Source organism: Rhinoderma darwinii, unplaced genomic scaffold, assembly GCF_050947455.1.
Source record: "Rhinoderma darwinii isolate aRhiDar2 unplaced genomic scaffold, aRhiDar2.hap1 Scaffold_2115, whole genome shotgun sequence".
In the NCBI taxonomy this organism is placed as follows: domain Eukaryota; kingdom Metazoa; phylum Chordata; class Amphibia; order Anura; family Rhinodermatidae; genus Rhinoderma; species Rhinoderma darwinii.
In genome coordinates, this window is record NW_027462453.1 from 1 (window position 1) to 59,114 (window position 59,114).

Sequence of the window (59,114 nt, forward strand, 5' to 3'; positions counted from 1 at the left end):
TAATTTCATAATCTGTATAGTATTACATCTCTCAGTATATATATCATTATCTGTATAGTATTACATCTCTCAGTATATATATCATTATCTGTACAGTATTACATCTCTCAGTATATATCATTATCTGTACAGTATTACATCTCTCAGTATATATCATTATCTGTACAGTATTACATCTCTCAGTATATATCATTATCTGTATAGTATTACATCTCTCAGTATATATATCATTATCTGTATAGTATTACATCTCTCAGTATATATATCATTATCTGTATAGTATTACATCTCTCAGTATATATCATTATCTGTATAGTATTACATCTCTCAGTATATATATCATTATCTGTATAGTATAATCTCTCAGTATATATCATTATCTGTACAGTATTACATCTCTCAGTATATATCATTATCTGTACAGTATTACATCTCTCAGTATATATCATTATCTGTATAGTATACATCTCTCAGTATATATCATTATCTGTATAGTATTACATCTCTCAGTATATATATCATTATCTGTACAGTATTACATCTCTCAGTATATATATCATTATCTGTATAGTATTACATCTCTCAGTATATATCATTATCTGTATAGTATTACATCTCTCAGTATATATATCATTATCTGTATAGTATTACATCTCTCAGTATATATATCATTATCTGTATAGTATTACATCTCTCAGTATATATCATTATCTGTATAGTATTACATCTCTCATATATATATCATTATCTGTATAGTATTACATCTCTCAGTATATATATCATTATCTGTATAGTATTACATCTCTCAGTATATATCATTATCTGTATAGTATTACATCTCTCAGTATATATATCATTATCTGTATAGTATTACATCTCTCAGTATATATCATTATCTGTATAGTATTACATCTCTCAGTATATATATCATTATCTGTATAGTATTACATCTCTCAGTATATATCATTATCTGTATAGTATTACATCTCTCAGTATATATCATTATCTGTATAGTATTACATCTCTCAGTATATATCATTATCTGTACAGTATTACATCTCTCAGTATATATCATTATCTGTATAGTATTACATCTCTCAGTATATATATCATTATCTGTATAGTATTACATCTCTCAGTATATATCATTATCTGTACAGTATTACACCTCTCAGTATATATCATTATCTGTATAGTATTACATCTCTCAGTATATATATCTAATCTGTATAGTATACACACCTCTCAGTATATATCATTATCTGTATAGTATTACATCTCTCAGTATATATATCATTATCTGTATAGTATTACATCTCTCAGTATATATATCATTATCTGTATAGTATTACATCTCTCAGTATATATATCATTATCTGTATAGTATTACATCTCTCAGTATATATCATTATCTGTACAGTATTACATCTCTCAGTATATATCATTATCTGTACAGTATTACATCTCTCAGTATATATCATTATCTGTATAGTATTACATCTCTCAGTATATATCATTATCTGTATAGTATTACATCTCTCAGTATATATATCATTATCTGTACAGTATTACATCTCTCAGTATATATCATTATCTGTATAGTATTACATCTCTCAGTATATATATCATTATCTGTATAGTATTACATCTCTCAGTATATATATCATTATCTGTATAGTATTACATCTCTCAGTATATATATCATTATCTGTATAGTATTACATCTCTCAGTATATATCATTATCTGTACAGTATTACATCTCTCAGTATATATATCATTATCTGTATAGTATTACATCTCTCAGTATATATATCATTATCTGTATAGTATTACATCTCTCAGTATATATCATTATCTGTATAGTATTACATCTCTCAGTATATATCATTATCTGTATAGTATTACATCTCTCAGTATATATCATTATCTGTACAGTATTACATCTCTCAGTATATATATCATTATCTGTATAGTATTACATCTCTCAGTATATATATCATTATCTGTATAGTATTACATCTCTCAGTATATATCATTATCTGTATAGTATTACATCTCTCAGTATATATCATTATCTGTATAGTATTACATCTCTCAGTATATATCATTATCTGTACAGTATTACATCTCTCAGTATATATCATTATCTGTACAGTATTACATCTCTCAGTATATATCATTATCTGTATAGTATTACATCTCTCAGTATATATATCATTATCTGTATAGTATTACATCTCTCAGTATATATCATTATCTGTATAGTATTACATCTCTCAGTATATATATCATTATCTGTATAGTATTACATCTCTCAGTATATATCATTATCTGTATAGTATTACATCTCTCAGTATATATCATTATCTGTATAGTATTACATCTCTCAGTATATATATCATTATCTGTACAGTATTACATCTCTCAGTATATATCATTATCTGTATAGTATTACATCTCTCAGTATATATATCATTATCTGTATAGTATTACATCTCTCAGTATATATATCATTATCTGTATAGTATTACATCTCTCAGTATATATATCATTATCTGTATAGTATTACATCTCTCAGTATATATCATTATCTGTATAGTATTACATCTCTCAGTATATATATCATTATCTGTATAGTATTACATCTCTCAGTATATATATCATTATCTGATAGTATTACATCTCTCAGTATATATATCATTATCTGTACAGTATTACATCTCTCAGTATATATCATTATCTGTATAGTATTACATCTCTCAGTATATATATCATTATCTGTATAGTATTACATCTCTCAGTATATATCATTATCTGTATAGTATTACATCTCTCAGTATATATCATTATCTGTATAGTATTACATCTCTCAGTATATATCATTATCTGTATAGTATTACATCTCTCAGTATATATCATTATCTGTACAGTATTACATCTCTCAGTATATATCATTATCTGTACAGTATTACATCTCTCAGTATATATCATTATCTGTATAGTATTACATCTCTCAGTATATATATCATTATCTGTATAGTATTACATCTCTCAGTATATATCATTATCTGTATAGTATTACATCTCTCAGTATATATATCATTATCTGTATAGTATTACATCTCTCAGTATATATCATTATCTGTATAGTATTACATCTCTCAGTATATATCATTATCTGTATAGTATTACATCTCTCAGTATATATCATTATCTGTATAGTATTACATCTCTCAGTATATATATCATTATCTGTATAGTATTACATCTCTCAGTATATATATCATTATCTGTACAGTATTACATCTCTCAGTATATATATCATTATCTGTATAGTATTACATCTCTCAGTATATATATCATTATCTGTACAGTATTACATCTCTCAGTATATATATCATTATCTGTATAGTATTACATCTCTCAGTATATATATCATTATCTGTATAGTGTTACATCTCTCAGTATATATCATTATCTGTACAGTATTACATCTCTCAGTATATATATCATTATCTGTATAGTATTACATCTCTCAGTATATATCATTATCTGTATAGTATTACATCTCTCAGTATATATATCATTATCTGTATAGTATTACATCTCTCAGTATATATCATTATCTGTATAGTATTACATCTCTCAGTATATATCATTATCTGTATAGTATTACATCTCTCAGTATATATCATTATCTGTACAGTATTACATCTCTCAGTATATATATCATTATCTGTATAGTATTACATCTCTCAGTATATATATCATTATCTGTACAGTATTACATCTCTCAGTATATATATCATTATCTGTACAGTATTACATCTCTCAGTATATATCATTATCTGTATAGTATTACATCTCTCAGTATATATATCATTATCTGTATAGTATTACATCTCTCAGTATATATCATTATCTGTATAGTATTACATCTCTCAGTATATATATCATTATCTGTATAGTATTACATCTCTCAGTATATATATCATTATCTGTATAGTATTACATCTCTCAGTATATATCATTATCTGTACAGTATTACATCTCTCAGTATATATATCATTATCTGTATAGTATTACATCTCTCAGTATATATCATTATCTGTATAGTATTACATCTCTCAGTATATATCATTATCTGTATAGTATTACATCTCTCAGTATATATATCATTATCTGTATAGTATTACATCTCTCAGTATATATCATTATCTGTATAGTATTACATCTCTCAGTATATATCATTATCTGTATAGTATTACATCTCTCAGTATATATATCATTATCTGTATAGTATTACATCTCTCAGTATATCTCTCATTATCTGCACAGTATTACTTCTCCTCAGTCCTCCACCGCCAGGTGGCGCTCTTCTCCGGGCACGGCCGCTCTGGACTGTGGGAGTGGCTGTGACGTGCAGTGTCTCCTCCTCCGCCAGGTGGCGCTCCTCCTCCTCCTCCCGGGTTGTGAATTTGTCGGTGACGGACGGTTCGGTGGTGAAGAAATGGGTGAGTCCCGGGACCTCGAAGCGGGGGGATGGGGTGAGCTGGAGGAGGCGGCTGTAGTGCTGCATGCGGCAATTACTGGGGAGGTTGAGGCAGTGAGATGAGGCGGGAGGGTGACGTGTCCCAAACTCTATGCAGACTGATCCATTGTAACGAGTGACCTGACGAGACTGATACATTGTAACGAGTAACCTGACGAGACTGATCCATTGTAACGAGTGATCTGACGAGGCTGATCCATTGTAACGAGTGATCTGACGAGGCTGATCCATTGTAACGAGTGATCTGACGAGGCTGATCCATTGTAACGAGTGATCTGACGAGGCTGATCCATTGTAACGAGTGATCTGACGAGGCTGATCCATTGTAACGAGTGATCTGACGAGGCTGATCCATTGTAACGAGTGATCTGACGAGGCTGATCCATTGTAACGAGTGATCTGACGAGGCTGATCCATTGTAACGAGTGATCTGACGAGGCTGATCCATTGTAACGAGTGATCTGACGAGGCTGATACATTGTAACGAGTGATCTGACGAGGCTGATCCATTGTAACGAGTGATCTGACGAGACTGATACATTGTAACAAGTGACCTGACGAGGCTGATCCATTGTAACGAGTGACCTGACGAGACTGATACATTGTAACGAGTGACGAGACTGATACAGTGTAACGAGTGACGAGACTGATACATTGTAACGAGTGACGAGACTGATACATTGTAACGAGTGCCCAGACGAGACTGATCCATTGTAACGAGTGACCTGACGAGACTGATACAGTGTAACGAGTGACAAGACTGATACATTGTAACGAGTGACAAGACTGATACATTGTAACGAGTGACAAGACTGATACATTGTAACGAGTGACAAGACTGATACATTGTAACGAGTGACAAGACTGATACATTGTAACGAGCGATCTGACGAGGCTGATACATTGTAACGAGTGGCGAGACGAGACTGATACATTGTAACGAGCGACCTGACGAGACTGATCCATTGTACCGAGCGATCTGACGAGGCTGATACATTGTACCGAGTGATCTGACGAGGCTGATCCATTGTAACGAGTGACCTGATGAGACTGATACATTGTAACGAGTGATCTGACGAGGCTGATACATTGTAACGAGTGATCTGACGAGACTGATACATTGTACCGTGTGATCTGACGAGGCTGATACATTGTAACGAGTGACGTGACGAGGCTGATACATTGTAACGATTGACCTGACGAGGCTGATCCATTGTACCGAGTTACCTGACGAGGCTGATCCATTGTACCGAGCGATCTGACGAGGCTGATACATTGTAACGAGTGACCTGACGAGGCTGATACATTGTAACGAGTGACCTGACGAGTCTGATCCATTGTAACGAGTGATCTGACGAGGCTGATGCATTGTAACGAGCGATCTGACGAGGCTGATACATTGTAACGAGTGACCTGACGAGGCTGATCCATTGTAACGAGCGATCTGACGAGGCTGATCCATTGTAACGAGTGATCTGACGAGGCTGATCCATTGTAACGAGTGATCTGACGAGGCTGATCCATTGTAACGAGCGATCTGACGAGGCTGATACATTGTACCGAGCGATCTGACGAGGCTGATACATTGTAACGATTGACCTGACGAGGCTGATACATTGTAACGATTGACCTGACGAGACTGATACATTGTACCGAGCGATCTGACGAGACTGATACATTGTAACGAGTGACCTGACGAGACTGATACATTGTAACGAGTGACCTGACGAGACTGATACATTGTAACGAGTGATCTGACGAGGCTGATCCATTGTAACGAGTGACTTGACGAGGCTGATACATTGTACCGAGTGATCTGACGAGACTGATACATTGTAACGAGTGATCTGACGAGGCTGATCCATTGTACCGAGTGATCTGACGAGACTGATACATTGTAACGAGTGATCTGACGAGGCTGATCCATTGTACCGAGCGATCTGACGAGGCTGATCCATTGTAACGAGTGATCTGACGAGACTGATACATTGTAACGAGTGACCTGACGAGGCTGATGCATTGTAACGAGTGACCTGACGAGACTGATCCATTGTAACGAGTGATCTGACGAGGCTGATCCATTGTAACGAGTGATCTGACGAGGCTGATCCATTGTAACGAGCGATCTGACGAGGCTGATCCATTGTAACGAGCGATCTGACGAGGCTGATCCATTGTACCGAGTGATCTGACGAGACTGATCCATTGTAACGAGTGATCTGACGAGACTGATCCATTGTAACGAGTGATCTGACGAGACTGATCCATTGTAACGAGTGACCTGACGAGACTGATCCATTGTAACGAGTGACCTGACGAGACTGATACATTGTACCGAGTGACCTGACGAGACTGATACATTGTACCGAGTGACCTGACGAGGCTGATACATTGTAACGAGTGATCTGATGAGACTGATCCATTGTAACGAGTGACCTGACGAGACTGATCCATTGTAACGAGTGACCTGACGAGACTGATCCATTGTAACGAGTGACCTGACGAGGCTGATCCATTGTAACGAGTGATCTGACGAGGCTGATCCATTGTAACGAGTGATCTGACGAGGCTGATCCATTGTAACGAGTGACCTGACGAGACTGATCCATTGTAACGAGTGATCTGACGAGGCTGATCCATTGTAACGAGTGATCTGACGAGGCTGATCCATTGTAACGAGCGATCTGACGAGGCTGATCCATTGTAACGAGTGATCTGACGAGGCTGATCCATTGTAACGAGCGATCTGACGAGGCTGATCCATTGTACCGAGTGATCTGACGAGACTGATCCATTGTAACGAGTGATCTGACGAGACTGATCCATTGTAACGAGTGACCTGACGAGGCTGATCCATTGTACCGAGTGATCTGACGAGACTGATACATTGTAACGAGCGATCTGACGAGGCTGATCCATTGTAACGAGTGACCTGATGAGACTGATACATTGTACCGATTGATCTGACGAGACTGATCCATTGTAACGAGTGATCTGACGAGACTGATCCATTGTAACGAGTGATCTGACGAGACTGATCCATTGTAACGAGTGATCTGACGAGACTGATCCATTGTAACGAGTGATCTGACGAGACTGATCCATTGTAACGAGTGATCTGACGAGACTGATCCATTGTAACGAGTGACATGACGAGGCTGATCCATTGTACCGAGTGATCTGACGAGACTGATACATTGTACCGATTGATCTGACGAGACTGATACATTGTAACGAGCGATCTGACGAGGCTGATCCATTGTAACGAGTGACCTGACGAGACTGATACATTGTACCGATTGATCTGACGAGACTGATACATTGTAACGAGCGATCTGACGAGGCTGATCCATTGTAACGAGTGATCTGACGAGACTGATCCATTGTACCGATTGATCTGACGAGACTGATCCATTGTAACGAGTGATCTGACGAGGCTGATCCATTGTACCGATTGATCTGACGAGACTGATCCATTGTAACGAGTGATCTGACGATGCTGATACATTGTAACGAGTGACCTGACGAGGCTGATCCATTGTAACGATTGACCTGACGAGGCTGATCCATTGTAACGAGTGACCTGACGAGGCTGATACATTGTACCGAGTGATCTGACGAGGCTGATACATTGTAACGAGTGACGAGACTGATACATGGTAACGAGTGACGAGACTGATACATGGTAACGAGTGACGAGACTGATACATTGTAACGAGTGACGAGACTGATACATTGTAACGAGTGACGAGACTGATACATTGTAACGAGTGACGAGACTGATACATTGTAACGAGTGACGAGACTGATACATTGTAACGAGTGACGAGACTGATACATTGTAACGAGTGACGAGACTGATACATTGTAACGAGTGACGAGACTGATACATTGTAACGAGTGACGAGACTGATACATTGTAACGAGTGACGAGACTGATACATTGTAACGAGTGACGAGACTGATACATTGTAACGAGTGATGAGACTGATACATTGTAACGAGTGACGAGACTGATACATTGTAACGGGTGACGAGACTGATACAGTTTAACGAGTGATGAGACTGATACATTGTAACGAGTGACGAGACTGATACATTGTAACGAGCGATCTGACGAGGCTGATGCATTGTAACGAGTGACGAGACTGATACATTGTAACGAGTGCCGAGACGAGACTGATACATTGTAACGAGTGACGAGACTGATACATTGTAACGAGTGACGAGACTGATACATTGTAACGAGTGACGAGACTGATACATTGTAACGAGTGACCTGACGAGACTGATACATTGTAACGAGTGACCTGACGAGACTGATACATTGTAACGAGTGATCTGACGAGACTGATCCATTGTACCGAGTGACCTGACGAGGCTGATACATTGTACCGAGTGACCTGACGAGGCTGATCCATTGTAACGAGTGACCTGACGAGACTGATCCATTGTAACGAGTGACCTGACGAGACTGATCCATTGTAACGAGTGACCTGACGAGACTGATACATTGTAACGATTGACCTGACGAGGCTGATCCATTGTACCGAGCGATCTGACGAGGCTGATACATTGTACCGAGTGATCTGAAGAGACTGATCCATTGTAACGAGTGACCTGATGAGACTGATACATTGTAACGAGTGATGTGACGAGGCTGATACATTGTAACGAGCGAGCTGACGAGGCTGATCCATTGTACCGAGCGATCTGACGAGGCTGATACATTGTAACGAGTGACCTGACGAGACTGATACATTGTAACGAGCGATCTGACGAGGCTGATACATTGTAACGAGTGATCTGACGAGGCTGATCCATTGTACCGAGGGATCTGACGAGGCTGATACATTGTAACGATTGACCTGACGAGGCTGATACATTGTAACGAGTGACCTGACGAGGCTGATCCATTGTAACGAGCGATCTGACGAGGCTGATACATTGTAACGAGCGATCTGACGAGGCTGATACATTGTAACGAGTGATCTGACGAGACTGATCCATTGTACCGAGTGATCTGACGAGACTGATCCATTGTACCGAGCGATCTGACGAGGCTGATCCATTGTAACGAGCGACCTGACGAGGCTGATACATTGTACCGAGTGACCTGACGAGGCTGATACATTGTACCGAGTGATCTGACGAGACTGATACATTGTAACGAGCGATCTGACGAGACTGATCCATTGTAACGAGCGATCTGACGAGGCTGATCCATTGTAACGAGCGATCTGACGAGGCTGATCCATTGTAACGAGCGATCTGACGAGGCTGATCCATTGTAACGAGCGATCTGACGAGGCTGATACATTGTAACGATTGACCTGACGAGGCTGATCCATTGTAACGATTGACCTGACGAGGCTGATCCATTGTAACGAGTGACGAGACTGATACATGGTAACGAGTGACGAGACTTATACATTGTAACGAGTGACGAGACTTATACATTGTAACGAGTGACTAGACTGATACATTGTAGCGAGTGACGAGACTTATACATTGTAACGAGTGACGAGACTGATACATTGTAACGAGTGACGAGACTGATACATTGTAACGAGTGACGAGACTGATACATTGTTACGAGTGACAAGACTGATACATTGTAACGAGTGACCTGACGAGACTGATACATTGTAACGAGTGACCTGACGAGACTGATACATTGTAACGAGTGACGAGACTGATTCATGGTAACGAGTGACGAGACTGATACATTGTAACGAGTGACGAGACTGATCCATTGTAACGAGTGACGAGACTGATACATTGTACCGATTGATCTGACGAGGCTGATCCATTGTACCGAGCGATCTGACGAGGCTGATCCATTGTAACGAGTGACCTGACGAGGCTGATCCATTGTAACGAGTGACCTGACGAGGATGATCCATTGTAACGAGTGACCTGACGAGACTGATACATTGTAACGAGTGACGAGACTGATACATTGTAACGAGTGACCTGACGAGGCTGATACATTGTACCGAGTGATCTGACGAGGCTGATCCATTGTAACGAGTGACCTGACGAGGCTGATACATTGTACCGAGTGATCTGACGAGGCTGATACATTGTAACGAGTGACGAGACTGATACATGGTAACGAGTGACGAGACTGATACATGGTAACGAGTGACGAGACTGATACATTGTAACGAGTGACGAGACTGATACATTGTAACGAGTGACGAGACTGATACATTGTAACGAGTGACGAGACTGATACATTGTAACGAGTGACGAGACTGATACATTGTAACGAGTGACGAGACTGATACATTGTAACGAGTGACGAGACTGATACATTGTAACGAGTGACGAGACTGATACATTGTAACGAGTGACGAGACTGATACATTGTAACGAGTGACGAGACTGATACATTGTAACGAGTGACGAGACTGATACATTGTAACGAGTGATGAGACTGATACATTGTAACGAGTGACGAGACTGATACATTGTAACGGGTGACGAGACTGATACAGTTTAACGAGTGATGAGACTGATACATTGTAACGAGTGACGAGACTGATACATTGTAACGAGCGATCTGACGAGGCTGATGCATTGTAACGAGTGCCGAGACGAGACTGATACATTGTAACGAGTGACGAGACTGATACATTGTAACGAGTGACGAGACTGATACATTGTAACGAGTGACGAGACTGATACATTGTAACGAGTGACCTGACGAGACTGATACATTGTAACGAGTGACCTGACGAGACTGATACATTGTAACGAGTGATCTGACGAGACTGATCCATTGTACCGAGTGACCTGACGAGGCTGATACATTGTACCGAGTGACCTGACGAGGCTGATCCATTGTAACGAGTGACCTGACGAGACTGATCCATTGTAACGAGTGACCTGACGAGACTGATCCATTGTAACGAGTGACCTGACGAGACTGATACATTGTAACGATTGACCTGACGAGGCTGATCCATTGTACCGAGCGATCTGACGAGGCTGATACATTGTACCGAGTGATCTGAAGAGACTGATCCATTGTAACGAGTGACCTGATGAGACTGATACATTGTAACGAGTGATGTGACGAGGCTGATACATTGTAACGAGCGAGCTGACGAGGCTGATCCATTGTACCGAGCGATCTGACGAGGCTGATACATTGTAACGAGTGACCTGACGAGACTGATACATTGTAACGAGCGATCTGACGAGGCTGATACATTGTAACGAGTGATCTGACGAGGCTGATCCATTGTACCGAGGGATCTGACGAGGCTGATACATTGTAACGATTGACCTGACGAGGCTGATACATTGTAACGAGTGACCTGACGAGGCTGATCCATTGTAACGAGCGATCTGACGAGGCTGATACATTGTAACGAGCGATCTGACGAGGCTGATACATTGTAACGAGTGATCTGACGAGACTGATCCATTGTACCGAGTGATCTGACGAGACTGATCCATTGTACCGAGCGATCTGACGAGGCTGATCCATTGTAACGAGCGACCTGACGAGGCTGATACATTGTACCGAGTGACCTGACGAGGCTGATACATTGTACCGAGTGATCTGACGAGACTGATACATTGTAACGAGCGATCTGACGAGACTGATCCATTGTAACGAGCGATCTGACGAGGCTGATCCATTGTAACGAGCGATCTGACGAGGCTGATCCATTGTAACGAGCGATCTGACGAGGCTGATCCATTGTAACGAGCGATCTGACGAGGCTGATACATTGTAACGATTGACCTGACGAGGCTGATCCATTGTAACGATTGACCTGACGAGGCTGATCCATTGTAACGAGTGACGAGACTGATACATGGTAACGAGTGACGAGACTTATACATTGTAACGAGTGACGAGACTTATACATTGTAACGAGTGACTAGACTGATACATTGTAGCGAGTGACGAGACTTATACATTGTAACGAGTGACGAGACTGATACATTGTAACGAGTGACGAGACTGATACATTGTAACGAGTGACGAGACTGATACATTGTTACGAGTGACAAGACTGATACATTGTAACGAGTGACCTGACGAGACTGATACATTGTAACGAGTGACCTGACGAGACTGATACATTGTAACGAGTGACGAGACTGATTCATGGTAACGAGTGACGAGACTGATACATTGTAACGAGTGACGAGACTGATCCATTGTAACGAGTGACGAGACTGATACATTGTACCGATTGATCTGACGAGGCTGATCCATTGTACCGAGCGATCTGACGAGGCTGATCCATTGTAACGAGTGACCTGACGAGGCTGATCCATTGTAACGAGTGACCTGACGAGGATGATCCATTGTAACGAGTGACCTGACGAGACTGATACATTGTAACGAGTGACGAGACTGATACATTGTAACGAGTGACCTGACGAGACTGATACATTGTAACGATTGACCTGACGAGGCTGATCCATTGTACCGAGCGATCTGACGAGGCTGATACATTGTACCGAGTGATCTGACGAGACTGATCCATTGTAACGAGTGACCTGACGAGACTGATACATTGTACCGAGTGATGTGACGAGGCTGATACATTGTAACGAGTGACCTGACGAGACTGATACATTGTACCGAGTGACCTGACGAGGCTGATCCATTGTAACGAGTGATCTGACGAGGCTGATACATTGTACCGAGTGATGTGACGAGGCTGATACATTGTAACGAGTGATGTGACGAGGCTGATACATTGTAACGAGTGATGTGACGAGGCTGATACATTGTACCGAGTGATCTGACAAGACTGATCCATTGTAACGAGTGACCTGATGAGACTGATACATTGTAACGATTGACCTGACGAGACTGATACATTGTAACGAGCGATCTGACGAGGCTGATACATTGTACCGAGCGATCTGACGAGGCTGATACATTGTAACGATTGACCTGACGAGACTGATCCATTGTACCGAGTGATCTGACGAGACTGATCCATTGTACCGAGTGATCTGACGAGGCTGATCCATTGTACCGAGCGATCTGACGAGGCTGATCCATTGTAACGAGCGATCTGACGAGACTGATACATTGTACCGAGTGACCTGACGAGGCTGATCCATTGTAACGATTGACCTGACGAGACTGATCCATTGTAACGATTGACCTGACGAGGCTGATCCATTGTACGGAGCGATCTGACGAGGCTGATCCATTGTAACGATTGACCTGACGAGACTGATACATTGTAACGAGTGACCTGACGAGACTGATCCATTGTAACGAGTGACCTGACGAGGCTGATCCATTGTAACGATTGACCTGACGAGGCTGATCCATTGTAACGAGTGACCTGACGAGACTGATCCATTGTACCGAGTGATCTGACGAGGCTGATACATTGTAACGATTGACCTGACGAGACTGATACATTGTTACGAGTGACGAGACTGATACATTGTAACGGGTGACGAGACTGATACATGGTAACGAGTGACGAGACTGATACATTGTAATGATTGACCTGACGAGACTGATACATTGTAACGAGTGACGAGACTGATACATTGTACCGAGTGATCTGACGAGGCTGATACATTGTAACGATTGACCTGACGAGACTGATACATTGTTACGAGTGACGAGACTGATACATTGTAACGGGTGACGAGACTGATACATGGTAACGAGCGACGAGACTGATACATTGTAACGAGCGACGAGACTGATACATTGTAACGAGTGACGAGACTGATACATTGTAACGAGTGACGAGACTGATACAGTGTAACGAGTGACTAGACTGATACATTGTAACGAGTGACGAGACTGATACATTGTAACGGGTGACGAGACTGATACAGTTTAACGAGTGATGAGACTGATACATTGTAACGAGTGACGAGACTGATACATTGTAACGAGTGACGAGACTGATACATTGTAACGAGTGACGAGACTGATACATTGTAACGAGTGACGAGACTGATACATTGTAACGAGTGACGAGACTGATACATTGTAACGAGTGACGAGACTGATACATTGTAACGAGCGACGAGACTGATACATTGTAACGAGCGACGAGACTGATACATTGTAACGAGTGACGAGACTGATACATTGTGACGAGACTGATACATTGTAACGAGCGACGAGACTGATACATTGTAACGAGCGACGAGACTGATACATTGTAACGAGCGACGAGACTGATACATTGTAACGAGCGACGAGACTGATACATTGTAACGAGCGACGAGACTGATACATTGTAACGAGTGACGAGACTGATACATTGTAACGAGTGATCTGACGAGACTGATCCATTGTAACGAGTGACTAGACTGATACATTGTAACGAGTGACTAGACTGATACATTGTAACGAGTGACGAGACTGATCCATTGTACCGAGTGATCTGACGAGACTGATCCATTGTAACGAGTGACCTGATGAGACTGATACATTGTAACGAGTGATCTGACGAGGCTGATACATTGTAACGAGTGATCTGACGAGACTGATACATTGTACCGAGTGATCTGACGAGGCTGATACATTGTAACGAGTGATGTGACGAGGCTGATACATTGTAACGAGCGAGCTGACGAGACTGATCCATTGTACCGAGCGATCTGACGAGGCTGATCCATTGTAACGAGCGACCTGACGAGGCTGATACATTGTAACGAGTGACCTGACGAGGCTGATACATTGTACCGAGTGATCTGACGAGACTGATACATTGTAACGAGTGACCTGACGAGACTGATACATTGTACCGAGTGACCTGACGAGACTGATACATTGTAACGAGTGATCTGACGAGACTGATACATTGTAACGAGCGATCTGACGAGACTGATACATTGTAACGATTGACCTGACGAGGCTGATACATTGTAACGATTGACCTGACGAGGCTGATCCATTGTAACGAGTGACAAGACGGATCCATTGTAACGAGTGACCTGACGAGGCTGATACATTGTAACGAGTGACCTGACGAGGCTGATCCATTGTAACGATTGACCTGACGAGGCTGATCCATTGTAACGAGTGACGAGACTGATACATGGTAACGAGTGACGAGACTTATACATTGTAACGAGTGACGAGACTTATACATTGTAACGAGTGACTAGACTGATACATTGTAGCGAGTGACGAGACTTATACATTGTAACGAGTGACGAGACTGATACATTGTAACGAGTGACGAGACTGATACATTGTAACGAGTGACGAGACTGATACATTGTAACGAGTGACGAGACTGATACATTGTAACGAGTCTGATACATTGTACCGAGTGATCTGACGAGACTGATACATTGTAACGAGTGACCTGACGAGACTGATACATTGTAACGAGTGACCTGACGAGACTGATACATTGTACCGAGTGATCTGACAAGACTGATACATTGTAACGAGTGACCTGACGAGACTGATACATTGTAACGAGTGACCTGACGAGACTGATACATTGTAACGAGTGACGAGACTGATTCATGGTAACGAGTGACGAGACTGATACATTGTAACGAGTGACGAGACTGATCCATTGTAACGAGTGACGAGACTGATACATTGTACCGATTGATCTGACGAGGCTGATCCATTGTACCGAGCGATCTGACGAGGCTGATCCATTGTAACGAGTGACCTGACGAGGCTGATCCATTGTAACGAGTGACCTGACGAGGATGATCCATTGTAACGAGTGACCTGACGGATCCATTGTAACGAGTGACCTGACGAGGCTGATACATTGTAACGAGTGACCTGACGAGGCTGATCCATTGTAACGATTGACCTGACGAGGCTGATCCATTGTAACGAGTGACGAGACTGATACATGGTAACGAGTGACGAGACTTATACATTGTAACGAGTGACGAGACTTATACATTGTAACGAGTGACTAGACTGATACATTGTAGCGAGTGACGAGACTTATACATTGTAACGAGTGACGAGACTGATACATTGTAACGAGTGACGAGACTGATACATTGTAACGAGTGACGAGACTGATACATTGTTACGAGTGACAAGACTGATACATTGTAACGAGTGACCTGACGAGACTGATACATTGTAACGAGTGACCTGACGAGACTGATACATTGTAACGAGTGACGAGACTGATTCATGGTAACGAGTGACGAGACTGATACATTGTAACGAGTGACGAGACTGATCCATTGTAACGAGTGACGAGACTGATACATTGTACCGATTGATCTGACGAGGCTGATCCATTGTACCGAGCGATCTGACGAGGCTGATCCATTGTAACGAGTGACCTGACGAGGCTGATCCATTGTAACGAGTGACCTGACGAGGATGATCCATTGTAACGAGTGACCTGACGAGACTGATACATTGTAACGAGTGACGAGACTGATACATTGTAACGAGTGACCTGACGAGACTGATACATTGTAACGATTGACCTGACGAGGCTGATCCATTGTACCGAGCGATCTGACGAGGCTGATACATTGTACCGAGTGATCTGACGAGACTGATCCATTGTAACGAGTGACCTGACGAGACTGATACATTGTACCGAGTGATGTGACGAGGCTGATACATTGTAACGAGTGACCTGACGAGACTGATACATTGTACCGAGTGACCTGACGAGGCTGATCCATTGTAACGAGTGATCTGACGAGGCTGATACATTGTACCGAGTGATGTGACGAGGCTGATACATTGTAACGAGTGATGTGACGAGGCTGATACATTGTAACGAGTGATGTGACGAGGCTGATACATTGTACCGAGTGATCTGACAAGACTGATCCATTGTAACGAGTGACCTGATGAGACTGATACATTGTAACGATTGACCTGACGAGACTGATACATTGTAACGAGCGATCTGACGAGGCTGATACATTGTACCGAGCGATCTGACGAGGCTGATACATTGTAACGATTGACCTGACGAGACTGATCCATTGTACCGAGTGATCTGACGAGACTGATCCATTGTACCGAGTGATCTGACGAGGCTGATCCATTGTACCGAGCGATCTGACGAGGCTGATCCATTGTAACGAGCGATCTGACGAGACTGATACATTGTACCGAGTGACCTGACGAGGCTGATCCATTGTAACGATTGACCTGACGAGACTGATCCATTGTAACGATTGACCTGACGAGGCTGATCCATTGTACGGAGCGATCTGACGAGGCTGATCCATTGTAACGATTGACCTGACGAGACTGATACATTGTAACGAGTGACCTGACGAGACTGATCCATTGTAACGAGTGACCTGACGAGGCTGATCCATTGTAACGATTGACCTGACGAGGCTGATCCATTGTAACGAGTGACCTGACGAGACTGATCCATTGTACCGAGTGATCTGACGAGGCTGATACATTGTAACGATTGACCTGACGAGACTGATACATTGTTACGAGTGACGAGACTGATACATTGTAACGGGTGACGAGACTGATACATGGTAACGAGTGACGAGACTGATACATTGTAATGATTGACCTGACGAGACTGATACATTGTAACGAGTGACGAGACTGATACATTGTACCGAGTGATCTGACGAGGCTGATACATTGTAACGATTGACCTGACGAGACTGATACATTGTTACGAGTGACGAGACTGATACATTGTAACGGGTGACGAGACTGATACATGGTAACGAGCGACGAGACTGATACATTGTAACGAGCGACGAGACTGATACATTGTAACGAGTGACGAGACTGATACATTGTAACGAGTGACGAGACTGATACAGTGTAACGAGTGACTAGACTGATACATTGTAACGAGTGACGAGACTGATACATTGTAACGGGTGACGAGACTGATACAGTTTAACGAGTGATGAGACTGATACATTGTAACGAGTGACGAGACTGATACATTGTAACGAGTGACGAGACTGATACATTGTAACGAGTGACGAGACTGATACATTGTAACGAGTGACGAGACTGATACATTGTAACGAGTGACGAGACTGATACATTGTAACGAGTGACGAGACTGATACATTGTAACGAGCGACGAGACTGATACATTGTAACGAGCGACGAGACTGATACATTGTAACGAGTGACGAGACTGATACATTGTGACGAGACTGATACATTGTAACGAGCGACGAGACTGATACATTGTAACGAGCGACGAGACTGATACATTGTAACGAGCGACGAGACTGATACATTGTAACGAGCGACGAGACTGATACATTGTAACGAGCGACGAGACTGATACATTGTAACGAGTGACGAGACTGATACATTGTAACGAGTGATCTGACGAGACTGATCCATTGTAACGAGTGACTAGACTGATACATTGTAACGAGTGACGAGACTGATCCATTGTAACGAGTGATCTGACGAGACTGATACATTGTAACGAGTGACCTGACGAGGCTGATGCATTGTAACGAGTGACCTGACGAGACTGATCCATTGTAACGAGTGATCTGACGAGGCTGATCCATTGTAACGAGTGATCTGACGAGGCTGATCCATTGTAACGAGCGATCTGACGAGGCTGATCCATTGTAACGAGCGATCTGACGAGGCTGATCCATTGTACCGAGTGATCTGACGAGACTGATCCATTGTAACGAGTGATCTGACGAGACTGATCCATTGTAACGAGTGATCTGACGAGACTGATCCATTGTAACGATTGACCTGACGAGGCTGATACATTGTAACGATTGACCTGACGAGGCTGATCCATTGTAACGAGTGACAAGACGGATCCATTGTAACGAGTGACCTGACGAGGCTGATACATTGTAACGAGTGACCTGACGAGACTGATCCATTGTAACGAGTGACCTGACGAGGCTGATACATTGTACCGAGTGACCTGACGAGACTGATACATTGTAACGAGTGATCTGACGAGACTGATACATTGTAACGAGCGATCTGACGAGACTGATACATTGTAACGATTGACCTGACGAGGCTGATACATTGTAACGATTGACCTGACGAGGCTGATCCATTGTAACGAGTGACAAGACGGATCCATTGTAACGAGTGACCTGACGAGGCTGATACATTGTAACGAGTGACCTGACGAGACTGATCCATTGTAACGAGTGACCTGACGAGACTGATACATTGTAACGAGTGATCTGACGAGGCTGATCCATTGTACCGAGTGACCTGACGAGGCTGATCCATTGTACCGAGCGATCTGACGAGGCTGATCCATTGTACCGAGCGATCTGACGAGGCTGATACATTGTAACGAGCGATCTGACGAGGCTGATCCATTGTACCGAGCGATCTGACGAGGCTGATCCATTGTACCGAGCGATCTGACGAGGCTGATACATTGTAACGAGTGACCTGACGAGACTGATCCATTGTAACGAGTGACCTGACGAGACTGATCCATTGTAACCAGTGACCTGACGAGACTGATACATTGTAACGAGCGATCTGACGAGGCTGATACATTGTAACGAGTGATCTGACGAGACTGATCCATTGTACCGAGTGACCTGACGAGGCTGATCCATTGTACCGAGCGATCTGACGAGGCTGATACATTGTACCGAGTGACCTGACGAGGCTGATCCATTGTACCGAGTGATCAGACGAGACTGATACATTGTACCGAGTGATCTGACGAGGCTGATACATTGTACCGAGTGATCTGACGAGGCTGATACATTGTACCGAGTGATCTGACGAGGCTGATACATTGTAACGAGTGATCTGACGAGACTGATACATTGTACCGAGTGACCTGACGAGACTGATCCATTGTACCGAGTGATCTGACGAGACTGATCCATTGTACCGAGTGATCTGACGAGGCTGATCCATTGTACCGAGCGATCTGACGAGGCTGATCCATTGTAACGAGCGATCTGACGAGACTGATACATTGTACCGAGTGACCTGACGAGGCTGATCCATTGTAACGATTGACCTGACGAGACTGATCCATTGTAACGATTGACCTGACGAGGCTGATCCATTGTACGGAGCGATCTGACGAGGCTGATCCATTGTAACGATTGACCTGACGAGACTGATACATTGTAACGAGTGACCTGACGAGACTGATCCATTGTAACGAGTGACCTGACGAGGCTGATCCATTGTAACGATTGACCTGACGAGGCTGATCCATTGTAACGAGTGACCTGACGAGACTGATCCATTGTACCGAGTGATCTGACGAGGCTGATACATTGTAACGATTGACCTGACGAGACTGATCCATTGTACCGAGCGATCTGACGAGGCTGATCCATTGTACCGAGCGATCTGACGAGGCTGATACATTGTAACGAGCGATCTGACGAGGCTGATCCATTGTACCGAGCGATCTGACGAGGCTGATCCATTGTACCGAGCGATCTGACGAGGCTGATACATTGTAACGAGCGATCTGACGAGACTGATCCATTGTAACGAGTGACCTGACGAGACTGATACATTGTAACGAGTGACCTGACGAGACTGATCCATTGTAACGAGTGACCTGACGAGACTGATCCATTGTAACGAGTGACCTGACGAGACTGATCCATTGTAACCAGTGACCTGACGAGACTGATACATTGTAACGAGCGATCTGACGAGGCTGATACATTGTAACGAGTGATCTGACGAGACTGATCCATTGTACCGAGTGACCTGACGAGGCTGATCCATTGTACCGAGCGATCTGACGAGGCTGATACATTGTACCGAGTGACCTGACGAGGCTGATCCATTGTACCGAGTGATCAGACGAGACTGATACATTGTACCGAGTGATCTGACGAGGCTGATACATTGTAACGATTGACCTGACGAGACTGATCCATTGTACCGAGCGATCTGACGAGGCTGATCCATTGTACCGAGCGATCTGACGAGGCTGATACATTGTAACGAGCGATCTGACGAGGCTGATCCACTCGTTACAATGTATCAGCCTCGTCAGATCGCTCGGTACAATGGATCAGCCTCGTCAGATCGCTCGGTACAATGGATCAGCCTCGTCAGATCGCTCGTTACAATGTATCAGCCTCGTCAGATCGCTCGGTACAATGGATCAGCCTCGTCAGATCGCTCGGTACATTGTAACGAGTGATGTGACGAGGCTGATACATTGTACCGAGTGATCTGACAAGACTGATCCATTGTAACGAGTGACCTGATGAGACTGATACATTGTAACGATTGACCTGACGAGACTGATACATTGTAACGAGCGACGAGACTGATACATTGTAACGAGCGACGAGACTGATACATTGTAACGAGTGACGAGACTGATACATTGTGACGAGACTGATACATTGTAACGAGCGACGAGACTGATACATTGTAACGAGCGACGAGACTGATACATTGTAACGAGCGACGAGACTGATACATTGTAACGAGCGACGAGACTGATACATTGTAACGAGCGACGAGACTGATACATTGTAACGAGTGACGAGACTGATACATTGTAACGAGTGATCTGACGAGACTGATCCATTGTAACGAGTGACTAGACTGATACATTGTAACGAGTGACTAGACTGATACATTGTAACGAGTGACGAGACTGATACATTGTAACGAGTGACCTGATGAGACTGATACATTGTAACGAGTGATCTGACGAGGCTGATACATTGTAACGAGTGATCTGACGAGACTGATACATTGTACCGAGTGATCTGACGAGGCTGATCCATTGTAACGAGCGACCTGACGAGGCTGATACATTGTAACGAGTGACCTGACGAGGCTGATACATTGTAACGAGTGACCTGACGAGACTGATACATTGTACCGAGTGACCTGACGAGACTGATACATTGTAACGAGTGATCTGACGAGACTGATACATTGTAACGAGCGATCTGACGAGACTGATACATTGTAACGATTGACCTGACGAGGCTGATACATTGTAACGATTGACCTGACGAGGCTGATCCATTGTAACGAGTGACAAGACGGATCCATTGTAACGAGTGACCTGACGAGGCTGATACATTGTAACGAGTGACCTGACGAGACTGATCCATTGTAACGAGTGACCTGACGAGACTGATACATTGTAACGAGTGATCTGACGAGGCTGATCCATTGTACCGAGTGACCTGACGAGGCTGATCCATTGTACCGAGCGATCTGACGAGGCTGATCCATTGTACCGAGCGATCTGACGAGGCTGATACATTGTACCGAGCGATCTGACGAGGCTGATCCATTGTACCGAGCGATCTGACGAGGCTGATACATTGTAACGAGTGACCTGACGAGACTGATCCATTGTAACGAGTGACCTGACGAGACTGATCCATTGTAACCAGTGACCTGACGAGACTGATACATTGTAACGAGCGATCTGACGAGGCTGATACATTGTAACGAGTGATCTGACGAGACTGATCCATTGTACCGAGTGACCTGACGAGGCTGATCCATTGTACCGAGCGATCTGACGAGGCTGATACATTGTAACGAGTGACCTGATGAGACTGATACATTGTAACGATTGACCTGACGAGACTGATACATTGTAACGAGCGATCTGACGAGGCTGATACATTGTACCGAGCGATCTGACGAGGCTGATACATTGTAACGATTGACCTGACGAGACTGATCCATTGTACCGAGTGATCTGACGAGACTGATCCATTGTACCGAGTGATCTGACGAGGCTGATCCATTGTACCGAGCGATCTGACGAGGCTGATCCATTGTAACGAGCGATCTGACGAGACTGATACATTGTACCGAGTGACCTGACGAGGCTGATCCATTGTAACGATTGACCTGACGAGACTGATCCATTGTAACGATTGACCTGACGAGGCTGATCCATTGTACGGAGCGATCTGACGAGGCTGATCCATTGTAACGATTGACCTGACGAGACTGATACATTGTAACGAGTGACCTGACGAGACTGATCCATTGTAACGAGTGACCTGACGAGGCTGATCCATTGTAACGATTGACCTGACGAGGCTGATCCATTGTAACGAGTGACCTGACGAGACTGATCCATTGTACCGAGTGATCTGACGAGGCTGATACATTGTAACGATTGACCTGACGAGACTGATACATTGTTACGAGTGACGAGACTGATACATTGTAACGGGTGACGAGACTGATACATGGTAACGAGTGACGAGACTGATACATTGTAATGATTGACCTGACGAGACTGATACATTGTAACGAGTGACGAGACTGATACATTGTACCGAGTGATCTGACGAGGCTGATACATTGTAACGATTGACCTGACGAGACTGATACATTGTTACGAGTGACGAGACTGATACATTGTAACGGGTGACGAGACTGATACATGGTAACGAGCGACGAGACTGATACATTGTAACGAGCGACGAGACTGATACATTGTAACGAGTGACGAGACTGATACATTGTAACGAGTGACGAGACTGATACAGTGTAACGAGTGACTAGACTGATACATTGTAACGAGTGACGAGACTGATACATTGTAACGGGTGACGAGACTGATACAGTTTAACGAGTGATGAGACTGATACATTGTAACGAGTGACGAGACTGATACATTGTAACGAGTGACGAGACTGATACATTGTAACGAGTGACGAGACTGATACATTGTAACGAGTGACGAGACTGATACATTGTAACGAGTGACGAGACTGATACATTGTAACGAGTGACGAGACTGATACATTGTAACGAGCGACGAGACTGATACATTGTAACGAGCGACGAGACTGATACATTGTAACGAGTGACGAGACTGATACATTGTGACGAGACTGATACATTGTAACGAGCGACGAGACTGATACATTGTAACGAGCGACGAGACTGATACATTGTAACGAGCGACGAGACTGATACATTGTAACGAGCGACGAGACTGATACATTGTAACGAGCGACGAGACTGATACATTGTAACGAGTGACGAGACTGATACATTGTAACGAGTGATCTGACGAGACTGATCCATTGTAACGAGTGACTAGACTGATACATTGTAACGAGTGACTAGACTGATACATTGTAACGAGTGACGAGACTGATACATTGTACCGAGTGATCTGACGAGACTGATCCATTGTAACGAGTGACCTGATGAGACTGATACATTGTAACGAGTGATCTGACGAGGCTGATACATTGTAACGAGTGATCTGACGAGACTGATACATTGTACCGAGTGATCTGACGAGGCTGATACATTGTAACGAGTGATGTGACGAGGCTGATACATTGTAACGAGCGAGCTGACGAGACTGATCCATTGTACCGAGCGATCTGACGAGGCTGATCCATTGTAACGAGCGACCTGACGAGGCTGATACATTGTAACGAGTGACCTGACGAGGCTGATACATTGTAACGAGTGACCTGACGAGACTGATACATTGTACCGAGTGACCTGACGAGACTGATACATTGTAACGAGTGATCTGACGAGACTGATACATTGTAACGAGCGATCTGACGAGACTGATACATTGTAACGATTGACCTGACGAGGCTGATACATTGTAACGATTGACCTGACGAGGCTGATCCATTGTAACGAGTGACAAGACGGATCCATTGTAACGAGTGACCTGACGAGGCTGATACATTGTAACGAGTGACCTGACGAGACTGATCCATTGTAACGAGTGACCTGACGAGACTGATACATTGTAACGAGTGATCTGACGAGGCTGATCCATTGTACCGAGTGACCTGACGAGGCTGATCCATTGTACCGAGCGATCTGACGAGGCTGATCCATTGTACCGAGCGATCTGACGAGGCTGATACATTGTAACGAGCGATCTGACGAGGCTGATCCATTGTACCGAGCGATCTGACGAGGCTGATCCATTGTACCGAGCGATCTGACGAGGCTGATCCATTGTAACGAGTGACCTGACGAGACTGATCCATTGTAACGAGTGACCTGACGAGACTGATCCATTGTAACCAGTGACCTGACGAGACTGATACATTGTAACGAGCGATCTGACGAGGCTGATACATTGTAACGAGTGATCTGACGAGACTGATCCATTGTACCGAGTGACCTGACGAGGCTGATCCATTGTACCGAGCGATCTGACGAGGCTGATACATTGTACCGAGTGACCTGACGAGGCTGATCCATTGTACCGAGTGATCAGACGAGACTGATACATTGTACCGAGTGATCTGACGAGGCTGATACATTGTACCGAGTGATCTGACGAGGCTGATCCATTGTAACGAGTGACCTGACGAGGCTGATACATTGTAACGAGCGATCTGACGAGACTGATACATTGTAACGAGCGATCTGACGAGACTGATACATTGTAACGAGTGATCTGACGAGGCTGATGCATTGTAACGAGTGATCTGACGAGGCTGATACATTGTAACGAGTGATCTGACGAGGCTGATACATTGTACCGAGCGATCTGACGAGGCTGATACATTGTACCGAGCGATCTGACGAGGCTGATCCATTGTAACGAGCGATCTGACGAGGCTGATCCATTGTAACGAGTGACCTGACGAGACTGATACATTGTACCGAGTGATCTGACGAGGCTGATACATTGTACCGAGCGATCTGACGAGGCTGATACATTGTACCGAGCGACCTGACGAGACTGATCCATTGTACCGAGTGATCTGACGAGGCTGATCCATTGTACCGAGCGATCTGACGAGGCTGATACATTGTACCGAGTGATCTGACGAGACTGATCCATTGTAACGAGTGACCTGACGAGACTGATACATTGTACCGAGTGATGTGACGAGGCTGATACATTGTAACGAGTGACCTGACGAGACTGATACATTGTACCGAGTGACCTGACGAGGCTGATCCATTGTAACGAGTGATCTGACGAGGCTGATACATTGTACCGAGTGATGTGACGAGGCTGATACATTGTAACGAGTGATGTGACGAGGCTGATACATTGTAACGAGTGATGTGACGAGGCTGATACATTGTACCGAGTGATCTGACAAGACTGATCCATTGTAACGAGTGACCTGATGAGACTGATACATTGTAACGATTGACCTGACGAGACTGATACATTGTAACGAGCGATCTGACGAGGCTGATACATTGTACCGAGCGATCTGACGAGGCTGATACATTGTAACGATTGACCTGACGAGACTGATCCATTGTACCGAGTGATCTGACGAGACTGATCCATTGTACCGAGTGATCTGACGAGGCTGATCCATTGTACCGAGCGATCTGACGAGGCTGATCCATTGTAACGAGCGATCTGACGAGACTGATACATTGTACCGAGTGACCTGACGAGGCTGATCCATTGTAACGATTGACCTGACGAGACTGATCCATTGTAACGATTGACCTGACGAGGCTGATCCATTGTACGGAGCGATCTGACGAGGCTGATCCATTGTAACGATTGACCTGACGAGACTGATACATTGTAACGAGTGACCTGACGAGACTGATCCATTGTACCGAGTGATCTGACGAGGCTGATACATTGTAACGATTGACCTGACGAGACTGATACATTGTTACGAGTGACGAGACTGATACATTGTAACGGGTGACGAGACTGATACATGGTAACGAGTGACGAGACTGATACATTGTAATGATTGACCTGACGAGACTGATACATTGTAACGAGTGACGAGACTGATACATTGTACCGAGTGATCTGACGAGGCTGATACATTGTAACGATTGACCTGACGAGACTGATACATTGTTACGAGTGACGAGACTGATACATTGTAACGGGTGACGAGACTGATACATGGTAACGAGCGACGAGACTGATACATTGTAACGAGCGACGAGACTGATACATTGTAACGAGTGACGAGACTGATACATTGTAACGAGTGACGAGACTGATACAGTGTAACGAGTGACTAGACTGATACATTGTAACGAGTGACGAGACTGATACATTGTAACGGGTGACGAGACTGATACAGTTTAACGAGTGATGAGACTGATACATTGTAACGAGTGACGAGACTGATACATTGTAACGAGTGACGAGACTGATACATTGTAACGAGTGACGAGACTGATACATTGTAACGAGTGACGAGACTGATACATTGTAACGAGTGACGAGACTGATACATTGTAACGAGTGACGAGACTGATACATTGTAACGAGCGACGAGACTGATACATTGTAACGAGCGACGAGACTGATACATTGTAACGAGTGACGAGACTGATACATTGTGACGAGACTGATACATTGTAACGAGCGACGAGACTGATACATTGTAACGAGCGACGAGACTGATACATTGTAACGAGCGACGAGACTGATACATTGTAACGAGCGACGAGACTGATACATTGTAACGAGCGACGAGACTGATACATTGTAACGAGTGACGAGACTGATACATTGTAACGAGTGATCTGACGAGACTGATCCATTGTAACGAGTGACTAGACTGATACATTGTAACGAGTGACTAGACTGATACATTGTAACGAGTGACGAGACTGATACATTGTACCGAGTGATCTGACGAGACTGATCCATTGTAACGAGTGACCTGATGAGACTGATACATTGTAACGAGTGATCTGACGAGGCTGATACATTGTAACGAGTGATCTGACGAGACTGATACATTGTACCGAGTGATCTGACGAGGCTGATACATTGTAACGAGTGATGTGACGAGGCTGATACATTGTAACGAGCGAGCTGACGAGACTGATCCATTGTACCGAGCGATCTGACGAGGCTGATCCATTGTAACGAGCGACCTGACGAGGCTGATACATTGTAACGAGTGACCTGACGAGGCTGATACATTGTAACGAGTGACCTGACGAGACTGATACATTGTACCGAGTGACCTGACGAGACTGATACATTGTAACGAGTGATCTGACGAGACTGATACATTGTAACGAGCGATCTGACGAGACTGATACATTGTAACGATTGACCTGACGAGGCTGATACATTGTAACGATTGACCTGACGAGGCTGATCCATTGTAACGAGTGACAAGACGGATCCATTGTAACGAGTGACCTGACGAGGCTGATACATTGTAACGAGTGACCTGACGAGACTGATCCATTGTAACGAGTGACCTGACGAGACTGATACATTGTAACGAGTGATCTGACGAGGCTGATCCATTGTACCGAGTGACCTGACGAGGCTGATCCATTGTACCGAGCGATCTGACGAGGCTGATCCATTGTACCGAGCGATCTGACGAGGCTGATACATTGTAACGAGCGATCTGACGAGGCTGATCCATTGTACCGAGCGATCTGACGAGGCTGATCCATTGTACCGAGCGATCTGACGAGGCTGATCCATTGTAACGAGTGACCTGACGAGACTGATCCATTGTAACGAGTGACCTGACGAGACTGATCCATTGTAACCAGTGACCTGACGAGACTGATACATTGTAACGAGCGATCTGACGAGGCTGATACATTGTAACGAGTGATCTGACGAGACTGATCCATTGTACCGAGTGACCTGACGAGGCTGATCCATTGTACCGAGCGATCTGACGAGGCTGATACATTGTACCGAGTGACCTGACGAGGCTGATCCATTGTACCGAGTGATCAGACGAGACTGATACATTGTACCGAGTGATCTGACGAGGCTGATACATTGTACCGAGTGATCTGACGAGGCTGATCCATTGTAACGAGTGACCTGACGAGGCTGATACATTGTAACGAGCGATCTGACGAGACTGATACATTGTAACGAGCGATCTGACGAGACTGATACATTGTAACGAGTGATCTGACGAGGCTGATGCATTGTAACGAGTGATCTGACGAGGCTGATACATTGTAACGAGTGATCTGACGAGGCTGATACATTGTACCGAGCGATCTGACGAGGCTGATACATTGTACCGAGCGATCTGACGAGGCTGATCCATTGTAACGAGCGATCTGACGAGGCTGATCCATTGTAACGAGTGACCTGACGAGACTGATACATTGTACCGAGTGATCTGACGAGGCTGATACATTGTACCGAGCGATCTGACGAGGCTGATACATTGTACCGAGCGACCTGACGAGACTGATCCATTGTACCGAGTGATCTGACGAGGCTGATCCATTGTACCGAGCGATCTGACGAGGCTGATACATTGTACCGAGTGATCTGACGAGACTGATCCATTGTAACGAGTGACCTGACGAGACTGATACATTGTACCGAGTGATGTGACGAGGCTGATACATTGTAACGAGTGACCTGACGAGACTGATACATTGTACCGAGTGACCTGACGAGGCTGATCCATTGTAACGAGTGATCTGACGAGGCTGATACATTGTACCGAGTGATGTGACGAGGCTGATACATTGTAACGAGTGATGTGACGAGGCTGATACATTGTAACGAGTGATGTGACGAGGCTGATACATTGTACCGAGTGATCTGACAAGACTGATCCATTGTAACGAGTGACCTGATGAGACTGATACATTGTAACGATTGACCTGACGAGACTGATACATTGTAACGAGCGATCTGACGAGGCTGATACATTGTACCGAGCGATCTGACGAGGCTGATACATTGTAACGATTGACCTGACGAGACTGATCCATTGTACCGAGTGATCTGACGAGACTGATCCATTGTACCGAGTGATCTGACGAGGCTGATCCATTGTACCGAGCGATCTGACGAGGCTGATCCATTGTAACGAGCGATCTGACGAGACTGATACATTGTACCGAGTGACCTGACGAGGCTGATCCATTGTAACGATTGACCTGACGAGACTGATCCATTGTAACGATTGACCTGACGAGGCTGATCCATTGTACGGAGCGATCTGACGAGGCTGATCCATTGTAACGATTGACCTGACGAGACTGATACATTGTAACGAGTGACCTGACGAGACTGATCCATTGTAACGAGTGACCTGACGAGGCTGATCCATTGTAACGATTGACCTGACGAGGCTGATCCATTGTAACGAGTGACCTGACGAGACTGATCCATTGTACCGAGTGATCTGACGAGGCTGATACATTGTAACGATTGACCTGACGAGACTGATACATTGTTACGAGTGACGAGACTGATACATTGTAACGGGTGACGAGACTGATACATGGTAACGAGTGACGAGACTGATACATTGTAATGATTGACCTGACGAGACTGATACATTGTAACGAGTGACGAGACTGATACATTGTACCGAGTGATCTGACGAGGCTGATACATTGTAACGATTGACCTGACGAGACTGATACATTGTTACGAGTGACGAGACTGATACATTGTAACGGGTGACGAGACTGATACATGGTAACGAGCGACGAGACTGATACATTGTAACGAGCGACGAGACTGATACATTGTAACGAGTGACGAGACTGATACATTGTAACGAGTGACGAGACTGATACAGTGTAACGAGTGACTAGACTGATACATTGTAACGAGTGACGAGACTGATACATTGTAACGGGTGACGAGACTGATACAGTTTAACGAGTGATGAGACTGATACATTGTAACGAGTGACGAGACTGATACATTGTAACGAGTGACGAGACTGATACATTGTAACGAGTGACGAGACTGATACATTGTAACGAGTGACGAGACTGATACATTGTAACGAGTGACGAGACTGATACATTGTAACGAGTGACGAGACTGATACATTGTAACGAGCGACGAGACTGATACATTGTAACGAGCGACGAGACTGATACATTGTAACGAGTGACGAGACTGATACATTGTGACGAGACTGATACATTGTAACGAGCGACGAGACTGATACATTGTAACGAGCGACGAGACTGATACATTGTAACGAGCGACGAGACTGATACATTGTAACGAGCGACGAGACTGATACATTGTAACGAGCGACGAGACTGATACATTGTAACGAGTGACGAGACTGATACATTGTAACGAGTGATCTGACGAGACTGATCCATTGTAACGAGTGACTAGACTGATACATTGTAACGAGTGACTAGACTGATACATTGTAACGAGTGACGAGACTGATACATTGTACCGAGTGATCTGACGAGACTGATCCATTGTAACGAGTGACCTGATGAGACTGATACATTGTAACGAGTGATCTGACGAGGCTGATACATTGTAACGAGTGATCTGACGAGACTGATACATTGTACCGAGTGATCTGACGAGGCTGATACATTGTAACGAGTGATGTGACGAGGCTGATACATTGTAACGAGCGAGCTGACGAGACTGATCCATTGTACCGAGCGATCTGACGAGGCTGATCCATTGTAACGAGCGACCTGACGAGGCTGATACATTGTAACGAGTGACCTGACGAGGCTGATACATTGTAACGAGTGACCTGACGAGACTGATACATTGTACCGAGTGACCTGACGAGACTGATACATTGTAACGAGTGATCTGACGAGACTGATACATTGTAACGAGCGATCTGACGAGACTGATACATTGTAACGATTGACCTGACGAGGCTGATACATTGTAACGATTGACCTGACGAGGCTGATCCATTGTAACGAGTGACAAGACGGATCCATTGTAACGAGTGACCTGACGAGGCTGATACATTGTAACGAGTGACCTGACGAGACTGATCCATTGTAACGAGTGACCTGACGAGACTGATACATTGTAACGAGTGATCTGACGAGGCTGATCCATTGTACCGAGTGACCTGACGAGGCTGATCCATTGTACCGAGCGATCTGACGAGGCTGATCCATTGTACCGAGCGATCTGACGAGGCTGATACATTGTAACGAGCGATCTGACGAGGCTGATCCATTGTACCGAGCGATCTGACGAGGCTGATCCATTGTACCGAGCGATCTGACGAGGCTGATACATTGTAACGAGTGACCTGACGAGACTGATCCATTGTAACGAGTGACCTGACGAGACTGATCCATTGTAACCAGTGACCTGACGAGACTGATACATTGTAACGAGCGATCTGACGAGGCTGATACATTGTAACGAGTGATCTGACGAGACTGATCCATTGTACCGAGTGACCTGACGAGGCTGATCCATTGTACCGAGCGATCTGACGAGGCTGATACATTGTACCGAGTGACCTGACGAGGCTGATCCATTGTACCGAGTGATCAGACGAGACTGATACATTGTACCGAGTGATCTGACGAGGCTGATACATTGTACCGAGTGATCTGACGAGGCTGATACATTGTACCGAGTGATCTGACGAGGCTGATACATTGTAACGAGTGATCTGACGAGACTGATACATTGTACCGAGTGACCTGACGAGGCTGATCCATTGTACCGAGTGATCTGACGAGGCTGATCCATTGTAACGAGTGACCTGACGAGGCTGATACATTGTAACGAGCGATCTGACGAGACTGATACATTGTACCGAGCGATCTGACGAGGCTGATACATTGTAACGAGCGATCTGACGAGACTGATACATTGTAACGAGTGATCTGACGAGGCTGATGCATTGTAACGAGTGATCTGACGAGGCTGATACATTGTAACGAGTGATCTGACGAGGCTGATACATTGTACCGAGCGATCTGACGAGGCTGATACATTGTACCGAGCGATCTGACGAGGCTGATCCATTGTAACGAGCGATCTGACGAGGCTGATCCATTGTAACGAGTGACCTGACGAGACTGATACATTGTACCGAGTGATCTGACGAGGCTGATACATTGTACCGAGCGATCTGACGAGGCTGATACATTGTACCGAGCGACCTGACGAGACTGATCCATTGTACCGAGTGATCTGACGAGGCTGATCCATTGTACCGAGTGATCTGACGAGGCTGATACATTGTAACGAGTGATCTGATGAGGCTGATCCATTGTAACGAGCGATCTGACGAGGCTGATCCATTGTAACGAGCGATCTGACGAGGCTGATCCATTGTAACGAGCGACCTGACGAGGCTGATACATTGTAACGAGTGATCTGACGAGACTGATACATTGTACCGAGTGACCTGACGAGGCTGATCCATTGTACCGAGTGATCTGACGAGGCTGATCCATTGTAACGAGTGACCTGACGAGACTGATACATTGTACCGAGTGATCTGACGAGGCTGATACATTGTAACGAGTGATCTGACGAGACTGATACATTGTAACGAGTGACAAGACGGATCCATTGTAACGAGCGATCTGACGAGACTGATACATTGTAACGAGTGATCTGACGAGGCTGATACATTGTACCGAGCGATCTGACGAGGCTGATACATTGTAACGAGCGATCTGACGAGGCTGATCCATTGTACCGAGCGATCTGACGAGGCTGATCCATTGTACCGAACGATCTGACGAGGCTGATACATTGTACCGAGCGATCTGACGAGGCTGATCCATTGTACCGAGCGATCTGACGAGGCTGATCCATTGTACCGAGTGACCTGACGAGGCTGATCCATTGTAACGAGTGACCTGACGAGACTGATACATTGTAACGAGCGATCTGACGAGGCTGATACATTGTAACGAGCGATCTGACGAGACTGATACATTGTACCGAGCGATCTGACGAGGCTGATACATTGTACCGAGCGACCTGACGAGGCTGATCCATTGTACCGAGTGACCTGACGAGGCTGATCCATTGTACCGAGTGATCTGACGAGGCTGATCCATTGTAACGAGTGACCTGACGAGACTGATACATTGTAACGAGCGATCTGACGAGGCTGATACATTGTAACGAGCGATCTGACGAGACTGATACATTGTAACGAGCGATCTGACGAGGCTGATACATTGTAACGAGTGATCTGACGAGGCTGATACATTGTACCGAGCGATCTGACGAGGCTGATCCATTGTAACGAGTGATCTGACGAGGCTGATCCATTGTAACGAGTGATCTGACGAGGCTGATCCATTGTAACGAGTGACCTGACGAGGCTGATCCATTGTAACGAGTGACCTGACGAGGCTGATCCATTGTAACGAGTGACCTGACGAGGCTGATCCATTGTAACGAGTGACCTGACGAGGCTGATCCATTGTAACGAGTGACGAGACTGATACATTGTAACGAGTGATCTGACGAGGCTGATCCATTGTAACGAGTAACCTGACGAGGCTGATCCATTGTAACGAGTAACCTGACGAGGCTGATCCATTGTAACGAGTGACCTGACGAGGCTGATACATTGTAACGAGTGACGAGACTGATACATTGTAACGAGTGACGAGACTGATACATTGTAACGAGTGACGAGACTGATACATTGTAACGAGTGACGAGACTGATACATTGTAACGAGTGACCTGACGAGGCTGATACATTGTAACGAGTGACGAGACTGATACATTGTAACGAGTGACGAGACTGATACATTGTAACGAGTGACGAGACTGATACATTGTAACGAGTGACGAGACTGATACATTGTAACGAGTGACGAGACTGATACATTGTAACGAGTGATCTGACGAGGCTGATACATTGTAACGAGTGACGAGGCTGATCCATTGTACCGAGTGATCTGACGAGACTGATCCATTGTAACGAGTGATCTGACGAGACTGATCCATTGTAACGAGTGACCTGACGAGGCTGATCCATTGTACCGATTGATCTGACGAGACTGATCCATTGTAACGAGTGATCTGACGAGGCTGATCCATTGTAACGAGCGATCTGACGAGGCTGATCCATTGTAACGAGTGACCTGACGAGACTGATACATTGTAACGAGTGATCTGACGAGGCTGATCCATTGTAACGAGTGACCTGACGAGGCTGATCCATTGTAACGAGTGACCTGACGAGGCTGATCCATTGTAACGAGTGACCTGACGAGGATGATCCATTGTAACGAGTGACGAGACTGATACAGTGTAACGAGTGACGAGACTGATACATTGTAACGAGTGACCTGACGAGACTGATACATTGTAACGATTGACCTGACGAGACTGATACATTGTAACGAGTGATCTGACGAGGCTGATACATTGTACCGAGTGATCTGACGAGACTGATCCATTGTACCGAGTGATCTGACGAGGCTGATCCATTGTACCGAGCGATCTGACGAGGCTGATCCATTGTAACGAGCGATCTGACGAGACTGATACATTGTACCGAGTGACCTGACGAGGCTGATCCATTGTAACGAGTGACCTGATGAGACTGATACATTGTAACGAGTGATCTGACGAGGCTGATACATTGTAACGAGCGAGCTGACGAGGCTGATCCATTGTACCGAGCGATCTGACGAGGCTGATCCATTGTAACGAGCGATCTGACGAGGCTGATCCATTGTAACGAGCGATCTGACGAGGCTGATACATTGTAACGATTGACCTGACGAGACTGATCCATTGTAACGATTGACCTGACGAGGCTGATCCATTGTACCGAGTGACCTGACGAGACTGATCCATTGTAACGAGTGATCTGACGAGGCTGATCCATTGTAACGAGCGATCTGACGAGGCTGATCCATTGTAACGAGCGATCTGACGAGGCTGATACATTGTAACGATTGACCTGACGAGACTGATCCATTGTAACGATTGACCTGACGAGACTGATCCATTGTAACGAGTGATCTGACGAGGCTGATACATTGTAACGAGTGACCTGACGAGACTGATCCATTGTAACGAGTGACGAGACTGATACATTGTAACGAGTGACGAGACTGATACATTGTAACGAGTGACGAGACTGATACATTGTAACGAGTGACGAGACTGATACATTGTAACGAGTCTGATACATTGTACCGAGTGATCTGACGAGACTGATCCATTGTAACGAGTGACCTGATGAGACTGATACATTGTAACGAGTGATCTGACGAGGCTGATGCATTGTAACGAGTGATCTGACGAGACTGATGCATTGTACCGAGTGATCTGACGAGACTGATGCATTGTACCGAGTGACCTGACGAGGCTGATCCATTGTAACGATTGACCTGACGAGGCTGATCCATTGTAACGATTGACCTGACGAGGCTGATCCATTGTAACGAGTGACCTGACGAGGCTGATCCATTGTAACGAGTGACGAGACTGATACATTGTAACGAGTGACGAGACTGATACATTGTAACGAGTGACCTGACGAGACTGATCCATTGTAACGAGTGACCTGACGAGACTGATCCATTGTAACGAGTGATCTGACGAGACTGATCCATTGTAACGAGTGACGAGACTGATCCATTGTAACGAGTGATCTGACGAGACTGATCCATTGTAACGAGTGACCTGACGAGACTGATACATTGTAACGAGTGATGTGACGAGGCTGATACATTGTAACGGGTGACGAGGCTGATGCATTGTAACGAGTGATCTGACGAGGCTGATCCATTGTAACGAGCGATCTGACGAGACTGATACATTGTAACGAGTGATCTGACGAGACTGATCCATTGTAACGAGTGACCTGACGAGGCTGATACATTGTAACGAGTGATGTGACGAGGCTGATACATTGTAACGGGTGACGAGGCTGATGCATTGTAACGAGTGATCTGACGAGGCTGATCCATTGTAACGAGCGATCTGACGAGACTGATACATTGTAACGAGCGATCTGACGAGACTGATACATTGTAACGAGTGATCTGACGAGACTGATCCATTGTAACGAGTGACCTGACGAGGCTGATCCATTGTACCGAGTGATCTGACGAGACTGATACATTGTAACGAGCGATCTGACGAGGCTGATCCATTGTAACGAGCGATCTGACGAGGCTGATCCATTGTAACGAGCGATCTGACGAGGCTGATACATTGTAACGAGTGACCTGACGAGGCTGATCCATTGTAACGAGCGATCTGACGAGACTGATCCATTGTAACGAGTGATCTGACGAGGCTGATCCATTGTAACGAGTGACCTGACGAGACTGATCCATTGTAACGAGTGACCTGACGAGACTGATACATTGTAACGAGTGACCTGACGAGACTGATCCATTGTAACGAGTGACCTGACGAGACTGATCCATTGTAACGAGTGATCTGACGAGACTGATCCATTGTAACGAGTGACCTGACGAGACTGATCCATTGTAACGAGTGACCTGACGAGACTGATCCATTGTAACGAGTGACCTGACGAGACTGATACATTGTAACGAGCGATCTGACGAGGCTGATCCATTGTACCGAGCGATCTGACGAGGCTGATACATTGTACCGAGCGATCTGACGAGACTGATCCATTGTACCGAGCGATCTGACGAGGCTGATACATTGTACCGAGCGATCTGACGAGGCTGATACATTGTAACGAGTGATGTGACGAGGCTGATACATTGTAACGGGTGACGAGGCTGATGCATTGTAACGAGTGATCTGACGAGGCTGATCCATTGTAACGAGCGATCTGACGAGACTGATACATTGTAACGAGCGATCTGACGAGACTGATACATTGTAACGAGTGATCTGACGAGACTGATCCATTGTAACGAGTGACCTGACGAGGCTGATCCATTGTACCGAGTGATCTGACGAGACTGATACATTGTAACGAGCGATCTGACGAGGCTGATCCATTGTAACGAGCGATCTGACGAGGCTGATCCATTGTAACGAGCGATCTGACGAGGCTGATCCATTGTAACGAGCGATCTGACGAGACTGATCCATTGTAACGAGTGATCTGACGAGGCTGATCCATTGTAACGAGTGACCTGACGAGGCTGATCCATTGTAACGAGTGACCTGACGAGACTGATCCATTGTAACGAGTGACCTGACGAGACTGATCCATTGTAACGAGTGACCTGACGAGACTGATCCATTGTAACCAGTGACCTGACGAGGCTGATCCATTGTAACGAGTGACTGGATAGACTGTGGTCTGACATATTGGGGTGCTGGTGTCATGCTGAGGCGGGTGGGCAGGAATGATGCTGGACAGCTGTAGTAAATGTGACGTGGAAGCCCCGCCCCCTGATCAGTGATTGACGTGACTTTTCCTCCGGCAGCGGTCAGTACCGGGATCTCGCTGGCGCTCTCCTCACTGGTGTCGCTCCTCCTATTCGCCGGGATGCAGATGTACAGCAAACACCTGGCGTCCTCTGAGTGGCTGACGATCCTGGGCGGTCTCCTGGGCTCCGGCATCTTCTACTTCTGCCTCACTGTATCCTTATCTAGAGACAAGGCCCCGCCCCCCACAAGGCCCCGCCCCGCTCTTGCGCGTAATAACGGCTGTAATACCGCCCCGGACCCCGCGCTGCGCTGATGACTCCTTAACCCTGACGTCAGGCCTTCAACAACCTGGAGAATCTCGTGTTCGGGAAAGGTTTCCAGGCGAAGGTGTTTCCAGAAGGTGAGCAGCTCTGGGGATAATGGGAGATAGAACGAGGGGCACAGTAACACCCCCCCCCCCCCTCCAGGGTCCGCTGCTGAGTGAACCCGACGCTCACCCTTCTTTTTCCGTTGCGTTGGTAAATTTGCCGCATTGACTTCCTGCTTGTGGGGTCCGTCTCCAGGTCTGGGGGAGGGGCTCCTGGGGTTTGGGTGGAGCGTGGATAGAAGGCGCTCAGTGTGAGGCGACCGATGGGTGTAGAGTTGGGGGTGATATAACTGGGTAGGGCGATGTTCACACACTTCACCAAAAACGGCTGAAAATACGGAGCGGTTCAAGGGAAAAACGGCCTCTGATTTTCAGACGTTTTACGCTGCGTCTTTGGAGCTGTTTTCTATAGAGTCGATGAGGAACGGCTCCAAAAACGTCCCAAGAAGTGGCCTGCAGTCCCTCTTACGCGCCGTCCCTTTTACACGCAGTCCCTCTTACGCGCCGTCCTCTGACAGCTGGTCGGCACAGAACACGGTAAGCCCCGCTGCCGGCAGTGCGCTGCTGTTTGCCGACATGTTGGAGCCGTCTGTTCAGGCGTAAAACTCCTCCATTATGTCTGAAAAGAGAGTGCACCCAGCCTGACCGTGACATGTGATGGAGGACCGGGGTAATGGTGGCAGTGGAGGGGTCCCCTGTATAGTGGGGGGGGGGGGGGTCTGATTACTTGTGGGGGGTTGTGGGGTCCCCTGTATAGTGGGGGGTCTGATTACTTGTGGGGGGTTGTGGGGTCCCCTGTATAGTGGGGGGTCTGATTACACGTTTTGTGGGAGGGTCACCTGTATAGTGGGGGGTCTGATTATTGGGGTTGTGGGGTCCCCTGTATAGTGGGGGGTCTGATTACACGTTTTGTGGGAGGGTCACCTGTATAGTGGGGGGTCTGATTATTGGGGTTGTGGGGTCCCCTGTATAGTGGGGGGTTGTGGGGTCCCCTGTATTCTGACATCTCTCTGTGTTGCAGTCCTCGTCTGTCTCTTCGTCGCCCTCTTTGCATCGGGCTTGGTCCACAGAGTCTGCGTGACGACCTGGTCAGTATGCGCTGTGGGGGGGGGGGGGGGGGATTACTGCGCGTTCACACTTGTAATACGGCTGTCGCCCCTTCTCCTGCAGCTTCATCTTCTCCTTGGTGGAGCTCTACTACGTGAACAAGATCTCATCCAGCCTGTACCAGACGGTGACGTCCGCTGTGCCCCTCGGGAAGGTGGTCGGGAAGAACAAGAAAAGGACATAACCCCCATCATGTACCCCCCCCCCCCACATCATGTACCCCCCTCTGTCACTGTGAAATAAAGGCTCCCGGCTTTGTAATGTGGGGTCCTTGTGCTGCTGCGGTCGTGTATGGCGGAGGCTGCACCTCATTAAAAAATATAATTATTACAATGATCCAAAACCCTCCTGGAGCGGTGGTGACCCCTGACCCATCGCTGACCTCTTCTGCAGCGCTGGACAGCCTCCCTGTCCAGGAGCTGACCATCTAAATGACCCAGCGACTTCTACTCCATTCACATCCAAAGCTGTAGTCCAGGCGGCGCTCGAGTGTAGCGATCGCTGACATTATCAGGTCCTCTGCTCCCGTGGCGTCGTGTCCATTATACAGGGTGAGTCAACAAGGACGGTGCACAATGCCAGCCTCGTGTCCATAACCGGGAGAACATAATGAACGCGCTGATCTGGCAGGTGTCGCGGCGGCGTATCCTTGGACAGGGACTCCGCTATCACAGGTTGTTCAGATCCGGGGGGGGGGGGGGCAGATACGAGTCCTTGATGAAGCCCCGCAGAAAGAAGTGGCAGGGTGTTACATCTGGCGGTCGTGGAGGCCGGTGCAGTGTTGGTGAATCGTTTCCGGCGCGGCCGATCCAACGTCCCGGTAGTTTCATTCAGGTATTGGCGAACGCCCAAATGGAAAAGTGGAGGGTCAGCGCCTGCTGGTAGAGTAAGATCTGCTTAAACGTGTATCTGTGGCATAAGCCGTTCCTTTAACATGTCCAGGTAATAGCGGGTATAGGTGCAGGGGTAGCAGTGGAGCCTGGGGGCCCAAAAGCCCCTTAGCAGCATAAGAAGACACCAGTATTATATATGGTATGGGGGGCCCTATTATAGATTTTGCATTGGGGCCCAGGACATTCCAGTTCCGCCTCTTGTGGCCGGTGTCCTCGGCAGAGAAGACGGGACCGTAGACTTTGCGCCGGCTCATTGCACAAAACACGTTTGCTTCGGGTGAGTCCCTCGTGTGCTCGATAAGGGGACATGACTTTTCTGAGCCCCAAATTCTAAAATTGCGGGGATCCTTCTTCCCACCGACGGGTCGCCTCAGCGCTGAACACCCGGCAGTCAGAGACTTCTTCCTATTTCAAGCGCCCTGTATAAGGTCCAGGTTCATGGGGCGCCCGCTGGAGATTGATGCCCTCTTCTTCCCAGGGTGCAGGGCTGACTCCTCTGTGCCCACTGCTGCCCCTGTTTTGCATGGGTTTGGACTCCCGTCTCAAGGTAGGAGATCTTGGACCGAGGAGCTGACAATCTCATGCCCATGTGACTAAGTCAAGGAGTAGATGAGGCTGCGCTCTCACACGTGCGGGCTGTCCGTTACTGCACAGGTTGTTGGGACGCTGCGTTATCCGCCATGGTGGATGAGGGATCAGAGCGCAGATCCCAGCAGTGAGAAGTGCTCCCTGCCGTTTATTGGAGGGGAGGATAGCCCACTCCGCCGTGCCCATCCTAACTCCCATGGGATAATCCGATATATCTGGAGGATCCTGTGACGTGGCGGTCGGTGGGTTCCCCTCGTTGCCGGGCAGCCGGTGTATAACCGGAGACTTTCTACAAATAGCCATAATATATATATAACGCGTCCGATATTTTTGGTGCTTGTGCAGGCGTCTGCCATTCTCTCGTTGTGCAGGACACGCTGCGGATGTGTGAATATCTGACCTGTGATCGGCACTCGTATCAGTCAGTATGACCGTCTGCTCGCGATCGTTCCATAAGTTGTCCAGAAAGAAACGCCGGCTCCTGTCCACAAGAGCTGACAATCTACATTTCCGCTGAGAAGACGGTGTAACGCTGCATGTGGCCACAAGAGGGCAGGCGTGGATAATGTAGACGATCACTTCTCCGGTTTAGGGTCTGATCCCGCGTATTGTCCCCAGGAGCTTGCAGTCTAACAGCGTAGATGTCCTTCAGCAGCAGAATCCTTGTCCGTCCGTGCGCCGCAGCAGCTTACAATCTACTTTCCACAAAGGTGTCACATGTGACTCACAGCTGAGGTAATGCCAGGCTGTGCCCCCCCCCCCGCCGCCCCCCCCCCCCCCATATAAGGAATGTGACTCCGGGGTCGAGGGCAGCACTTCCTCTGGTCACTTTCATTTTTTTTTTTTAGGCAATTAACAAAATTCCTGAGGAGAAATCCATGTGTGGGGGAAGGGAGCGCTCCTAATTAACACCCCAGGACAAGCGGCTTAACTTAAACCTGAAGCTTTGTCCCCAGAAGTCTGCAGTGTGACAGGGCTGATAACAGAGAGTTGTGCAGTGCCCCCTCCTTGTCTTCATGGCCGCTCCCTCAAAACGTGGCGCCACCGCGCTGGATCATTGAGTAGCACTCGCAGGGAGGGGGGGTCACGATACTAAGACTGGCAGTTTATACCTGGGCACTCTCCTCTTAATACATCTGCTGCATCTTCCCATTCACCGTAACTTCGGCCGAGCGCCATCCAGTCCCACGCCACATTTGGACTTAAAATAAAGAAAATATAATCACCTCACCGCTCCTTTTCCGGACCCCCTCATCATTCCAGCGTGGCTCATACAACGTACAGATGCCAGGCAGCATCGAGGCCTTAAATGTAATGTATGCTTCCCATACAATGTCTGCCATCAGTACACAGAATGAGCCAAGTGGTGCCGAGGGGACCCAGAGAAGAGGTGAGCGGAGAGAAAAGAGGTGAGGGCAGAAGAGGTGAGGAGAGAAGAGGTGAGGGGAGAAGGTGAGGGGTGAACAGGTGAGGGGAGAAAAGAGATGAGGGCAGAAGAGGTGAGGAGGGGAGAAGAGGTGAGGAGAGAAGAGGTGAGGGGGGGGAGAGGAGAAGAGGTGAGGGGAGAAGGTGAGGGGTGAAGAGGTGAGGGGAGAGGAGAAGAGGTGAGGGCAGAGGAGAAGAGGTGAGGGCAGAGGAGAAGAGGTGAGGGCAGAGGAGAAGAGGTGAGGGGAGAAGAGGTGAGGGGGAGAAGAGGTGGGGAGAGAGGAGGGGAGAAGAGGGAAGAAGAAGTGAGGGAAGAAGAGGGAAGAAGAAGTGAGGGGAGAGGAGAAGAGGTGTGGGGAGAAGAGGTGAGGGGAGAGGAGAAGAGGTGTGGGGAGAAGAGGTGAGGGGAGAGGAGAAGATGTGTGGGGAGAAGAGGAAAGAAGAGGTGAGGTGAGGAGAGAAGAAAGGAGGGGAGAAGAGGTGAGGAGAGAAGAGGTGAGGGGAGAGAAGAAGAGGTGAGGGGAGAAGAGGTGAGGGGAGAAGAGGTGAGGGGAGAAGAGGTGAGGGAAGAAGAAGTGAGGGAAGAAGAGGTGAGGGGAGAGGAGAAGAGGTGTGGGGAGAAGAGGTGAGGGGAGAGGAGAAGAGGTGTGGGGAGAAGAGGTGAGGGGAGAGGAGAAGATGTGTGGGGAGAAGAGGAAAGAAGAGGTGAGGTGAGGAGAGAAGAAAGGAGGGGAGAAGAGGTGAGGAGAGAAGAGGTGAGGGGAGAGAAGAAGAGGTGAGGGGAGAGGAGAAGAGGTGAGGGGAGAGAAGAGGTGAGGGGAGAGGAGAAGAGGTGAGGGGAGAGAAGAAGAGGTGAGGGGAGAGGAGAAGAGGTGAGGGGAGAGGAGAAGAGGTGAGGGGAGAGGAGAAGAGGTGAGGGAGAAGAGGTGAGGGGAGAAGAGGTGAGGGGAGAAGAGGTGAGGGGAGAAGAGAAGAGGGGAGAGGAGAAGAGGGGAGAAGAGGTGAGGGGAGAAGAGGTGAGGGGAGAGGAGAAGAGGTGAGGGGAGAAGAGGTGAGGGGAGAGGAAGAAGAGGTGAGGGGAGAGGAGAAGAGGTGAGGGGAGAAGAGGTGAGGGGAGAGGAGAAGAGGTGAGGGGAGAGAGGTGAGGGGAGAGGAGAAGAGGTGAGGGAGAAGAGGTGAGGGGAGAGGAGAAGAGGAGAAATGGGGAGAAGAGGTGAGGGGAGAAGAGGTGAGAAGAGAGGAGAAGAGTTGAGGGGAGCAACATTTTTTAGTTAATTTGTCCAAAGGGGAAAATGGGGGTTGAGGGGGGTAGTCTGATTGTGGGGTGTAGCAAAGCAGAGGCCCCGCTTCCCAGAGTGTAATTGGCCCAGCTAGAAGCTGGCATTGATTTCCATTATACTTTACGCTAGTTTTATTGGGTAAATTATATGTCGTGCCACTGAAGCACTGCCTTCTTCCTACAAACTGGCAAAGGCGGCATAAAAAGGCCAAAAGGTGCAATTTGCGACTTTTTAACCCCAGAGAACTGGCGTCGGCAGGTTACTGAATCCCTCCCTAAGTTCACGCTGGGCGAGACGTGCCGCCCCGTTATCCAGCAAGATGACATCTGACGGGAAGAAGCTCCGGGGTACACCATGTACAATATATGATCAGCGGGCACGAGCCGTATGAGCATCTTCACAGGGTCGTGGGGTTATGATATATTATATAACCTCCCTCCCACAAAATAGCATGTCCTTGCTGGCCACAAGAGCTGACAGTCTACACTCTCCCCAGGTGTTGGTGGAGTCAGCAAGAGGTGTCTAGACTAAAAACCACAGAACAGCCGGCAGCTGAAATATCTGATCAAAGTGTCAGCTCTGTGGTCAAGACGCTGAACCCGGCAGATGTGAGGATGCAGCATGTGCTCAGTCACGCTGCTGCCTTATAGTGGCGCTCATCCCACAAGAGATGACGACGGCTGAGATCTGGCAGCTCCACCACAGACCGCCCTCCTCTTCTTCACCCCCCGGCTCCACGTTTTTTCTCCTCTGTCCATTAAATTTTCCGCTTTCACCGTTTCTATTTGTCCATTTGACATTGGGCTTTCCTTTCACCCCTTCGTCGTCTCAGGTGGTATGTGGATCACGTGAGAAGCTGCCAGCTCAGGGCCTGGGCGATGTCCGCTCCCCTGACCCCGGTGTCCTCAGGTATCTCCATCTTTGGCTTCTTTTTCTATCCCGGTTTCATCTACTTTTGTCCTCTTCTTCATCATTTCACAACAATGCAGGAAAGCGTCCTCAACCTGGAGAATGATATATTTACCCCAAAATGGCAGTGAAGCAGCCGAGGAAAGTCTTCATCACCAGTTCTTTCCAAAGTAAAGCCATCCCTGTAGTGTTATCAGCCCATATACCATGGCAGCTTCCTCTTCACCAACAGAGCTTACAATCTAATTCCTTCCCAAGCACACTGGGGAAAGTAACCATCAAGATCTTTGGTTAACAATATGGAGATGGACCCCAGCACTACCAGGACATGACGGAGCGTCCACCATTGATTCCGGAGTATACCCTGCCGGCAGCACTACCAGGACATGACGGAGCGTCCACCATTGATTCCGGAGTATACCCTGCCGGCAGCACTACCAGGACATGACGGAGCGTCCACCATTGATTCCGGAGTATACCCTGCCGGCAGCACTACCAGGACATGACGGAGTGTCCACCATTGATTCCGGAGTATACCCTGCCGGCAGCACTACCAGGACATGACGGAGCGTCCACCATTGATTCCGGAGTATACCCTGCCGGCAGCACTACCAGGACATGACGGAGTGTCCACCATTGATTCCGGAGTATACCCTGCCGGCAGCACTACCAGGACATGACGGAGCGTCCACCATTGATTCCGGAGTATACCCTGCCGGCAGCACTACCAGGACATGACGGAGCGTCCACCATTGATTCCGGAGTAGACCCTGCCGGCAGCACTACCAGGACATGACGGAGCGTCCACCATTGATTCCGGAGTATACCCTGCCGGCAGCACTACCAGGACATGACGGAGCGTCCACCATTGATTCCGGAGTAGACCCTGCCGGCAGCACTACCAGGACATGACGGAGCGTCCACCATTGATTCCGGAGTATACCCTGCCGGCAGCACTACCAGGACATGACGGAGCGTCCACCATTGATTCCGGAGTAGACCCTGCCGGCAGCACTACCAGGACATGACGGAGCGTCCACCATTGATTCCGGAGTAGACCCTGCCGGCAGCACTACCAGGACATGACGGAGAGTCCACCATTGATTCCGGAGTGGACCCTGCCGGCAGCACTACCAGGACATGACGGGGCGTCCACCATTGATTCCGGAGTGGACCCTGCCGGCAGCACTACCAGGACATGACGGAGCATCCACCATTGATTCCGGAGTAGACCCTGCCGGCAGCACTACCAGGACATGACGGAGCGTCCACCATTGATTCCGGAGTAGACCCTGCCGGCAGCACTACCAGGACATGACGGAGTGTCCACCATTGATTCCGGAGTGGACCCTGCCGGCAGCACTACCAGGACATGACGGGGTGTCCACCATTGATTCCTAAGTGGACCCTGCCGGCAGCACTACCAGGACATGACGGAGTGTCCACCATTGATTCCGGAGTGGACCCTGCCGGCAGCACTACCAGGACATGACGGAGTGTCCACCATTGATTCCGGAGTGGACCCTGCCGGCAGCACTACCAGGACATGACGGGGTGTCCGCCATTGATTCCGGAGTATACCCTGCCGGCAGCACTACCAGGACATGACGGAGTGTCCGCCATTGATTCCGGAGTGGACCCTGCCGGCAGCACTACCAGGACATGACGGAGTGTCCGCCATTGATTCCGGAGTGGACCCTGCCGGCAGCACTACCAGGACATGACGGGGTGTCCACCATTGATTCCGGAGTGGACCCTGCCGGCAGCACTACCAGGACATGACGGGGTGTCCACCATTGATTCCGGAGTGGACCCTGCCGGCAGCACTACCAGGACATGACGGAGTGTCCACCATTGATTCCGGAGTGGACCCTGCCGGCAGCACTACCAGGACATGACGGGGTGTCCACCATTGATTCCGGAGTGGACCCTGCCGGCAGCACTACCAGGACATGACGGAGTGTCCACCATTGATTCCGGAGTGGACCCTGCCGGCAGCACTACCAGGGTCTTACACACCGGGCCTGGACAACTTTGTTGCTGAGGAATTGTTGACATCCAGAACATCGTGGGAAATGTCTGCTGTGGGTCGTCCCACATCATTCAGTAAGAGGTGGGGTGTACGGGGAGCTGTACACAGGTCAGGGGGTCATGCAGTGTCTGGAGAATGTTCTCTGTGTTGTTGTGTAGGAACATGAAGAGCAGAAATCTAGTGGGAACCTCTTACTCCCGGGGCAGGAAGCCCGGCTGCTTCCTGCCTCACACTCTGCACAAACAAGCTGATCCTGTTATTGTCACCAGGGCTGGGGAGCAAGGAGCGGGGGTCACAGGAGATATCTCAGCAACGGGGCTACACTGCCCTAATCAAAAGGAAAATGTACACTAAGTGGGCAAACACCAGGGGGCACTGCCAGAGTATGGAGAACTATGACTGGCATCTTACTGCTAATCCACCGGTGTACTGTACAATGTACGAGGAATATCTACAGCATAATACCGGGTGTGGGTGAGATGCTCTGCAGAGTGGAGACATGTAATACCTGGTGTGGGTGAGATGCTCTGCAGAGTGTAGACATGTATTACCTGGTGTGGGTGAGATGCTCTGCAGAGTGGAGACATGTAATACCTGGTGTGGGTGAGATGCTCTGCAGAGTGTAGACATGTATTACCTGGTGTGGGTGAGATGCTCCGCGGTGTGTAGACATGCATTACCTGGTGTGGGTGAGATGCTCCGCGGTGTGTAGACATGCATTACCTGGTGTGGGTGAGATGCTCCGCGGAGTGTAGACATGCATTACCTGGTGTGGGTGAGATGCTCCGCAGTGTGTAGACATGCATTACCTGGTGTGGGTGAGATGCTCCGCAGTGTGTAGACATGCATTACCTGGTGTGGGTGAGATGCTCCGCAGAGTGTAGACATGCATTACCTGGTGTGGGTGAGATGCTCCGCAGTGTGTAGACATGCATTACCTGGTGTGGGTGAGATGCTCCGCAGTGTGTAGACATGTATTACCTGGTGTGGGTGAGATGCTCCGCAGTGTGTAGACATGTATTACCTGGTGTGGGTGAGATGCTCCGCAGTGTGTAGACATGTATTACCTGGTGTGGGTGAGATGCTCCGCAGTGTGTAGACATGTATTACCTGGTGTGGGTGAGATGCTCCGCAGTGTGTAGACATGTATTACCTGGTGTGGGTGAGATGCTCCGCAGTGTGTAGACATGTATTACCTGGTGTGGGTGAGATGCTCCGCAGAGTGTAGACATGTATTACCTGGTGTGGGTGAGATGCTCCGCAGTGTGTAGACATGCATTACCTGGTGTGGGTGAGATGCTCCGCAGTGTGTAGACATGTATTACCTGGTGTGGGTGAGATGCTCCGCAGAGTGTAGACATGTATTACCTGGTGTGGGTGAGATGCTCCGCAGTGTGTAGACATGTATTACCTGGTGTGGGTGAGATGCTCCGCAGTGTGTAGACATGCATTACCTGGTGTGGGTGAGATGCTCCGCAGTGTGTAGACATGTATTACCTGGTGTGGGTGAGATGCTCCGCAGTGTGTAGACATGCATTACCTGGTGTGGGTGAGATGCTCCGCAGTGTGTAGACATGCATTACCTGGTGTGGGTGAGATGCTCCGCAGTGTGTAGACATGCATTACCTGGTGTGGGTGAGATGCTCCGCAGTGTGTAGACATGCATTACCTGGTGTGGGTGAGATGCTCCGCAGTGTGTAGACATGCATTACCTGGTGTGGGTGAGATGCTCCGCAGTGTGTAGACATGCATTACCTGGTGTGGGTGAGATGCTCCGCAGTGTGTAGACATGCATTACCTGGTGTGGGTGAGATGCTCCGCAGTGTGTAGACATGCATTACCTGGTGTGGGTGAGATGCTCCGCAGTGTGTAGACATGTATTACCTGGTGTGGGTGAGATGCTCCGCGGTGTGTAGACATGCATTACCTGGTGTGGGTGAGATGCTCCGCGGTGTGTAGACATGCATTACCTGGTGTGGGTGAGATGCTCCGCGGTGTGTAGACATGCATTACCTGGTGTGGGTGAGATGCTCTGCAGTGTGTAGACATGCATTACCTGGTGTGGGTGAGATGCTCCGCGGAGTGTAGACATGTATTACCTGGTGTGGGTGAGATGCTCCGCAGTGTGTAGACATGCATTACCTGGTGTGGGTGAGATGCTCCGCGGTGTGTAGACATGCATTACCTGGTGTGGGTGAGATGCTCCGCGGTGTGTAGACATGCATTACCTGGTGTGGGTGAGATGCTCCGCGGTGTGTAGACATGCATTACCTGGTGTGGGTGAGATGCTCCGCGGAGTGTAGACATGCATTACCTGGTGTGGGTGAGATGCTCCGCAGTGTGTAGACATGCATTACCTGGTGTGGGTGAGATGCTCCGCAGTGTGTAGACATGTATTACCTGGTGTGGGCGAGATGCTCCGCAGTGTGTAGACATGCATTACCTGGTGTGGGCGAGATGCTCTGCAGTGTGTAGACATGTATTACCTGGTGTGGGTGAGATGCTCCGCAGAGTGTAGACATGTATTACCTGGTGTGGGTGAGATGCTCTGCAGTGTGTAGACATGTATTACCTGGTGTGGGTGAGATGCTCCGCAGTGTGTAGACATGTATTACCTGGTGTGGGTGAGATGCTCCGCAGTGTGTAGACATGCATTACCTGGTGTGGGTGAGATGCTCCGCAGAGTGTAGACATGTATTACCTGGTGTGGGTGAGATGCTCCGCAGTGTGTAGACATGTATTACCTGGTGTGGGTGAGATGCTCCGCAGTGTGTAGACATGTATTACCTGGTGTGGGTGAGATGCTCTGCAGTGTGTAGACATGTATTACCTGGTGTGGGTGAGATGCTCCGCAGTGTGTAGACATGTATTACCTGGTGTGGGTGAGATGCTCCGCAGTGTGTAGACATGCATTACCTGGTGTGGGTGAGATGCTCCGCAGTGTGTAGACATGCATTACCTGGTGTGGGTGAGATGCTCCGCAGAGTGTAGACATGCATTACCTGGTGTGGGTGAGATGCTCCGCAGTGTGTAGACATGCATTACCTGGTGTGGGTGAGATGCTCCGCAGTGTGTAGACATGTATTACCTGGTGTGGGTGAGATGCTCCGCAGTGTGTAGACATGTATTACCTGGTGTGGGTGAGATGCTCCGCAGTGTGTAGACATGTATTACCTGGTGTGGGTGAGATGCTCCGCAGTGTGTAGACATGTATTACCTGGTGTGGGTGAGATGCTCCGCAGTGTGTAGACATGTATTACCTGGTGTGGGTGAGATGCTCCGCAGTGTGTAGACATGTATTACCTGGTGTGGGTGAGATGCTCTGCAGTGTGTAGACATGTATTACCTGGTGTGGGTGAGATGCTCTGCAGTGTGTAGACATGCATTACCTGGTGTGGGTGAGATGCTCCGCAGAGTGTAGACATGCATTACCTGGTGTGGGTGAGATGCTCCGCAGTGTGTAGACATGTATTACCTGGTGTGGGTGAGATGCTCCGCAGTGTGTAGACATGTATTACCTGGTGTGGGTGAGATGCTCCGCAGTGTGTAGACATGTATTACCTGGTGTGGGTGAGATGCTCTGCAGTGTGTAGACATGTATTACCTGGTGTGGGTGAGATGCTCCGCAGTGTGTAGACATGCATTACCTGGTGTGGGTGAGATGCTCCGCAGTGTGTAGACATGCATTACCTGGTGTGGGTGAGATGCTCCGCAGTGTGTAGACATGTATTACCTGGTGTGGGTGAGATGCTCCGCAGAGTGTAGACATGTATTACCTGGTGTGGGTGAGATGCTCCGCAGTGTGTAGACATGTATTACCTGGTGTGGGTGAGATGCTCCGCAGTGTGTAGACATGCATTACCTGGTGTGGGTGAGATGCTCCGTGGAGTGTAGACATGCATTACCTGGTGTGGGTGAGATGCTCCGCAGTGTGTAGACATGCATTACCTGGTGTGGGTGAGATGCTCCGCAGAGTGTAGACATGCATTACCTGGTGTGGGTGAGATGCTCTGCAGTGTGTAGACATGTATTACCTGGTGTGGGTGAGATGCTCCGCAGTGTGTAGACATGCATTACCTGGTGTGGGTGAGATGCTCCGCAGTGTGTAGACATGTATTACCTGGTGTGGGTGAGATGCTCCGCAGAGTGTAGACATGTATTACCTGGTGTGGGTGAGATGCTCCGCAGTGTGTAGACATGCATTACCTGGTGTGGGTGAGATGCTCCGCAGAGTGTAGACATGCATTACCTGGTGTGGGTGAGATGCTCTGCAGTGTGTAGACATGCATTACCTGGTGTGGGTGAGATGCTCCGCAGAGTGTAGACATGTATTACCTGGTGTGGGTGAGATGCTCCGCAGTGTGTAGACATGTATTACCTGGTGTGGGTGAGATGCTCTGCAGTGTGTAGACATGTATTACCTGGTGTGGGTGAGATGCCCTGCAGAGTGTAGACATGTATTACCTGGTGTGGGTGAGATGCCCTGCAGAGTGTAGACATGTATTACCTGGTGTGGGTGAGATGCTCCGCAGTGTGTAGACATGCATTACCTGGTGTGGGTGAGATGCTCCGCAGTGTGTAGACATGTATTACCTGGTGTGGGTGAGATGCTCCGCAGTGTGTAGACATGTATTACCTGGTGTGGGTGAGATGCTCTGCAGTGTGTAGACATGTATTACCTGGTGTGGGTGAGATGCTCCGCAGTGTGTAGACATGTATTACCTGGTGTGGGTGAGATGCTCCGCAGTGTGTAGACATGTATTACCTGGTGTGGGTGAGATGCTCCGCAGTGTGTAGACATGTATTACCTGGTGTGGGTGAGATGCTCTGCAGTGTGTAGACATGTATTACCTGGTGTGGGTGAGATGCTCCGCAGTGTGTAGACATGTATTACCTGGTGTGGGTGAGATGCTCCGCAGTGTGTAGACATGTATTACCTGGTGTGGGTGAGATGCTCTGCAGTGTGTAGACATGCATTACCTGGTGTGGGTGAGATGCTCTGCAGTGTGTAGACATGCATTACCTGGTGTGGGTGAGATGCTCCGCAGTGTGTAGACATGTATTACCTGGTGTGGGTGAGATGCTCTGCAGTGTGTAGACATGTATTACCTGGTGTGGGTGAGATGCTCCGCAGTGTGTAGACATGCATTACCTGGTGTGGGTGAGATGCTCCGCAGTGTGTAGACATGTATTACCTGGTGTGGGTGAGATGCTCCGCAGAGTGTAGACATGTATTACCTGGTGTGGGTGAGATGCTCCGCAGTGTGTAGACATGTATTACCTGGTGTGGGTGAGATGCTCCGCAGTGTGTAGACATGTATTACCTGGTGTGGGTGAGATGCTCCGCAGTGTGTAGACATGTATTACCTGGTGTGGGTGAGATGCTCCGCAGTGTGTAGACATGTATTACCTGGTGTGGGTGAGATGCTCCGCAGTGTGTAGACATGTATTACCTGGTGTGGGTGAGATGCTCCGCAGTGTGTAGACATGTATTACCTGGTGTGGGTGAGATGCTCCGCAGTGTGTAGACATGTATTACCTGGTGTGGGTGAGATGCTCCGCAGAGTGTAGACATGTATTACCTGGTGTGGGTGAGATGCTCTGCAGTGTGTAGACATGTATTACCTGGTGTGGGTGAGATGCTCCGCAGTGTGTAGACATGTATTACCTGGTGTGGGTGAGATGCTCCGCAGTGTGTAGACATGTATTACCTGGTGTGGGTGAGATGCTCCGCAGTGTGTAGACATGCATTACCTGGTGTGGGTGAGATGCTCCGCAGTGTGTAGACATGCATTACCTGGTGTGGGTGAGATGCTCCGCAGTGTGTAGACATGTATTACCTGGTGTGGGTGAGATGCTCCGCAGTGTGTAGACATGTATTACCTGGTGTGGGTGAGATGCTCCGCAGTGTGTAGACATGCATTACCTGGTGTGGGTGAGATGCTCCGCAGTGTGTAGACATGCATTACCTGGTGTGGGTGAGATGCTCTGCAGTGTGTAGACATGTATTACCTGGTGTGGGTGAGATGCTCCGCAGTGTGTAGACATGCATTACCTGGTGTGGGTGAGATGCTCTGCAGTGTGTAGACATGTATTACCTGGTGTGGGTGAGATGCTCTGCAGTGTGTAGACATGCATTACCTGGTGTGGGTGAGATGCTCCGCAGTGTGTAGACATGCATTACCTGGTGTGGGTGAGATGCTCCGCAGTGTGTAGACATGTATTACCTGGTGTGGGTGAGATGCTCTGCAGAGTGTAGACATGTATTACCTGGTGTGGGTGAGATGCTCTGCAGTGTGTAGACATGTATTACCTGGTGTGGGTGAGATGCTCTGCAGTGTGTAGACATGTATTACCTGGTGTGGGTGAGATGCTCTGCAGTGTGTAGACATGTATTACCTGGTGTGGGTGAGATGCTCTGCAGTGTGTAGACATGTATTACCTGGTGTGGGTGAGATGCTCCGCAGTGTGTAGACATGTATTACCTGGTGTGGGTGAGATGCTCCGCAGTGTGTAGACATGTATTACCTGGTGTGGGTGAGATGCTCTGCAGTGTGTAGACATGCATTACCTGGTGTGGGTGAGATGCTCTGCAGTGTGTAGACATGCATTACCTGGTGTGGGTGAGATGCTCCGCAGTGTGTAGACATGCATTACCTGGTGTGGGTGAGATGCTCCGCAGTGTGTAGACATGCATTACCTGGTGTGGGTGAGATGCTCCGCAGTGTGTAGACATGCATTACCTGGTGTGGGTGAGATGCTCCGCAGTGTGTAGACATGCATTACCTGGTGTGGGTGAGATGCTCCGCAGTGTGTAGACATGTATTACCTGGTGTGGGTGAGATGCTCTGCAGTGTGTAGACATGTATTACCTGGTGTGGGTGAGATGCTCCGCGGTGTGTAGACATGTATTACCTGGTGTGGGTGAGATGCTCCGTGGAGTGTAGACATGTATTACCTGGTGTGGGTGAGATGCTCTGCAGTGTGTAGACATGCATTACCTGGTGTGGGTGAGATGCTCCGCAGTGTGTAGACATGTATTACCTGGTGTGGGTGAGATGCTCTGCAGTGTGTAGACATGCATTACCTGGTGTGGGTGAGATGCTCCGCAGTGTGTAGACATGTATTACCTGGTGTGGGTGAGATGCTCCGCAGTGTGTAGACATGTATTACCTGGTGTGGGTGAGATGCTCCGCAGTGTGTAGACATGTATTACCTGGTGTGGGTGAGATGCTCCGCAGTGTGTAGACATGTATTACCTGGTGTGGGCGAGATGCTCCGCAGTGTGTAGACATGCATTACCTGGTGTGGGTGAGATGCTCTGCAGTGTGTAGACATGTATTACCTGGTGTGGGTGAGATGCTCCGCAGTGTGTAGACATGTATTACCTGGTGTGGGTGAGATGCTCTGCAGTGTGTAGACATGCATTACCTGGTGTGGGCGAGATGCTTCGCAGTGTGTAGACATGTATTACCTGGTGTGGGCGAGATGCTCCGCAGTGTGTAGACATGTATTACCTGGTGTGGGTGAGATGCTCCGCAGTGTGTAGACATGTATTACCTGGTGTGGGTGAGATGCTCTGCAGTGTGTAGACATGTATTACCTGGTGTGGGTGAGATGCTCCGCAGTGTGTAGACATGCATTACCTGGTGTGGGTGAGATGCTCCGCAGTGTGTAGACATGTATTACCTGGTGTGGGTGAGATGCTCTGCAGTGTGTAGACATGCATTACCTGGTGTGGGTGAGATGCTCCGCAGAGTGTAGACATGTATTACCTGGTGTGGGTGAGATGCTCCGCAGAGTGTAGACATGTATTACCTGGTGTGGGTGAGATGCTCTGCAGTGTGTAGACATGTATTACCTGGTGTGGGTGAGATGCTCCGCAGTGTGTAGACATGCATTACCTGGTGTGGGTGAGATGCTCTGCAGTGTGTAGACATGCATTACCTGGTGTGGGTGAGATGCTCTGCAGAGTGTAGACATGTATTACCTGGTGTGGGTGAGATGCTCTGCAGTGTGTAGACATGTATTACCTGGTGTGGGTGAGATGCTCTGCAGTGTGTAGACATGCATTACCTGGTGTGGGTGAGATGCTCTGCAGTGTGTAGACATGCATTACCTGGTGTGGGTGAGATGCTCTGCAGAGTGTAGACATGTATTACCTGGTGTGGGTGAGATGCTCCGCAGTGTGTAGACATGCATTACCTGGTGTGGGTGAGATGCTCTGCAGAGTGTAGACATGCATTACCTGGTGTGGGTGAGATGCTCCGCAGTGTGTAGACATGTATTACCTGGTGTGGGTGAGATGCTCCGCAGTGTGTAGACATGCATTACCTGGTGTGGGTGAGATGCTCCGTGGAGTGTAGACATGTATTACCTGGTGTGGGTGAGATGCTCTGCAGTGTGTAGACATGTATTACCTGGTGTGGGTGAGATGCTCCGCAGTGTGTAGACATGCATTACCTGGTGTGGGCGAGATGCTCCGCAGTGTGTAGACATGTATTACCTGGTGTGGGTGAGATGCTCCGCAGTGTGTAGACATGTATTACCTGGTGTGGGTGAGATGCTCCGCAGTGTGTAGACATGTATTACCTGGTGTGGGTGAGATGCTCCGCAGTGTGTAGACATGTATTACCTGGTGTGGGTGAGATGCTCCGCAGTGTGTAGACATGCATTACCTGGTGTGGGTGAGATGCTCCGTGGAGTGTAGACATGTATTACCTGGTGTGGGTGAGATGCTCTGCAGTGTGTAGACATGTATTACCTGGTGTGGGTGAGATGCTCTGCAGTGTGTAGACATGTATTACCTGGTGTGGGTGAGATGCTCCGCAGTGTGTAGACATGTATTACCTGGTGTGGGTGAGATGCTCCGCAGTGTGTAGACATGTATTACCTGGTGTGGGTGAGATGCTCCGCAGTGTGTAGACATGCATTACCTGGTGTGGGTGAGATGCTCCGTGGAGTGTAGACATGTATTACCTGGTGTGGGTGAGATGCTCCGCAGTGTGGAGACATGTATTACCTGGTGTGGGTGAGATGCTCCGCAGTGTGTAGACATGCATTACCTGGTGTGGGTGAGATGCTCCGCAGTGTGTAGACATGCATTACCTGGTGTGGGTGAGATGCTCCGCAGTGTGTAGACATGCATTACCTGGTGTGGGTGAGATGCTCTGCAGTGTGTAGACATGTATTACCTGGTGTGGGTGAGATGCTCCGCAGTGTGTAGACATGCATTACCTGGTGTGGGTGAGATGCTCTGCAGTGTGTAGACATGTATTACCTGGTGTGGGTGAGATGCTCCGCAGAGTGTAGACATGTATTACCTGGTGTGGGTGAGATGCTCTGCAGTGTGTAGACATGTATTACCTGGTGTGGGTGAGATGCTCCGTGGAGTGTAGACATGTATTACCTGGTGTGGGTGAGATGCTCTGCAGTGTGTAGACATGTATTACCTGGTGTGGGTGAGATGCTCCGCAGTGTGTAGACATGCATTACCTGGTGTGGGTGAGATGCTCTGCAGTGTGTAGACATGTATTACCTGGTGTGGGTGAGATGCTCCGCAGTGTGTAGACATGTATTACCTGGTGTGGGTGAGATGCTCTGCAGTGTGTAGACATGTATTACCTGGTGTGGGTGAGATGCTCCGCAGTGTGTAGACATGTATTACCTGGTGTGGGTGAGATGCTCTGCAGTGTGTAGACATGTATTACCTGGTGTGGGTGAGATGCTCTGCAGTGTGTAGACATGTATTACCTGGTGTGGGTGAGATGCTCCGCAGTGTGTAGACATGTATTACCTGGTGTGGGTGAGATGCTCTGCAGTGTGTAGACATGTATTACACTAGCTCTGGCTGGTCCTGTGCTGAGGACGTTGCACGCACCGACTTCTGATCATCTTTCCTTTGGGTGGTGAGAATAAAATGTTCCTACGATTCTCCTATTTCTTTCTGGGGGAGGTACATAGAGGTATATAGAGGGCAGAGAGGTACATAGAGGTATATAGAGGGCAGAGAGGTACATAGAGGTACATAGAGGTATATAGAGGGCAGAGAGGTACATAGAGGTATATAGAGGGCAGAGAGGTACATAGAGGTATATAGAGGGCAGAGAGGTACATAGAGGTATATAGAGGTATATAGAGGGCAGAGAGGTATATAGAGGTACATAGAGGTACATAGAGGTATATAGAGGGCAGAGAGGTACATAGAGGTATATAGAGGGCAGAGAGGTACATAGAGGTATATAGAGGGCAGAGAGGTACATAGAGGGCAGAGAGGTACATAGAGGTATATAGAGGTACATAGAGGTATATAGAGGTACATAGAGGTATATAGAGGGCAGAGAGGTACATAGAGGTATATAGAGGGCAGAGAGGTACATAGAGGTACATAGAGGTATATAGAGGGCAGAGAGGTACATAGAGGTATATAGAGGGCAGAGAGGTACATAGAGGTATATAGAGGGCAGAGAGGTACATAGAGGTATATAGAGGTATATAGAGGGCAGAGAGGTACATAGAGGTATATAGAGGGCAGAGAGGTACATAGAGGTATATAGAGGGCAGAGAGGTACATAGAGGTACATAGAGGTACATAGAGGTATATAGAGGGCAGAGAGGTACATAGAGGTATATAGAGGGCAGAGAGGTACATAGAGGTATATAGAGGGCAGAGAGGTACATAGAGGTATATAGAGGGCAGAGAGGTACATAGAGGTATATAGAGGGCAGAGAGGTACATAGAGGTATATAGAGGGCAGAGAGGTACATAGAGGTACATAGAGGGCAGAGAGGTACATAGAGGGCAGAGAGGTACATAGAGGGCAGAGAGGTACATAGAGGTATATAGAGGGCAGAGGTACATAGAGGGCAGAGAGGTACATAGAGGTACATAGAGGTATATAGAGGGCAGAGAGGTACATAGAGGGCAGAGAGGTACATAGAGGTATATAGAGGGCAGAGAGGTACATAGAGGTATATAGAGGGCAGAGAGGTACATAGAGGTATATAGAGGGCAGAGAGGTACATAGAGGTATATAGAGGGCAGAGAGGTACATAGAGGTACATAGAGGGCAGAGAGGTACATAGAGGGCAGAGAGGTACATAGAGGGCAGAGAGGTACATAGAGGTATATAGAGGGCAGAGAGGTACATAGAGGGCAGAGAGGTACATAGAGGTATATAGAGGGCAGAGAGGTACATAGAGGTATATAGAGGGCAGAGAGGTACATAGAGGTATATAGAGGGCAGAGAGGTACATAGAGGTACATAGAGGTACATAGAGGTATATAGAGGGCAGAGAGGTACATAGAGGTATATAGAGGGCAGAGAGGTACATAGAGGTACATAGAGGGCAGAGCGGTACATAGAGGTATATAGAGGGCAGAGAGGTACATAGAGGTACATAGAGGGCAGAGAGGTACATAGAGGTATATAGAGGGCAGAGAGGTACATAGAGGTATATAGAGGGCAGAGAGGTACATAGAGGTATATAGAGGGCAGAGCGGTACATAGAGGTACATAGAGGGCAGAGAGGTATATAGAGGGCAGAGAGGTACATAGAGGTACATAGAGGGCAGAGAGGTACATAGAGGGCAGAGAGGTACATAGAGGTACATAGAGGTATATAGAGGGCAGAGAGGTACATAGAGGTACATAGAGGTATATAGAGGGCAGAGAGGTACATAGAGGTACATAGAGGTATATAGAGGGCAGAGAGGTACATAGAGGTACATAGAGGGCAGAGAGGTACATAGAGGTACATAGAGGGCAGAGAGGTACATAGAGGGCAGAGAGGTACATAGAGGGCAGAGAGGTGCAGAGAGGTACATAGAGGTATATAGAGGGCAGAGAGGTACATAGAGGGCAGAGAGGTACATAGAGGTACATAGAGGGCAGAGAGGTACATAGAGGTACATAGAGGGCAGAGAGGTACATAGAGGTACATAGAGGGCAGAGAGGTACATAGAGGTACATAGAGGGCAGAGA

At 47.6% G+C, this 59,114-nt stretch overlaps 1 protein-coding gene across 1 annotated transcript; it reads left to right on the forward strand.

Annotated features, from left to right (window-relative positions):
- The first annotated feature begins 4,409 nt into the window (after positions 1-4,409).
- On the forward strand, positions 4,410-40,264 carry KRTCAP2 (keratinocyte associated protein 2). Its single transcript, XM_075848150.1, has 5 exons — positions 4,410-4,515; positions 38,586-38,740; positions 38,866-38,929; positions 39,918-39,984; positions 40,067-40,264. Exons 1-5 carry the CDS (start codon positions 4,512-4,514, stop codon positions 40,185-40,187), a joined length of 411 nt encoding a protein of 136 aa, XP_075704265.1. The 5' UTR covers positions 4,410-4,511; the 3' UTR covers positions 40,188-40,264.
- The last annotated feature ends 18,850 nt before the right edge of the window (positions 40,265-59,114 follow it).

Bases quoted from the DNA above. Each gene is read 5' to 3' on its own strand.
- KRTCAP2 (XM_075848150.1), top strand. The intron at 38,930-39,917 runs GTGAGCAGCTCT...TCTGTGTTGCAG, and splicing joins GGCGAAGGTGTTTCCAGAAG to TCCTCGTCTGTCTCTTCGTC. The intron at 39,985-40,066 runs GTCAGTATGCGC...CTTCTCCTGCAG, and splicing joins AGAGTCTGCGTGACGACCTG to CTTCATCTTCTCCTTGGTGG.